General features: G+C 34.5%; 4 protein-coding genes across 13 annotated transcripts; 3 read left to right on the top strand and 1 right to left on the bottom strand.

Moving 5' to 3' along the window:
• Positions 1–15,454: 15,454 nt before the first annotated feature.
• On the top strand, positions 15,455–29,774 carry LOC114317566 (protein SPA1-RELATED 2). Its single transcript, XM_082896168.1, has 8 exons — positions 15,455–15,639; positions 16,255–17,712; positions 18,788–18,945; positions 20,173–20,995; positions 26,358–26,504; positions 27,221–27,538; positions 27,673–27,732; positions 28,781–29,774. The coding sequence occupies exons 2-8, from the start codon at positions 16,321–16,323 to the stop codon at positions 28,970–28,972; spliced, it is 3,090 nt and encodes a 1,029-aa protein (XP_082752294.1). The 5' UTR covers positions 15,455–15,639; positions 16,255–16,320; the 3' UTR covers positions 28,973–29,774.
• A 2,009-nt stretch (positions 29,775–31,783) lies between these two features.
• LOC114317558 (uncharacterized) lies at positions 31,784–36,165 on the bottom strand. 2 transcript variants are annotated; one of them, XM_028264313.2, is made up of 3 exons: positions 35,625–36,107; positions 32,418–35,031; positions 31,784–32,331 (listed from the first exon to the last, which is right to left on the bottom strand). In XM_028264313.2, the coding sequence occupies exons 2-3, from the start codon at positions 34,984–34,986 to the stop codon at positions 32,054–32,056; spliced, it is 2,847 nt and encodes a 948-aa protein (XP_028120114.2). In that variant the 5' UTR covers positions 34,987–35,031; positions 35,625–36,107; the 3' UTR covers positions 31,784–32,053. The 2 variants fall into 2 exon arrangements, with proteins under 2 accessions (XP_028120114.2, XP_082752293.1); XM_082896167.1 differs by having other exon boundaries at positions 31,943–32,331; positions 32,418–36,165.
• A 2,723-nt stretch (positions 36,166–38,888) lies between these two features.
• Positions 38,889–44,839, top strand: LOC114317559 (CMP-sialic acid transporter 1). 3 transcript variants are annotated; one of them, XR_003648647.2, is made up of 9 exons: positions 39,071–39,277; positions 41,081–41,164; positions 41,319–41,533; positions 41,699–41,777; positions 42,703–42,872; positions 43,321–43,507; positions 43,832–43,938; positions 44,029–44,106; positions 44,286–44,839. XR_003648647.2 is itself a non-coding variant. In XM_028264315.2 (9 exons), the coding sequence occupies exons 4-9, from the start codon at positions 41,376–41,378 to the stop codon at positions 44,427–44,429; spliced, it is 816 nt and encodes a 271-aa protein (XP_028120116.1). In that variant the 5' UTR covers positions 39,115–39,277; positions 40,253–40,499; positions 41,081–41,164; positions 41,319–41,375; the 3' UTR covers positions 44,430–44,839. The 3 variants fall into 3 exon arrangements, 2 of the variants coding, with proteins under 2 accessions (XP_028120115.1, XP_028120116.1); XM_028264315.2 differs by lacking the exon at positions 43,832–43,938 and adding an exon at positions 40,253–40,499 and having other exon boundaries at positions 39,115–39,277; XM_028264314.2 differs by lacking the exon at positions 43,832–43,938 and having other exon boundaries at positions 38,889–39,277.
• Positions 44,840–61,914: 17,075 nt separating this feature from the next.
• Positions 61,915–68,412, top strand: LOC114311842 (uncharacterized). Of its 7 annotated transcripts, XM_082896165.1 has the most exons (8): positions 61,918–62,163; positions 63,056–63,182; positions 64,228–64,293; positions 64,507–65,727; positions 65,857–66,588; positions 66,864–67,015; positions 67,820–67,876; positions 68,148–68,412. In XM_082896165.1, exons 5-7 carry the CDS (start codon positions 66,196–66,198, stop codon positions 67,833–67,835), a joined length of 561 nt encoding a protein of 186 aa, XP_082752291.1. In that variant the 5' UTR covers positions 61,918–62,163; positions 63,056–63,182; positions 64,228–64,293; positions 64,507–65,727; positions 65,857–66,195; the 3' UTR covers positions 67,836–67,876; positions 68,148–68,412. The 7 variants fall into 7 exon arrangements, 3 of the variants coding, with proteins under 3 accessions (XP_082752290.1, XP_082752291.1, XP_082752292.1); XM_082896166.1 differs by having other exon boundaries at positions 63,056–65,727; positions 65,857–66,209; positions 66,293–66,588; XR_014344994.1 differs by lacking the exons at positions 64,228–64,293; positions 64,507–65,727 and having other exon boundaries at positions 61,915–62,163; positions 66,293–66,588; positions 67,820–67,889.
• The last annotated feature ends 3,528 nt before the right edge of the window (positions 68,413–71,940 follow it).

Here is a 71,940-nt window from a genome sequence, read left to right as displayed (position 1 = left end):
GAATGATGATGATGACGATGATGATGATGATGATGATGTCATGACTCCAATTAGTAAACTTAAAACAAAGGCAACTCAAGAGTTGATTACAGATGGGGGTGATGGTTCTGATAGTGCAGATAGTTTTTCTGACATTGAAAGTACGATTAAAAAGCTCTGAAGTAGGAATGATGATAATAAAACATGGTTATTTGAAATTGACATGATTTCGGTATTTTAGAACGATCCCAAACTATGCATGAATGCTGTTTGTGCTCTTTATAGGCAGCAATTGCGTAAGGGGCAATCCATTAATGGCTCCTCTTTGACCAAGAATCAAGGATTTACTGCGTTTGATTTAATGAGGTATGACTAAAAAGAGGCAAGCGGTTTGTTGATTCCGTTCACTGATTACCTTCGGTAATAATTGCGATAAATAGTTCACCTAGCTACTAAAATTAATACATTGCATCACAACACATAGTGCACCACTTTGCTTATGAAGGATAGCTGCAACTGATATACTACTAGGTCAGGCCTCCATTCTTACGTTTATAAGATAAATATATATATTCTGTTATGTTACATTTTAGAAATTACAGTTTGCAGTATGTTATATCTTTTTTCTTTTCCATTTTCGCTTTTTCGTTCAACTTATATCTTATGGTGATTTCTTGTTAAATTTGCACAATATGGTAATTTTTTATGATTACTATTTGCATTGGAAAAGATTTTGAGAATTTGCCTATGTTGGAAGGTTATTTATGTTTATAACCAACACATGGAAAATATAGAAACATAAAATGGAAAAAATAATTGAAAAGAGAAGAAGAATAGCAAGACGAGGTGATTTTGGTTTCATATGTACTCACAGAAATATGGTTTGGTTTGGTTATGTACTCACAGAAGTGTATATATATTTTTTTCCTTGAACAAGTGGATGCAACATATTATCTTGTGTGATTTATCGTTTCTTTGATATGATTCTTGGAATCCTGATTCCATGTACACACTTTATAATCAATTGCTTTCTCTCTCTGAAGACACAGTTATGGAAAGATGATTAGAGGCATTGAACAGGTAGATACTCAACTATCAATTTCTAGAAAATATACGTGTATGTGGAAGAAAAAATATTAAATATTTTTTAATTTCAAAAGAAATCTACAAAATTGTTTTGGCAACACAGCCATGTTTCTGTAGTAATGAACTGTCAGGTTGTCCAGTGTCTTTTCTTAGAAAATTAATATGCAAGTGCGTCCATGTTTATGCCCGCATGCATTTTATGTATTTCTTGGAACGTCATGTATATGTCATGTGAACTTGCGGATCTAGGTTCACGAGTCACATACCTATTCTTCACTTAAAATTTTGTATTGTCCTATTGGTATTGAATAATTACTGGTCTGTTTATGAAGAGAAGTTACTATGTATTGAATAATTATTTGTGTTGTCCATATTTTTATTAACTTGTTATCTTCAATGATCAGTTTATGACTGGATGTTACTATGTTTTCTGTAGGCAAATAGAATAGGTTTCATGTCTACTAATAGATGTCACTCTGCCACAGCTGCAGTACAAGTAGGGAAGGTTAATGATATTGTTTCGGATATTCCTTGGTTTTGTCCCCTTAAAATAGTATCATTATGTCACGTTTTACTAGTAGGACCATGCATATACATTGCTGCTCTTTGTATTAATTTATGTGTACAAATTTTGTACAGGCCTTTTGCTACCATATAATTTGCGATCCTCTGGTTATCAGGCGCAAATAATTATTTCGGCTGTGATTGAGGCCTCGAAAATGAGGCTAGAAATTGCCTCGAATGCATTTTTTTTTTCTAGGCTAATACATTGCAGAAAAAAATAAATAAAAATAATAATAATAATAACAAGCAAATAATCAACCCAGCAAAAAAAAAAAAAAAAAAAAAAAAAAGAAAATTTGAGCCAAATTTGAGCCAAAAAATTTGAGGCCTCAATCATTAATCTAATTATTTTATTCCTTATTTTCTTCAATTTATTTTCCCCTTTACCCTTATATTTTCCCTAGCCCCTCTCAATGATCGTTCTCTTTCTCGCACTCGTTCTGGCTGTCTCTCTCTCAGTCTCACGCTGAATGAATCTCTCACTCTCTCTCTTCTTTCGATCTCACTCTCTTGATGTTCTTCTCAATCTTGTGCTCTCTGTTTCTTATATTCTAAAGACACAATAAGCTTTTCCCTGATTCTTTTGAACTCGATCATTGAAGGTACGCGCTCTCTCTCTCTCTAGTTTCTTTCTTCGTTTGTTCTTGTTTTCGGATACCTAGCGTTTCGATCGAGTTCAAGGTGCTCTCTTTCGGAAGTTCTTTTCTTTGTTTCTATTTTCCTTCGTTTCTTCTCATTTTGCGATTTGAAAATGCTCCTAGGGTTTGGATCGACGGATGACCCTTGCAATATTCAAATTTGATGATTTCTATTATTCGATGAATGCAATTCAATTCAATTTTATTTTTACATTTCAATTGTTTTTTTGTTGCTTCTTAAGCTTGAAAATTCAGCATGTTTTTATTTTGTCTGATCATATTTCTTCATTTTGCCTCTATTTATCCGCTTAGAAATTGTCAGAAACTAAAATTGAAGAAATTGAGTTTTATTCTTTAGCTCTGTTTTTAGTCTCTTAGAATGAAAATAAAGATGAGAGTTTTATGCTGTACATTTTTCTGATAATATTTATAGTTTTTGCCTCTGTTTTGTTGCTGAGAAAATGCCCGGAAAAAAAAATATATATATATGCAGCAAAGTTGTTGACAAATTCTGATGAGATACAAAAGTTTTTGAATTTGCAGGACCTTATATAGTGATCATTGGTTTAGATAAGATATATGATAGGTTTCCTAGATAGCATTATGAGCTGCTGGATAGATATACTGTGGATAGTTTTGGAAAATAAATGAGCATTAGTTAGATATGTTGATGTAATTAAAGATATATATGTATATCTGAGCTGTAACTATTGTTTAAGCAGAGGAGAAACATGTGAATTTCTAATGGTAATAAGTTTACATAAAAAAAATCAATACTACCTTATGTTTTGGCATTAGTTATAAATGAATCTATTAGGAACATTCAAGACCATGAAGTTGGACATGGGACAACTTCTGTGGTTATTATATCAGTCAAGTGATCCAGCAGATAATGATGCATGGAAAGATAAAGGCACTGGTCAGCTTTCTATCAAATGTAAAGAAGGTGTTAACAAGGGCACAAGAGAATTCGAGCCAACAATTCTTGTTCGAATGATGTATGTTTCTTCTAACTGTTTTTGCTCCTCAAAGTTGAGTTCAACTTGAAATCTTAAGTTTGTAATGCATCGCTGACATTCTTTAGTTCTTTTTAGTGCAGTACCTTACCTTTCTATGTATAAATCTATGAAGGTGCCATCAACTCCTAACTTTTGTTTAATTGGTTGTTGATTTTTTGAATATTGATTAAATTTATCAAGGGGATACAGATAGTTGTTAATGGATCTATAGAACATGAGTTTCACATGATATTGATATGCTTTTATTACAGAAAAGATTCCAATATTTACCATGAAACAACTAAACATGATACTGGTTCCTTTAGTTAAACAAAATTTCTTTGTTTGATTTTTTGTATCATCTTCTGGCTACATTAAACAATTAAATAGTTATCATGAAGAATTCAAAATTGTAAAAGGAACTGCCTGCCTTTTTACTTTTTATCTTAAAAGAAATTTTGTTATTCATGTAAGAGTATGGTTTTTTTTTTTCCTTATGTTTTATCTATGCTGCTCATGTTTTGTATTCAAATTATTCTGTTCAAGTAACCATTGTGGTCTCTCACCACATACAAAATGTAGACTTACATGAAGGTGAATGGGGTGATCATGGATCTGTCAAGGCCTGGACTTGTGTTGTTGGTAAGGCATGATATATTAATTACATTATTTCCTACTGATTTCAAATAATACTGCGATTATGTTTTTTACATTTTAGATGTACGTTTTAATATATATATATATATATATACATGCGTGTGTGATTTCGATTTAATCATACTACTCAAATAAAGTTTGGATTCACCTTCTCTCTAGTTGGAGATAGACTTGACTAGTCTAATCTAGTTGATTCCAACTGGACTCACCAGTGTCTATTTCAGTGATTTAATTCTTTTAATTATTAGGTTTGTATATGATAATGGAAGGCTCATTTTGTAAGTTCTGTTTGCCATCAAATTTATATATATATATATATATATATGTAGGTGGGGGTGGGGAGAGAGATAAAGACAAATTTCACTTTATCCTTTGTGGTTTACTCTCTTATTATTTGAAAATAATTGCATAACTCTTTTACGATTTGTGGATTAAAATGCACTCTTAGACATTCCGTCTAAGTTAATAGTAAATATGTAAAACACGCTCCAAAACATAAGGGGTTACATCAGGTGGATAAATTGAATATGAATTAGGAATGCTCTGTTTGTAGAAAGGACAAACATGGCTTAGGAATGCTCTGTTTGCATTGTTTTCACCTTAGAGCACAAAAACATTTTTCTGCAAAAAAATAGGGACGGCCGGATTTGTTTGGGCCCGACCGAGTCTCATTGCGGGCCCGCAGGGCTCCAATGTATGGTAAACAAAGCACTTTTGGTTGGAACAGAGAGCAGCGGCTGAGGGTGAAACAGAACAGTTTCCCAAGAAGCGGGCAAAGCAATTTCTGAGTATTGTCTTTGTCGGCGCGCATGGGATCTTTGTTCATTCTTTACATATTATTGTTGTAATAAATTAGGTAATTATTCATTCGGATTTGTAATTAATTAGAACCTTCGGACCATCCTGCGCGAGGGCAAATATGTAATAATTTGTGCATGTCTTCTAACCTCAATTTCTTTCTCCTTTTTATTTATCCGCTTACCATGGTTGTATAGCATCATGTTTTAATTAGCATTTTTCATGACTTGCATCAATTCATCTTGCATGCATAAAGGGTTCGACTCATCATACTAATCAATGTCAATTTCAAATTCCTTATTCGAATACATGCTCTGTCGCATGCCTTGAATTGACTCGCATGCCATGTTAGTAGCCTAGTAGTTGCATTTTGTATGTGTTGCATTAGTCACTTGCATATTAGACCATGCATTTTTTCTAATTGTTTTATTTCTTTTGGCTTGCCTTGAAGTACTAATTGAGCATTTTCCGCTTTAGCATATTGCATGTATGTTCGTGTTGCCATATCAAGTATGTTTACCATGAGGCTAAGTGCTTAGTTGATGTACCCATTTTAATGGTAGTGGATGGAGGCTTTTTCGCTTAAGTTGGAATGATTTGATTAATGCATATAGGAGATCACTTTTTCAAGTGGTACATATTTAAACACTTTAACATGAAATCAAAATATTTCAAATTGGGCGAGATAGTCTATACTTGTGTGCATCACATAGTAAAGATAGCATAATAATCGGAACAAGAGCATATACTATACATATAAATCACATCATGATTAGTAGAGGCCAATCTTTGATCGGGTGAATGAGATGCTCAATTCATGACCTTCCCCTCTCATACTTAAGTTCCTAAGCTGAGTGACTTTGGTGATGACGGACTAATGACCTTTGGCACGAGTCACGGGTTTCCTAAATTTTTCAAAAATATTTAGGTAGCGACTCTGAAATCTGGAAATGCAGCCCATTTTTTGCATTTTTGATTCAAAATCGATTTTCTAAAAGATTTGCCGAATTTGGACTCATTTGTGTTTATCTATTTCACATTGCACTTGTGAATTCAGATTCAAAACTATGGGAGTCCGAACTGTAGGACTAATCGTATCCGAGAAAAGCACAAAAAGCAAGCTACACCTAGGCATAATTCCATTGACAACACAAAAAAATAAACATGCTTAAAATCCTAGTCAACCCAACTCTATTGGGCAAAATTTTGTCTTTAAACCTTAGAAATATCAAGTTTAAATGGATGACTCAAGTTATTTTTAAATTTAAAAGGTGCAAATAAACCCGACTTAAAAGTTTGAAAAAAAATTATAAAATTATAAATTTCAAACTTAAGGTCACATTTATTAGTAAAGAATGGTTAGTGAAAAGATCGTTAATATGGGGATTGTTAGTGAGGGATTAAATAAAAGTATATTTGTTATGATTATAGTGTGGGAGATGATTAGTGATGGGATTGTTAAATTATTTTTATATAAAATAAATAAATAAATTATTTTTATATTAAAAAAAAAAACTAAACAAATCTTAAAACAAACAGGTGCACTTGGTTAATTTTTTTTTTTTATATATATATATAAAATAGACTTAATTCCCTCTATATTTTTCTAATCCCATCCAAAATCCAGTCAAGCTAATCCCCTTGTCGAGGGGATTATTAAGCCCCTTGGATTATTACTCTTTCTTCTCAAATCATCACTAAACACGTTATGGGTGAGACCCACAGCCATATAGCACTCTAATCCCCCCTTCCCACACTGATAAACAAACATAGCCTAAGTTATTTTGTTACATATCAAATGGTCAGATTAAATTAAATCCTTAAAATAAATTTTGAACTTTAAAGTTTTTTTTCTACATATTTGCTGTTAAATTGTATTCAATGCTTAAATTTAAGTACTTAATATTCAATTTTTTGTATTTAAATTTAAATTAATCAATAAACATGATTAATAAAGATAATTTTATTAACAATGAACCAAAATAATTAAATTTTTAATACATCATATATATAAGTAGTGTTTTTCTTTTTTGTGACACATTCCAAAGTCTTATTTTTTTTAAAAAAAAAAAGCCATATCATTATGCATTTTCAATTTACATATAGAATTCTACACAAACCCAAACCCAATTTAAATCATTCTAATTTATCTATTTTATATGAACTCTATTTGAGAAATACTTATTTTATATATGGATTCTATTTGAAAAATATTTCTTTTCCATATATTTTTCATCATAAATTCAAATAATCCACAAATCCAATACCAATTTTATATGGACTTTCACAAACTCAATTTGAGTTTTACATAATCTAACTACAAATTCTATATGGATTGTACTTTGATTGTACAAAAAATGATAAATAGTGTAGAGTATTATTAGAAAATAATGATTTATCGAAAATGATTGTGTATATTTAAGGCACTTATTGATGTGTCGTAAATAATTTTTAAATAATTTTTTTTAATTTATAGTATTATTAATAATGCACCTTCATGAGCTTTGCCAGAAAATATATGCAAAAATAATTTGGTTGCAATAAAAATTTTGTAATTATTATAATGTGTCACATAATTAATTAGAACTCATTTAAGAACTAAAATTATTAAGGTAATAGAGATTTTGTGCCTGATTCCCTTTGAGGACACTGTTTGTGACTTAAATTTATACTTTTTTATGCATCAATGTGAATAACTTTTACGTTTTTACTGATATAAGCATAAATCCTACATTTGAGTTAACCAACCTTAAGCGTTTTTTCGTATAATAAAATATTTAAATATTGTGACATAAAAATATTATAATAGATCATAATCAAACATCACTTGAAATATAATTAAAGACCTGATGCACCATTTTAGACATAACAAAAAAACATAAAAAATTAACAAAGACCTTTCTAATTAATAATCAAAAGAATACATCATAAGTTATAATCAAGTCATAAATTGTATATATATTATAGAATTTTCCGTTGTGTTTATTTTTTTTAGAAAAAAATATATATTTTGATACAAGTGGAATTCATGATTTTTGGTAAATTTGATTAACACAAATGAATATTTGATTTCATGTTAAGAATACATATATATTTTTTTTAATTTGAAAAAAATTATTTTTACGAGTCTATTTTACTTAGGTTTATACATAGTGATAACAATTTTCATTAGTCATTAGTAAATCTATTTGTATTTGACTTTTACTTGTTAAAATTTTCTACACATAATGTATTAAGACTCAAAATTAATTTTTTATTTTAAAAATAAATTTATGTGCATTGCACGGACCACCTACTAATTTTAAATATCAAAATCAAATCAACTAGATTCAAAATTGAATATGGAGTGTAAAAAGAGCTGCATAAGGGTGGAGAAAGGTGGTGTGAGGAATAGGGAAAGGAGTTAGGGCCTAGTGGGGCACCAGCGGCAATTAATGATAGTGAGGTTGAAACGGTGTGGGTCCCTAATCGTAATTTCTTTGAGGGATATAATTGTAATTAAAAAAATTTAAAGAATAATGTGTAGTGAGATAATATATAATGTGCAAATAGAATCATCCAACTTTTTAAAGGTGTTTAACATTTTTCACACTATTTGTTATTGTTTCATATCATTGGGACACATTAAAAAAAAAAAATTATTACCATTATTTTCTTTGTAATTATTTTTAAATAATGAATCAATCATAAGAATTCATATAAATCATGATATAAAATGATTGACCAACAAAAAACAAAAAAAAATAGTAATATATTATTTTTTTGGCTTTTGGCTGAGCTCAAGAGTGGTTCACTCATACATATTGTATATAGGTAAATAAATAAGCCAATTTTTCATACTAACAAGTGTTGATCAATGATAAATATAAATTAATTATGTAAAGTAATTTGCAAAAGATTAATCATTCGTCCACTAAATTTGTTTAGCTTAAATTCGCTCAAATGAGTCTTTTCTCGAAAAGAGACTCCTGTGTGCGATGAATGTAAAAATTGAAAACAAATTAGTAGAAAGGGATTGAATGGTGCTCAGTGAAAGGAGAAGTCGTTTATAGAATGGGGCTCGTGGAGATACATCTTCCATGTTATAGCGATCCCGGTTTTACCCCGACTTTTGTTGTGTTCCGGACTCGGATTCCATGATTGTATGTTGTTGTTTATGTCCGGTTTCCTTCATTTAGTTCTTTGAAATTGAGTTTTGGGACTTGTTGGGTAAGTTTGGAACAGGTTGGGTAAGTTTGGAACAGGTTGGTTGTTAGTTGGTCTAGAATGTTGTTGCCCAGATTTTGGATTCTTCACTCGAGCGAGGCTTCTCGCGCTCGAGCGAGGCTTCTCGCGCTCGAGCGAGCCTTGTGTAATCTGCTTCTTCGCTCGAGCGAGGAATCTTGCGCTCGAGTGAGAATTGAGAGTTCTCAAGTTTCCTTCCAGACGCAGCTTTTCTGGAAATGAGAGAGTTCTTCGCTCGAGCGAGACTTCTTGCGCTTGAGCGAGCTTGTGTTAGTTGTTCCTACGCTAGAGCGAGGCTTCTTGCGCTCGAGCGTACGTTTGCGTTTGTGGCAGACCTAAAGCTTTGCATTCTACGCTCGAGCGACTCTTCTTGCGCTTGAGCGAGGTCACTGTTGTGTTTGGTCGCTCGAGCGACGACTCCTTCGCTCTAGCGAGGACCGCGTATATCAGTTCGCAGCAGCAATATTTTATATCATTTTTTGGTCTCTTTTTCACTCAAAACCCTAGCACAGCTCCATCTCTCTCTAAGATACTTTCTCTTTCTACAAATAACCCTAGATCTAAGCATCTCTCAACCCTAGTCCCTTTGTTAAAGTGTTGGAGCATCTCAAGGGCTTTTCTTTGATCCGAGCAAAACCGAATTTGGGGCATTTTTTAAGCTCTTCATTATCTCCTTTGAGCTTCTACTCTTGAGGTAGGGATATTCTACACCTTGTCATGATGATTAACCTAGGTATTTGTCATTTTGAATGTATGAAGGGATTTAGGTGTGATTTAGGTGAAGTTTGGGTTGTGTTCCAAATTAAAAGAAGGGACTTCATGTTAGCCTATAAAATAACTTTGAGGCTTTGTATATGAGGTTTCGTAATGTTGAAATTGTGAAATTTAGATATATGGGTTGATATTTTGGAATATAGGAAAATTTGACCTAGATTGGATTCAATAAATTATTTCATGTAAATAATGAAATTGTTATGGAAATCATGAAATTTGGAGGTTATGTGATTGAATGGTGTAGTTAGATTTGATAAATTACTCACCTATGAGAATTTGATAAATTATCTGTTGATAGATTTTATTTATCTGTTTGGAATATCTGTTTTGGCTATTGGTAGAGGATAACTATGATTGTTGTAGAATCTGCATGAGGATTAAGAATACTGAAACTAATCAATTGAATTGTGTCATTGAATATGACGGTTTGACTAGACCATTGAATACGTGATTTGATTAGTCATTGTATATGACAACGTGTTTAAATAAATTGTATATGTATCATTGTTTGAGAGGAGATAGGGGATGGACTCCATTGAGAATTAAGTTGGCCGGAGTGTCCAGGGTGAAAGTCCCAAAATCTTATATATATATGGGTGTCGGTTCTCTCGGATGTGATTCCGTAAAATGGCAATAAATAAAAGTGTTGGATAAATGAATGTATTGAAATGTGAATCAGTGAGTTGTAGTCTCATTTTGGTTGATTTGATGATGATGAAGTTGATTAATAGATTTACCCAAAATGGATAAATGAAAAAGAATTGAGGTATTGGTTATCTATGTTGAATGGTCTTGGAAAGAATATGTATTGATTAAGAATAATGCATGTTCATCTAATGCTTATATTTTAGTTAAATCTCATATATTGTTTTAGCATATCTCTACTGGACTTTGGCTCATCCTACTTGGAAAACCATTTTCAGGTACAGGTGACATGCCGCCTCAAAGGTCTTAGATTAGGAGGACGGGGCTGAAGGCTTCATTTTTGTTGTCTATATGTTTACATGTTTTCTTCTTAACCCGAGGGCTTTAATTGTAAAGAGCTTATGACTCTTACTTTTGTTGTAACCAAGTTATCTCTTGGAAAGATGTAAGTCCGTAAGACATTTATCTTGTTGTTATTACTTAGAGTTACATACTATAGTTTTGTAATAACCCTCACCCCTGTTTACCGATAAACTACTGATTACTGCTAAACCGAGACTGATTACGATAAGTAATTGAATCAACTGAAATACTGAACAGACAGACTGAAATCTGAAACTGATTGATTGACTGTATCTGTTTAAATGCATTATGTATCTGTTGCCTGTTTGATTATCTGTTCACATTCTATGTTTTAAACTGCTAATTGAAGGCCTTATCGGCGGCAGAATCTGAAATTGATTAGTGTCTTAAGATCAGTAGAATTAATGTGATTTTATGGTATATTTATCTGAAATTGATTTAGTATAATTAAAATAGATTAAAATAAGCTAATTACATAATTTGACTTAATTACCTTAGTGCCATCTAGTGGGCCACTTATTTGACACTTTAAAGGCTCATTCTTAGGCATTACAAAACATTTGTTCAGCCCTTTTGATGTTCATAACCGATCAAGAGAGGAGAGTAAGAGGTTTGGAGTGAATTCAACTTGACTTTGTGCATTGGCTTGAAGAATTAGAATATAGGTTGCAAATTAAGCTTCCTCACCTTGTATTTGAGGACCTAGGTAGGGAATTTACCCTCTTAATTGTGTCTTTAAATTGATTCTTGCATGGTTCTTGCCAAATTGAAGAACTAAGTCATGAATTAGTTCTAGCATGTTGAGTTGTAGCTCTAATCTTGAATGCATGTTTGTATTGTTGAGTTTTAAATTGTTTTCATGGAAAAATGTTACATGCATGCTCATAATAATGTTTAAGTCCATGATTTTATTTTGTTTTGAAAAGAATCGGCTCATTAGAGCATGTATTGAAGTTTTGAATTGATTTAAACTCATGTATGTTTGCATGTTCATTATGTTCATGAAAATTGGTTTGAAATTGAGTGTTTGAAACACCTTTGGGCTTTGATTTTACAATTGAGCTTTGGAATCATGTTAAATTATGAGTTTTGGAATGTTTTCTGGAAAATTGGCCCAAGAGGATCGGAATTTGTGCATTTGAACTTGGTTTTGAGCTTGGAAGTTCAAATATGGAAATTCCAGATTTTGAACTCCCGCTCGAGCGAGGAAAGTGGCGCTCGAGCGGGAAATTCGTGCTCCTAGTACTTTGCACTGTTTTGACGTCCGCTTGAGTGGAACAATTGACGCTCGAGCGGGACCTTATGTATTCCGCTCGAGCGGCTATCAAGTGCCCATCAAGCGTGATTTTCACCTATCCAGTACTTTTGCCTTGTTTTGCAGAACGCTCGAGCGGGAAAGTATACGCTCGAGCAGATACCTTTGTCTGTATGTACGCTCGACCGGGGAAACCTACGCTCGAGCGGGACCTCTGTTTTCTGAAAAATGTTTTAAAGTGCATCTTTGCATCCTTATTTCATCCTAGGCATTCTTAGGCCTAGTTTAAGGCATCTTAATGAGGATATAGATGTAGAGCACACCGAGGAAAATTAGGGATTAAGTTATTATCTTTCCCAACTGTGTAGCTTAGTGTGTATTCGTCTTGTAAATTGTGTAGGGTTGGCGACTGGAGACGCGCTCTAGCTTAACTGTAGCCCAGAACTCTGTGAGTAACAACTGTGTAAAGATATGCTCAAAGACGAATATTTTATGACTGTTAACTGAACTGCTTTCTGAATTGTTACTGTTAACTGAACGAATGTATGTTCTCTATTCTGAACTGTATTGTGGCATCCATAGCAACTACTGTTTACTGTTACTGCTATTGTTACAGAGATCTCTGTCAGTTCCTATCTTAGAACTTCTGTTTACTGTTATGATGGCCATCATTGACTGCTCGGTCTCTTAAGACCTACTGTTTACTGTACTGCTACGCTAATGGATATACCACATATGACTGTAATGACTGAATAACTGATATACTGATTGAAATGATTGTTTTCAATACTGTAAGGATATTCATTCTTAACCTCTTTATGCATTATGTTATTCGCTGGGCCTTAGCTCACTGTTTATATATATATATATATATATGTAGGTGTGCAGGCACCAGACCGGAGCTAGAAGCGTGGGTTAGACTCCCTTTTTGTCAAGCCAACCACTGTGCCTCACTGCGAGGTTCCGAGCCTGCCAAGCTATGGCTTAGGGGTGTTTTAATTTCCCCCGTCTATCTCTGTATCTGTTTTGTAATGTTGTATAGACTAATAGCACTGTACTGTACTGTTTAACAGGGATTAGGTCCCTGTTCTGATCGACTGTAAATGTTGTACATACTGTTCTGTATTGTTCATGTATATACGCATGAAAAATCTTTTTGCATACAGACTGTCACAACTCATTAGACACTGCTTATTTACTATTTTGGCTTTCGCCATGCCCCTGTACTCTGTATTATTGTCTGACTGTTAAGCAGACCTTTGGTAATCTCGGATTACTAGCCAGTTACGGTGCTAAACCCATAGGGGCGGGTTTGGGCCGTGACTAGTTTCAAGATGAATATTTATGAAAGTGTAATGCATGTAATATCTTTTGTGATACAAACTCGGATGAATGAAATATAATGTTTCTATTATGTTTTTAGATCTTATAAATGGTTAGTTTGTATATTATTTTGAGGTCATTACACATTACCCTATAAAACACCAACTGGTGTCTCATCTCATCACAGCATTCAACACATCCCTCTTCACAAACCGTGCATTCAAGGCAATTCAAAGTTAGGGATTAGGCAACTAGGTTCATTATTAGCAATCTAGCGGAGATGTTTCAAATTTTGAATCTAGTGAATAAGAGAAAATTGTACGAGCACGAAATAACCTTCTCATATAATCCTGTTGATCAAGTTTGCATTCCTTCAAATGTCATTGCTTTACTACCTGAAAACACAAATGTGAGCTAGCTGACGGGTGTGTGCCAGAGACCTCTCCGATGCTTAACTCAGCCAATAGACAATAGATACAAAAGCTTTGTGTATTTGAGAGTAAGAATTATGATACCTATTCATAGGTCCTGTTATGAGCTTTTATAAATTTCGCCTAGCACAATCTTAGCAGGACTCCAACTCCCTTTAGCAGAGCCCTCATAGGAATCACACTCCCAAGGATAATATCTATCATGGTAACAACCTAAATATTGCAAGCTAAGTGAACTAGCTCAGATCTTTTACCTCGATTGGTACTACAATCAACCGAGCTTTCGTGGTTCTGAGTTACTTTGGGTAGAGTCACGGTAGCCATCACTACAAGAGGGCCCAATACCGAACTACGCACAGCTCGGCCTTCTTCTTTGCCAACACCTCGGTCTACCCCAGGACTTGGCTCTAGTCGGTGCGGTCAAGACCCTGGAAGCACTTTTAACTAGCTTAATGCCTGGATGGCCCAGGATCGGGCTATCGTATTTCTAACCTCGGCCCATAGCTCGGTCCAAGTATCTAAAACATAGGGGACTTAGCTCGGCCCAATTTATCCACATAAATTTCCTCTCAAAAATAATATTAATTGTACTCTACATAATTAATTTATATGTACTATTGATCAGCACTTGTTAGTATGAAAAATTGACACATTTATTTACTTATATGTAAAAATTGAAAAAAGTGAAAATCGACTATTTTGATTGTTCAATGGTAGCAAAAATTTGTTCAACCAACAAGCATAATAAAATAAAATAAAAAACAAAATACAATTAATTTTTGAAAAAACTTCAAAAAAAAAAAATCATATCAAAATATAATGTGAATGTTCAAAATTTAAAATTAACATACAACTAACCTTAAAAAAACTAAACTCATACCAATGTAAACATTCACACTGTAACATAAAACAAAATTGAAAAAAAAAGAAGACTATTTCAATCGTTTAATGGTAAGAAAAATAATAATTGTTCGAACAACAAGTATAATAGCAAATAACCAATGATATGTGAACAATCACATATTGCAAAATATATAATTATCATTATCATTATCATTATCACTATCATTAACGATCTATGCAATTTCACTATTCCGCCAATTCAAATCAAACCAAACTCACCTTTAAAAAATATGTTTGTAACAAAATTGATTGGATATAAACATAATTTCGATTTACAACAATGGAGAACATAAATTTTCGAATACATAACAACAATAGACAAACACATAGCTTCAAGCACAAAGTGACAATGGAGGAATCCAAAATTTCATCGCAATAATGGAGGAATATAATATTATTTCACTATCATGTGTAAACTAGAGTTTCTAAACTCTACTAAATAGAGAATTTGAAATTCTAGTACAATGAAACAATATCACAAATGTGAATGAAATTAATAAAAAAGAAAAACATGAATAATGGTAACTACCAAAATGAATGTAGCAACAAAAAAAAAAATGTGTATATTCTTTTTCTATGTAATACCTACCAATAATAGACATAAATGTATAATAAATTAGCAAATAATATAAATAAATAAAAATTCCATAAAATAAAAATATAAACACATCAAACCAATTAGGTTACAACTTTTCTACGTGGATTTATTAGATTAGAAGAGGATTCTTTACGTAACATTTTTTTCTTCAATAATTACCTTTTTAAATGTGGAAGTAAAAGAGTAGTAGACAGTACAACTACTTATTGCCATTTAAGGTAAGTACGATATATGTATCTCTCTCTTATACTTGCCTTCTTTGGATTGGTGAGGCCTAGGGTTTCTTTTCATGGTTCACAAATTTTCATTCTCATTTTTTCTTCTCTCTGTCCTCTTCTTCATTTCAGGTTTCTGAAATTAATACCACGTTATCGATTTCCTCGATTTCAGAGCACAAAATCAGGTATGTTGATTGAAATTCAATGATTAAAAAGTATTCAATTTTTGATTTGATGGTTTTGAGTTAAAGCTCTCGATTGTGTTGTGCTGAACCGTCTGATTTGCTAGTAAAATGGTCGGAAAGAAAGGAATTTGAGAACTTGTTGTTTGGTTACTGGGAAAATTGAAAGCTTTACTGACCTGAGTAATGCAATTGTTTCAAAACGAGATGTTGAGTGAAAAAGGTTTTCTCTTTTCTGCTTCTTGTTCTTTTTCTCAATTTTCTTGGTATCTAAAGAGTGGGCAAGGGTTAGATGTCACTGAAATGTGTTAGTTTAATAGATAATTTTACTGTGAGATTTTAGTATGGTAATTTTGATTTATGTGTTTAATTTTTGAATGCCCTCCCTCTGTCTATATGAATGTAAACACACCATATACGTGTTGACATTCTTTCTTGATTTCTTGTCATTACTGTGAATTGCTTTGTATGTTGGTGTTGTGTTTTTTAAAACTTTGAACTGGATTGGGTGCTCTGCCCTTAGAAAATTGTATAATTTGGCATGGCTGTATCTTCCTCTTGAACTGTATGATTTTTTAAAATTAACCATAATCCATTTTGATTACTCTTGCTCTGCAGTTTTTGGCTGGCAAATTATTTTTGCAGCAATCAAGAATATGATTGAATGAAGTTTGCTCAGACAGTATGGATGGAGTTGGTGATGAATTGGCTACAATTGATGCTGTGGATAACACACATCTTCAAAGCAAAGATGGTGAGTATTCACGGAAAGCAGACAATGCTGGTATGATGGAATCACATGAAATGATGATACCCAGTGAGCGTGAATGTCATGGGGGCTCCTCCCCTTCATTTACAACTATTTTAGAGGGCAAGAACCCAGACAGAGGTTGTGTGTCTGAACGTCCAAGTGCTAGTATTCATTGTGTGGATGATGCTGGGGTCATGGCTGAAGAGTTAACACTACAAAATTTTAAGAATGAAAGCATAGCTATAGTGAGTACCTCAAGCAATAGGGATGCTATAATATCGAATGCCTGGGAGGACGTTGGATACACAGTTTTTCCAGAATTATTGGGTCCAAAACCACCAGATGATGTTCACATTGATAACGTGGAACATGTACTGAATAATGAAAGCAAAGCTGTTGCAAGCAATCCATTAGCACCTCCTGGAGGTATCAGGACAAAAATTCTTTCTAAATCTGGGTTTTCTGAGTATTTTGTTAAGAATACCCTGAAAAGTAAGGGGGTTATATTTAAAGGTCCAGCTCGTGAAGGATTTGGTGCGGAGATTAGGGGCCAGACGGATTCCAAGGCTTCCAGTACTGCTATGGTAGCTTTTAACGCACCATTGAGTTCAAGTACTAAAACTGTTGTGCCTCCTTCTCATGATGTTGCCAGGCCTGGGCTGGGTCCCAGTCTCAATGCTTTTCATGATGGAGTCAGTCTGAGAGAATGGCTGAAAGCAGGGCAATATAAGGCAAATAAAGTCAATAGTTTTCATATATTTAGGCAGATTGTGGGTCTCGTGGATATCTCTCATGCTAAAGGAGTTGCCTTGCAAGACTTACGGCCGTCCTGCTTCAATTTGTTGCCATCAAATCAGGTTATATACCTTGGATCATATGTCCAGCATGAAACTGCAGAGAATTCTACAGATCAGGATAGTCTCCTCTCAGAAAATGATCGAAATGAGAAAAGGCCATTAGAACAGGCGATGCATCCTGCTGTTAGTGAGCGGATGAAGAAGCAAAAGTTTGGGGAGAACCTGAACTTTATCAGACAGTGGCATCAGTTACCATCAAGATCTAGCTTTAAAACTGCAACTGCTAATGATACTGACGTCAGTATTGCTGGGCCGAAGGATTCCTGGAATGAATTGAACAAAGAGCACAACCTGAGAAGAGAATACAAGAGTGAGAGCAACTACAGCAGGCTTACACCCCAACTGCGGTCTACTTATGCAAGTGACCCATTGGAAGAGAAGAAGTGGTATACCAGTCCTGAGGAGCTTAGCGGGAAGGGATGCACATTTTCATCAAATATCTACATTCTGGGGGTTTTACTCTTTGAGGTACAAGAAATGCTTTCTTATGCTGAAAAAATGTGAGGTATTCAAACATGGTAATCTCAGCATAGCTAGGAATATGAATACATTTCCATCGACACTATTCAGTATCCTGCTTTCCCCTATATCTAATTTTACCATAGCATCGTGAACTAGAAATGTGTAGCAATCCTAGTTATCAAGGTCTTGACAAAAATTCCATCTATTATCCTTTTATTTTTGTATCATTAGGAATTTGGATTTTGTATACTTGAACATTATTTACTCTTCCTTGAATGGTGGATTGTGGAGGTACTGTACTTTTAGAAAGTCATTTAAGGGATAACATTGGCATTGTTGCTTGGATTGTGATAATACAATGGTGTTGGGTTTTATATTCCAAGAAACATATGCAGATTCTCTATGCTTTGCTCAATTAGTTGAATTGTCATTATGTTTAGGGACTATGCTAGTTTTTGGAGGGCTTTAGATAAAAAATGGTTGAAATGATAGATATTGGCTTGACTAGTGGTGCAGTAAGAAGTTTTTAGAGCAACTTCTCAATGAACAAAAATCCTAAGTATCCCCCGTGTCATTCTCAATCATGGATCGTCCATATGAATAGCAACAGCTTAATGGTTCCTTAGAAGGTCTAGGCATTGATCCTGGTTCCTGGTTCATTTTGTTGAGATGGATCATAAACCATTGGATGATCTGTTTTTGGTAATGTTATTACTTCATGGCATTGAGTTGATGAGGGACATTAGCTGAAGATTTTCCACTTCCCTTATATTCTTTGTAGAGTTTTTGGTGGATTCATGTGTCCCTGTAGATAATAGAGTTTTCCTTTCCTATATGTACTGTGGATAAGGGAAGTTCCGCTTTTCTCTGGCTCTTTATACATTTTACTTATAAAAGAAATAGAAGAAGAAGAAAAGGAGGATGATATGGAAGATTCTTCTAATTTCGTATTTATATTCATTAAGAAAAAATAACTTTGTATTGTTTTGTGATAATTGTTGTTGTTCTCCCATTTTTGGTTCCTCTGAAGGGACTGAGTACACAAATTAATTTTTGGACTAATATGGGTTATCTCTTTCAGTTGCTTAGCCCTTTTCACTCTGAAAGGGAACTTGCTGCTGCCATGTCTGATCTGCATTATAGGATTCTTCCTCCAAACTTCCTGTCGAAGAATCCCAAGGAAGCTGGATTCTGTCTTTGGCTTCTTCATCCTGAACCTTCATTACGCCCGACAGCAAGGTAATACTGTCTTTAAACTTTTATTCTAGTCCAACTGTGAGATACGTTGTTCATTTTAGTTTTTCAGGGAAAGCTATCTCTAAATCAAAGTTAATACCTTTCACCTCTGAGAAGCCTTCTTTTGAGTTATGATGTCTGTGGATGTTAACGTTTCCCCTACAACTATGCAGTCAATAGGACTCCTGATTTTTTTTTTTTTTGGGAAGGTTAGCTTTGGCAGACTTAGAATGATGTGCCTGTGGGTTTTACCAGATAATTGAACAAGTAGTCTAAGAGGATAACCTTCCCAGATTGTAAATTTCTCTTCTCTTGTATAGCTCAATTGTTGATTTCCCCTCCTCCCCTCCAACCTCCACCCACCCAAAAGATGAAGCCTAAAATGAAATAATGAACCCCTGCTAATTGTAACTGGGAATATCTTTAAAATTTAAGCTAAAAGTGACCACCAAATCCTAACTCACTGGCTTCTTTTTACTTATTTAATAATTGTTGGAAGATATACATGGAAATAACTATAAAATTTGAAGCATAGGTTTGTTCTCAAAATTTGTATATCGAATGCTTGTCCATTCAAGAAAAATTCAGGTAGCAAGTTCAGGTGGTATTATTAATCAAACAATAAAACTTCAGGTGGTAACTTTGTCCTTGCCATGTTCATATTCAGTCTTAACCTGTAGGACATTAATGACCTCAAAATTGTGTTACTCTAGAATTCAACTAATTTTAATTCATATTTCATATTTTATTGGTGATCAAAAGGAAATACCAAACCTGTGTGGTCTACTCTTTGCCTTTTTTCTTTGGAACACCTCATAATCCCAAATTGAATCAAACAAAGTTGCAGGAGCAGTTACTTTCCCATTTTGATAAATAAAAATTAGCCAGATGATTCCCCCCGCCCATATAATACATTAATAAATAAAAATGTTTTCCATTTTGAAGAAACAAATCAAAATTAGCCAGATGATGCCCCCCGCCTATATAATATTGCCCAATGAGGGCACCTAATGCGCCCATCTCTCAAGATTGCTAGATATTCAAACATCACCATGTTATCAAGTCCGAATAGATATCTGCTTCATCTTTTATTTTTAAAGTTTGAATTTAACATTAGTCACCTAGCAAAAAACAAAAGGCATTTGACATTAGTCTCTTACATATTAATCCTTGAAATCAACTGACACTGTCATACAAAATCCTGGGTTTATAACTATTGGTCTATACCAGGGAAGTCCTGCAATCTGATGTTATAATTGGAGTTGAAGAATCATTTGGAGATAAGTTGTCATCATCAATAGACCAAGATGATGCTGAATCAGAGTTATTGTTACATTTCCTTTTTCCACTGGAAGAGCAAAAGCACAAGGACGCCTTGAAGCTAGTAGAAGAAATTAAGTACCTGGAAGCGGATATTGAAGAGGTACAAAGAAGGCAGACAAAAAAATCGTTAGTTCTTGCTTGCTCGTCAAAGGAGTCTCTTCATCCAAGGGCAAGCGGGTTCTGTCACAGAGAACATTCAAGTTTTGAGGTACATTACCCTGTAGCTAATAATGAATTGAAGTTGATGAAGAATATCAGTCAGCTGGAAAGTGTTTACTTCTCCACGAGATCCAATATTCAGATTTCTAATAATGATGTGACCACACGTGCAAATAAGGAATTATTGAAAGATAGAGCCAACGGGTATCGGCCACAGAAGGATGAAGAGAAAAACAAACCCATTGATTGCCTAGGGGCCTTCTTCAGTGGTTTTTGCAAGTATGCTCGTTATAATAAGTTTGAAGTGCGTGGGATATTAAGGAATGGAGATTTCCATAATTCTGCAAATGTAATCTGCTCTTTGAGTTTTGATCGAGATCAGGATTATTTTGCTACTGCTGGGGTATCAAAGAAAATAAAGATATATGAGTTTGATGCACTCTTTAATGATGCTGTTGATATTCATTATCCGGTAATTGAGATGTCGAACAAATCAAGGCTCAGCTGCATTTGCTGGAATAGCTATATCAAGAACTATCTGGCTTCAACTGACTATGATGGCATAGTCAAGGTATGTATCTTTTGGCATTATAGAATCTTTTTACTAAATACATCTTTTTTTTTTTGTCATAATTATCCGTGGACCAACCCCAAGCTGAACAGTTCAACCTTTGTACACAGAGATATTAGATGCAAAATTTGATTACTAAATCTAATGTTTCTCTTTAGTGGGAATATTCTTTGTCAACTATCACCTCTCCAATGCACCTATCTGCATTGGGTTCTAAATTAATAAGGATTGGTGGAGTGGGATTGGGCATGACATTATTGAATCTTCAATCTTGTGTCTCAAATGGTTTTAAATTGAGTTAGTCATGCATATCCCTTGTTCTTCTTGTGATATGCCATATCCATTGTTGTCCTTGTGATATGCAAATGTTTCAGTCAATTGAAAAAAAATAGGCTGCTGCATCTTATCGTGATTAGACTTTACTCTCCTTTTTTTTTTTTTTTTTTTTTTTTCCCTAGATTAAATTTAGGGCAAATTTCTCTTTTCCCCCTTGTGGTTTGGGCCATGTGCGGTTTACCCTATGTTACCTAGAATGTAGATCGTTCCGGTACATGGAACGGGAACGGGAACGGGAACGTGATACGCCATATGCTCTAAAATGTGGTATGATAGAAATAAACTTATATATATTACACTTAAGAATTTATGATACTTCAAGAGTAATTTTCTTTTAACTATTAGGTATTCAATTTTTTTTTTTTTTTTTTTTTTTTTTTTTTTTTTTTCACGTAGCAAATCATTTCTATGAAAATTATGACCATTTTTTTTTTTTTTTTTTGGTCCCTTGTCAAAACTTAAGTCACCTTAGATTTTAGTTCATATATTTGATTTTTTTTTCTCCTAACATGTAAAGAAATATATTGGAAAAAACTTTTGGAATCGCTTTGGATCACTAAATTTACCATTTTGGAACAAAAGTGTACCATGTTTTGAAACATGCGTACCAATACATAAATCGTTAGGGTATTACCATTTTCTGGTAACATAGGTTTACCCCCTTAATATTTTGAAATGACGACATAACCCCCATGTGGTTTGTGAACTGACGTGCACCATTAACCAATCTGTCCAACTTAATAGCTAGTGTGAAACATGTGGCAGACATAACGGGGTTTTATGCTCATTTTCAAATTTCAAGGGAGTAAATTGCATATGGAATAAAACACAGGGAGTTAAATCACACAGAGAATAAAACACAGGGGATTAAAGTGCACTTTGCCTTTCAAACAAATGACGAAAATACATGGGTATTTTAGTCTTTTTCATTAAATTATTAACGGACCTAACGGTGCATTTCAGTTCACAAACAACAAGGGGGTTATATGGCCATTTTCAAATGTTAGGGGGGTAAACCGACATGGCCCATACCACAAGAAGGTAATGTGAAGTTTACCCTTAAAGTTAATGTAGGGCAATTCTCAAAATTGAGAAAAACTGGGCTTTTCCAATCAATTAAGGATGGGATAAGGTTAAGGTCCATAAGGAAAAGAGTGTTTTGATCATGTGGGAATCTTTCGGTTTCAAGTTTTTATTTGGTGAAAACAAAAGGGGGAGTGGTGAAATGCACTCATGATGAGTAATATGGCTGAAGTTAGTGATAAAATGTGACCATAAGAAGGTGTTGGTTAAGGTGTGAGGAAAAGATGTGAAACCCATGTTTTGGTAGAACAGATGACAGTAGAAAGTGCAGAATGGCAGGTAGGCATTTGTGTAGGCTGCTGAACTGTTGGGCTGACAAGGAAAAAAAATGCTTTGCTAAAACAGATTGGAACTTCAGAGATCTTAAATTCATTGAAAGCCTTTGTGATCAGTCAGTTAATATGATGGACCACAAAGACAGATCTCAACTCTACTTGAAAATGCTTTGCTCTGTCTGTATGAGATACATGAATCCTCTTTGGTCATTTTGTGCTTTCTAGTTTTAAAATTGCAGTTTAGACACCTAAACAAAAAAGGGAGGTTTGCTTAAGTTCTTTGAACACATGCATGCCTGGGTTAAATGAGATGCAGAAGGTTTTTTTTAACTTCTTTAACCACAGCATATCTGGGTTATATTTAACTGCATTTACATACATAAACTGATATTATGATACATAACAAGTATTTTCATATTTTCAAACTCTAAACCCATTGTTAAAACCTATCACCTACTTCACCCACTTAAACCTACTCCACTAAACCTAACCCACTACACCACTACTACCTCACCTACTCCACTAAACCTAACCCACTACACCACTACCACCTCCACTTCACCTACTCCTTACCTACTACACACTCACCCTCTTCTATATATAGGAATCATGAATCATTGTAATATATATAACATATATCAATCAATAATACATCAATTTTTACATGGTATCAGAGCAATGTTAAGACCTTAGTATTTCCCGCTTCACCGGCGGGCGGCAACCTCGCCTTGGCTGCCCGCCGGACCTCAACCTAGTCCGCTAGAATTTTCTACACATACCTTCACTCCGCTGCCACAAATTCCATCCGCTGCCACAAATTCCAATATCTGATCAAGCTCCTCCACATCAAGACCCGTCGGTTTCTCCATCAGCAAATGCTTCCTCTTCTGAGCAGCCAAGACTGCCCACTGCACATGAAGGCTAGCTGGCAAAGGCAGGTACACAGCATCACTCTTTAGTTCAGAATCTCCTCATTCTTCATCATCACGCCCAAAGGAAGGAATGGCTGCTGCTTTTCAAGAAATTAATTCAGGGAAGCCAGTGACCACAGGTATGAGCATGCCTATTGCACATGTGGAAGAAAGTTGGCAAAGGGCTAAATTCTACAGCAACAAGATTCTTGTAGAGTACAAAAATAAAGACCCGAATCACGTGGAATGGGTAAAAGCTCTTAAGGAGCTCTACGTACCAGGTTTGAGGGATTATGTGAAGAGTCACTATCCTTTGGGCCCTGTTTGGAGTGCCACAGGAAAATCAACTGTTTCTGCTCCATCAAAAGCTCCTACATCAAGAGAATCACATGGCTTCTTCCACCTCCATCTCGTCGGCAGACCTATGCACATGGGCACACACTCAACACACTGCCCCATACACACACATGACATCCCTCTCTCTTCATCATGTACCCCACTCTCTCTCTCATCTTTTCACACTTTCAAACCCACTTTAATCATATCCCTCCTTTCTCTTAATTTATTCCACCCACGTTATTTCACCCTTTTCTTTTATTTTAATATATATATATATATATTTATTATAATATATTTCCCCAATCCCTACCATTGTTAGTGAGCATCACCCATTTTTCATTATCTTATTATTATTATTTTTTATATTCCACAAAAAAAAAATAAAAAATAAAAAAATAATAAAAAAACAATAAAAAATAAAAAAATCACACCGATGTTTTTCTTATCACCCATCCACAAATATTTTTATCTATTTTCTTTATCCATTGTTTTATTTTCTTTTATTTTTATTATTAAACAAAACAACAAAACAACATAACACCAACAACATTCCACAACCTTGCCATTTTATTCATATCAGGGGATCAACCCCGATCACAATTTTACACCAAAAAAAAAAAAAAAAAAAAAAACAACAACAACAACAAAACAACCACATCCACAGGCAGGATTTTTTCTTCTCTACTCTGCCACCGGTCTCTTCTTCTTGCCTCCGTCCTGGGCGGTCCTTGACGGTGTTGCCTCCGTGTTTCCCACTCCACTGGGCACGATCACTCCACCTTGCTCCTCCACTACAGCATATGGCGGACCTCCAAATCGGAACATAACGGTGGCCTTCCGCTTCAGCTCCTTATTTTCCGCCTTTAGCACACTTATCTCTGCTCGCGCATCCTTATACATGCGCTGGAGCAGAGCCAGTTGGGCGTTTAACTGCTGCACCTCATTTGTCCTACTCTGCAGCCGGTGCGACAGGTTTGTGACCGCCGTCATGGTCTCCACACATGACTTCAAAGTATACTGATTGGCCTCAATATCAGTTTGCACCGCCATTTTTTGCTCCACCGACCGCATCGGAAAGTTCAACGGAGCAAAACCAGAGGTGCTTGGTTGAGGTTCACCGGCCACCGCACCAGTTATCTCTCTTGTTGACTCGTTGAGGTCGGGAAAAAGAGTGAGCAGACCACGGGACGAAGAGGCCATATTCTGGGTAGCTGAACGGGAAGACGAGGCCATGTTATGGGTTGCTGAGTGTTTCAGAGAAAGGTTGGTTACAGAATGGCAACAGAGTGTTCCAGAATCTCTTTCTCAGAAACGGAAGAGTTTTTTCAAAGGATTTTCGGCGGTTTCAGACTGGTTTGCATAGCCTCCGCCTCAACCTTGGTTAAATAGCCGAGGCCGACACGCCACTCTGTCGCTCACGTGCCTCGCCGCGTCTCCGGCTCACCTTTTGATGGCTCGACGCTTTCTGTCAGGCACGCCTTTTGATGAAGTGGGCGCGCCTTTTGAGGGCGCGACTTTTGAGGGCTCACTATATATATCCATATATATATATATTTGGGCAGCCTATATACACCATCATACAGTGTATTTTTTAAGGGTCCGACAAGACTCTGTAAACTGTCCCGACATTGATTCCGGTTAGCTCCTTCAAGGGTCCGACAAGACTCTGTAAACTGTCCCAACATTGATTCCGATTAGCTCCTTCATGGGTCCGACAAGACTCTGTAAACTGTCCCGACATTAATTTCGGTTAGTTTCTACAAGGGTCCAGCAAGACTCCGTAAACTGTCACAACAACTATCACAACATTGTCTGCTACAACGGTCCGACATGACCCCATAAACTGTCTTCTACATCGGTCTGACACAACCATCCAGTGTCCTCTACAACGTTATGACACCACCATACAGTGTCTTCACCATCGGTCTGACACGACCATACAGTGTCTCCTATCCTCTTTTCTTTTATGTATTCGTCTATTTTCTTGTTTTGTTACTCTCTCCAAACTCAAGTTGGCTAGTTCCTATCCCCCTTGAGTTTGCGGGGGGCTGTTAAAACCTATCACCTACTTCACCCACTTAAACCTACTCCACTAAACCTAACCCACTACACCACTACCACCTCACCTACTCCACTAAACCTAACCCACTACACCACTACCACCTCCACTTCACCTACTCCTTACCTACTACACACTCACCCTCTTCTATATATAGGAATCATGAATCATTGTAATATATATAACATATATCAATCAATAATACATCAATTTTTACACCCATCCTCCTCAATGTGAAAAAGCAGATAGTTTTTATTTTATTTTTTCATTTGCCCAGTACTGTGAGTGTTGGTATTAGTTTCTACTAATTTTTTTTTTCCCTGCATCACTCATGATTTGATTTGCTTGGATGGCTCCAGCTATGGGATGCAGGAACTGGTCAAGGGTTTTCTCAATTCATCGAGCACAATAAAAGGGCTTGGTCTGTGGACTTTTCTCAAGTGGATCCCACAAAATTAGCTAGTGGAAGTGATGATTTTTCTGTGAAACTCTGGAACATTAATGAGGCATGCTCTCTCTATTCTGTCTTTTAATTTTGGTAGCTCAAGGAAGTTGATACTTTATGAAACCAGAGTTATGACTGAGAAATCCCTTACCCGCCCACCCCAAAACATGAATTCTCAGTTATGTATTTCTTGATCTTAAGCAAATTATAAGGGAGAAGGGAATGGGATTCAATTATTATTTTTTAATTGTAGGAAAAAATATTAAGATTTCTTCATTAAAAATGTCAACTTCATAATTGTTTAGAGTATTTTTACTCTAGTATAAGAAAATATGTAATTTATTTGTCTTAAAATAACTCCATTTAAAATAAGATTTTAAAATTCACACAGCTGTTTTTTAAAATAAGAAATGAATCTATTAGAAAAAAGTTAGAAGTGACACCAATTGATGATAAAATGAGGGAAACCTGTAGAACAAGTGAGTCGGAGACCAGTTAATGCTCATGTAAGGAGTGATTTTACTCATCTTAAAAAAGAAAAAGAGGACATGATTAAATTAAACTTAACCGAGGAAATGACAGCGAATATAATCGAGGAAATGCATTCGTGTAGTTGACCCTAAGTAGTTGGGAGAATGGTTTGTTGAGTCGTTTAATAGTAGGATAGCCACACAATTATGTATTGTGTGAGATCAAAGAATGTATGCTCCCATCCTTTCCCTTGTGTTGGTGCTCTTTCATTCTTTCTCTCAATATATATTTTTTCTGTTGGTGCAGAGGAACAGTTTATGCACTATCAGGAACATCGCAAATGTCTGTTGTGTTCAGTTCTCTGCTCATTCCACTCATTTACTAGCCTTTGGCTCTTCTGATTACAAAACCTACTGCTATGATCTTCGGAATGTTTCAAGGCCCTGGTGTATATTGACTGGCCATGACAAAGCTGTTAGCTTTGTGAAATTCTTGGACTCTGAAACTGTTGTTTCTGCATCCACTGACAACACACTAAAGCTTTGGGATCTGAAGAAAACCAGTTCCACAGGTTTATCGACCACTGCTTGTACTTTAACCCTTAAAGGGCATACAAATGAGAAGGTTGGTTTTTCTGTGCTAGAATTGGGTTATATTTTCTTCTCTATTTTGGAATCTGATTTTTTCTTCTATGGGATCCTTAATAGCCTGGCAACTTATTGTTTTGAACTTTGTGCTTTTTCTACTTGCTTCCTCAGAACTTTGTGGGTTTATCTGTTGCTGATGGATACATAGCTTGTGGTTCAGAGACAAATGAGGTAGGCATTTGTTTAATATTGCATGAAGTTTCTTCCAATGGATGCGGTATCCAAATTACTAAAATACCAATGCCACTACCGTGCCCTTCTTTTCTTAGTTTAGAAGGATAAAACAATATATTTTGGGATGTCAAACTATGTGAAGTGCCAAAGTTATCCAACACACTCAGTATTCTTCAATAGGGTGAAGTAGATTTAATGAAAATGTTTAACTGATTGCATTGAGTTTGTCCAGTGGTTTTGATGGGTGTGGTCGAGGAAGCAAATCTAAGATTAGTTGATGTAGTAATTTATCAAAAAAAAGAAGAAAAGATTAGTTGATGTAGTAGTCAATTAAACATAAGGTCAGTGCAAAACATAAACTACAGAAAGCATGATGTAAGGATGTCTACTAGTGACATCATTCAGGATAGTGATTAAGATATAATATTAATGATCCGTGTTTTTGTCTTTCCTTTTTTTTTCTTTTTTTTTTTCCCCTTCTTTATGGAATTTTCATCTCTTTTTGAAAGACAATCTGTGTTCCTCATAGAAGTAATACGAAGAAGAAAATGAGAATCCATAGAAAGAAATGGTCCTATATTTAGGAGGAAGGAGGGCCCTCATCGGATTGTTGATGTAAATGGAGTAAGGTAAAACTCAGCAACCTTACTTCGACGCAGGAAAAAATGTGAAAAAAAGAAGATATTGGTTAATTAAACTTTCAATTGGGTCTCCTACATGAATTCTCTCTCTCCAGTTGGCTCTGTTAAAAGCCATATTCTTGGTTAAGACAGCCCAGAACTTTTTTTTGAACAAAGGAGTTGATTGAGGTTGAAAATTGTTAACGTTTTTCATGGGGGTTTTAATGAGATTTGAGAAAAACAGAAACACACAAAAGAAAAAAAGAAAGAAGACAGGCAATTCGATTGCATAATTTTGATATTCTTGTTATTACCCTAGAGTAAATCTGAATTTCTAGGAGTCATATTTTGGGAGTTATAATTCATTGTCTATATTGTTGCGGATTACCAATCTGTCTTCTTGTGCTGGTCTTGTTTGACTGCAGGTATATGCTTATTGTAGATCTCTTCCTATGCCGATCACTGCTCACAAGTTTGGCTCCATTGATCCCATTTCTGGTAAAGAGACTGATGATGACAACGGACAGTTCGTTTCAAGTGTGTGCTGGAGGCAGAAATCAGACATGCTTGTTGCTGCCAATTCCAGTGGATGTATAAAAGTGCTGCAGATGGTTTAAAGTAAAAATAGTTTCTAGACCGACTGAAGAAATGCAGTCCTTGTTGATGGCTTTGCAGCTTGAGAGCCCTAATAGTTTCATCTGAAGGCCTTTCTTCAGCAGTGGACGAGTCTGCATCAAGAATGGACTCCGAAAGTTAAAATGATCTCACGTATTATAACTATGCGTGATGTGGGAGGATTCGAGTCTCCTAGATGCTGAGTAGTGCATCTCTTTGGCCATGTAAAGGGAAGTTAGCAGTGCTGTGAAACAGATTCTACATCTAGATCAAAAGAAGGCCCACAGTTGCAGTGAAAAAAGACTCCAAATTTAAGGAGTTACTATTTTACGACACCCCCATAAGATGTTGCTTGAAAACTAGAAGAGGATTGTGCTGCAATTGCTAGAACATACGGGAATAACTGCTTTGAAGTGATGCCATTATGGCAATATTAATATCCAGAGGCATTGCAGAGCAATTAGCTGGCTTGAACTCAAGATTTTACTATAGCCGTATCAATGCTTGGATCTAGTTCAGACTTCTGTCACAGCTCCTCACAAGTATTTTGGGTGAGGTATTTCGTCCTTTTAAATTTTGAATGATGGACCTGTGTTTGTAACCAAGCTGTTTGTTCATAAGCATTTTTTTTGGCATCCGAGCTTTTTGTCTTGAAGTGATAACTCTCCACAAGTTTCTAAAAAGCATTTGTTCAGTTGTATCTAAACAAATAATGAAGTATAAAAGTGTATAGTTTACTGTAAAGTGCAGATATTGTATTTTCTTTCCCCTATAATATACATGATGATTTTACTTTGGAAGAAATTTCAGCATATTCATTATTGATATTGTGAAATTGCTAGATATTATGCAACCCATAACCTCGGCAACTTACACTTTGGAAGAAATAACTGTATGTTCTATATTGAATGTTGACACTCTTCTTGAAAAATATTATGCAGCCATTGATCTTTGGCAAACTAAACCTCCTAAACCAATTCACTCTATGCTGGTTGGAATTAAAAACTATTGGGTAAATATGATTTAACATCAATACTCTCGGCCTGGGGTGTTCTAGCTGAAACCTTCTTGGTGATGATTTGGTCATCAAGAATGTGTGAGTAGGTGACAAGTATATCGGTCAGTTCATGAATGGCTAGGGCTTTCTATTTCATTACCTAAATCTCAGCTAGGGCTTTCTATTTCATTACCTAAATCTTCTGATACGGGTTATTTCAATACTCTCTAGCTGGGTTATTCCAATACTCTCAACTGGGAGTGTTCTAGCTGAAACTTTCTCGGAGATGATTTGACATCGGCGGTGCGCTAGTATCAGACAAGTATATCAATACGTTCATCACTTGCTAGCGTGGTTATCAAATTGGGATTTGAATTGTGAATCGAAATGGCTGGCTTCGTTCCAAATTGCGAATCGAATCAAATTGTGAATTGTACAGATTTGATTATTTTTTCTAAATTACTTAAAAAAATACATCTGCACACTTGGCTATTAAATATATTTTATGAATATGAAATATTTAGACTTAGATCAATAAAATGTTGTTTTGAATGATGATCATGTAGTTAATAGGTAAGAAGTTAACAAAAGTTCTTATGTAAGATCACCGTCTTACTTTTTTTTCTTTTTTAGTTATTTTTTATCAACCATTTTTAATAAAGACAGTAAACAAAGATAAACTTTCAATTTCTAAAATAATAATAATTTAACAACAATATTGATATTTAGACAATAAGTATACATACTTTTCCAAGTAACAATGACTAAATAATAAGAAAAAATTATTTATGATCTTTTATTTTAAAGCCTAAAACATTTTAAATGGTATAACCAACCTCACCCATATTTAATTTAATGAAATAGGAATAAATAATTCATGGTGTAAGTTACTTTAATCTTAAGGGTTGGTTTGGGATGTTCTAAAAAAGTGCACCTTTTGACTTATTGACTTATATGGGTTGGGTTTGATGTGATGTGTTAGAGAGGTGATGTGATTTAAATAAGATGATGTGACTTAAATAGGATAGTGACTTTTTGACTTTTTGTATTATTTAGTTTAAATTTCTTTAGAAGATATATTATGATTTTTTAAAGGAAAAAAAATGAGAAAAAAATTTAAAAATATGTTGGGTTTAACTGAATCTGATTAGATTATATTAAAAACTATATGATCACTAAATAACAACAAATCATGCATATGTAATGGTTATTTTGGAACTAAACGTTATTAGAAGTTGTATTAGATAAAAAGATGGAGAAAAAAAGAGTTGAAAATATGCCGGATAGTTTTTCAAGAATTGCATGAATCGTAAATTGAATTGTGAATTGATTGTGAATCATACGATTCATTAGAGATTCACTTCCAAAATGGATTCACCCATAAATTTATGTCAATTTTACAAAATTGTGAATCAAATCATGAATCAAATCACCAATCATAAGATTCTGATAACAGAGCTTGCTAGGGCTCTCCATGTCATCAAGTCCTTAATGTCTGTTACAAGTTATTTTGAGTTCAAAAATAAATTCTGCAGACCTGGAAAGGATCTATCACCTCTGCTAAAATGATTAGATTCGCCTGTTTTCCGATTGTGCTTATTGCCAAGTGCTTAAGCAAATAGGGGTATTCAGAGTGTTCTTTGTGTTTGCGGGGATTGCCTCCAGTAGGAGTCTGGGCTGTGTCTCTTGGACCCAGCTATTGATCATCGATTAATAAGAATAGGGGAGGATAATTTTGTCCCTGGAATTGGAATGGAACCTTTGGAGTCTAGAATAGGAACTTCATGGAATCATTGGAACCTTTGCAGCCTGGGAAAAAACTGTGTATTATATGCTTTTGAAGAATGATAAACATAATTAACATCCCTGTACTCTATGGTTAAAATGCCCCTGGAGAAAATTTTGTGTGATCCTAACAAAATAAGATTCTTCAATAGAGTTTCAGACAAGCATGCAGTTTCAACTACCCCTAAAGTAAAACAAATCCAAATTGTTGCATTCATTTTTGTTGAACCGACAGCTTGTATAGAGGTTGTGTAGAGTCCCATGGCTGTCTGGTTAATGCCAAGATAGAAGATGAACTATGCTATTCCGTGTTAGAGACTTGACTTCTTTGCTGTCTACATGGGCTCATACCCAGTTGGACTTGGCTCTCTCGATTCATCTTTGAACAGTGATGTCTACATAGGCTCATACCGGGTTGTACCTGGCTCTCTTGGTTCATCCTTGAACAGCAAACAGACGATGGATTCAGTGCTGATGATTTTGTTAAACATTTTGGTGTCCTCATTGGTGATGATCTTAGGGAATGTCCTTTTGTTGTCCTCATTGGTGATGATCTTGGAGAGACTGTTTTTTGCACCCCTGTATAATGAAATTAACATTCTTAAATTAGTGATATTACTTAGTTTAGCAATTACTTCAAATGAGTGTAGAGGCAATTGACTGACCTGGACTTTGGTTGGTTTTTGCAACTGCTACTTTCTTCTTTGCCAAAACTTTTCTTTCTGGAACCTCAGAGCGAGGCCTTTGGTTACTTGATTTTTTTGATAATATTTTATTCTTTGGACTCTCTGAACAAATTGATGAGTAGTCTGATTCCGATGCTATTGGTGGCAAAGCTTTCCTTTTTGGAATCTTATAACAACCCAAGTCGCTTACTGTTCTTGACAAAGTTTTCTTCTCTGGAATCACAGAATAAGTTTTGTCACTTGCTGCTTTTGGCATGGTTCTGCTATGTATCATCTTGGAATACTGATTTGCTGTTATTGTCGATGAAATAATTTTCCTCTCTAGAGTTCCATAAGCGACAGATTTTTTATCGGTGGTTGTTGCTGACGGAATTTTTCTCTCAGCAGCCTCCAAATGGCCCGAGATCTGATCAGGTGTTGACGATGTCAATTTTCTCTGTGAAGCCTCAGAACACTCTGACCGTTGATCATCTGCTAAATTTTTTATCCACTCTGGACTGTCAGAATCTATTGAATGTTGATCATCTGCTGCTGTTGACAAAAACTTTCTATCAGGAGTCAAAGAACCAGCTGACATTTGATCAATTTTCCTCAAATGAAAGTTAGAGCGAAGTGACCTTTGATCAGCTGCTGTTTTCGATGAAATTCTCCTCCTGGGCGTCTCAGAACAAACTGACCTTTGATCAGCTCCAATTCTTGCTAAACTTTTCCTCTCTTGAACCTCGGAATAAACTGACCTTTGATCCATCGGTACCAAGAAGGGATCTTCAGTTACAAGTCCATTCTCATCCCCCCAATCCCAAATCCGATCTTTGAAGCTGCTAAAAGTCTTCTCTTTCTCAACAAGTCTGTATGAGAACATTTGAAAAGGAATTTGAGAGACCGGTGTCAAATCTATATTCTCATCTCTAGGGAACAATCGCGAATACTCGGCTTCTATTTCGCAGTAATCGACAAGTGGGGGAGGGGATTCTGGATTACCGTGATCTGGGTTTATCACAAGGCACTTCTTGATGTACCGCAAAATCCGACATATTGCTGAGAAACTTAGGCGCTGGATTGGGTTGGCCTGCCAGCATTTTCGGGTCAAACTCACAAGGTACTTGGGTGAAGTGTAAGGGAAGAGAGGCCTCTCACCGGCTCTTATGTTCCGACCCATCTTGTCTTCTTGAAGATGGCCTTCTTCGAATGGGATTTTACCAGTCAGAATCTCAAAACAAAGCATCCCAAAGCTATAGACATCGGCTTTCTCTGTGTATTTTGAACTACATTTACCACTTTGCTGTTCTTGCTCGGCTAGAACTTCTGGGGCATACCATATCACAGGGTCTTCTCCACTTTGGTTTGAGTGACTTCGTGAAGTTCTCTTAATGGAGGTTAAGCCAAAACCCCTAATTTTGGTGTAAAAATAACCTTCTTGAGAGGAATTCCTCACCTTGAGGAGGATATTAGACGGGTTCAAGTCTCCGTGCCAGATCTTCTGAGAGTGTAGATACTCCATCCCTCTCGCGATCTGCAGCATGATATCGACTGCAACTGGGAGAGAGAATGGAAGCCGCTTTTTCTGGCCGCAATTCTCTTTGATGTAAGTGCCAAGACACTTGTTCATCAGCTCCATAACAAGAAACCCCTCTTTCCTCTCCTCATCATAAAACCCACAAAGGTATTGCATAATGTTGGGGTGCGAGAGAGATTGGACAAAAGACATCTCATTTTGAAGCTGTTCAGTGACATCCCCAAAGAAATTTCTCAAAGCAAAACTCTCCCCCAACCATTGAATCTCCTTGTAATGGCTTCCTCCCAATCCTAATCGCCGCCTCACATGGTAATCCCTTGCTCCAAGCAAGATCCAAGCTGGCAAAAACTTACCCTTTAGTAGGTCCAACCCATTGATTTTCTTGATCAGTAGGTCTGCTAGCCTCTGCTCATGCTTCAACATTGTTGCAGGCGTCCAGCTTCTCTTCTCCCTCATTTTTTCAACAAGCAGCCATCGGTCTTCCCTCCAAGCGCTCCCCAACCGATTGCATACCTCTCGAGGAACCAAGTATTGCTTCCCATATTGCCATTGGAAGATTTTAGGATCGTTCCACTCGTTATCGTACTTTCTCATGAGCATTTGTCGCCTTTTCTGCATATCGTCCTGGTCAGGACCCGAGACTTCACCAGCAGTTTCGATGGCCTCAATGACAACAGTGAAACAACAGAGAAGGTTGTGGATGTGAAACTCGATGCAATCCTTGTTCTGATGGAGGCTGATCGCTTTGCCCCACCAGTCTTTGATGTCCAAACAATATCGGATGTAAAGTTCGCCTTCTTTGAAGATCATTTGAAGCTCTCTTAGAGGGTGTTCAAGAGCTTTCCACTTTTTTGTGTTCTTCTCTTCTAGTTTGAGGTTTTGTTTGATCTCCTCTGAAATTGTTTCGAATGCCAATTCGAAGATTTGGAGCAGCAAACAACATTGTCTCTGATTGATTGAAATATCATTTTTCAATACCATAAGTGCTTTGATTCCTCCCAAAACCTCTCCCACTTGGCGGAATTGATCCATTCAAGTTTTGAAAACTGCGTCACGATGTGGGTATGCTGCAGAAAACTGAAACCAAAGAAAACAGATTCACAATTTGAGACAAAGTGAAGAAACGAAGGCAACAAAGGGATGATTGAACAAATTCAAATGTTGGGTATGTGTAGCTAGGCAGTTATTTTGAAAAATGAAACAGAATTGAAAGGAACAAGGGACACAGATTCAGTTTTGCATCAAATACATTTAACAGGGCAATTTATTACAGAAACTAAATGAGAATAATACATTATGAACGTATGCCCTGTTTGGATAGGTTTTTTTTTTTTTTTTTTTTTTTCAAAACTAATTTTTCATTTGGCTTTTGTTTTTATTTTTTAACCAAATTTTAGTTATAGATTTTCATTATAAAAAAAAAAAAAAAAAACCCAATAGCTCAAAAAAGTTTCCAAAATGAAGTTAATTGAAAAGAAATCTAACAACTGATAACCAAAAAAACAAAAAAACAATGAAAAAACAGGGCAATTGTCTTTTTGAATATGAGATTTGACTATTCAAGTGATCACCAAAAAAAATTTAAAAATTATGAATAAACAGATTCATTGTAACATCAAACATGTATAGAAAATCAAAATTCAAGAGAGAGAGAGATGAACAATCCATACCTGATATGAAAATCCTTGGAGACAGGAGGGATTTAAATTGGACAAACGCTGATTTCTATTGGATTCTTAGAAATCCAATAGAATTTCAGCAATGTCCATTATAATCCAAGCAGAAAAAGAATAAAGAGAGCTAAATTTCCACGAACCTCTTAATAATTATACATATAGAAGAGAGAAACCATCGTAAAAAAATATATATAAATAAAAAAAACCAAGAAAAACAGAGATGATTCAATCTCAAAACTGCCGAAACGGATCAAAAAGGAAAACTGAAATTCCGACGGAAAACTGTCAAAAACAAAACATTTTTTTGAGGTTTTTTTTTTTTGGGACAAAAAACAAAAAAGTGTTTTGAGTGGCTTCCCTTTGGGAATTTTGGGGATGGTATGTTTGTTGTTGACCACCACCCTGAACTTTGTTGTGGGCTTGTTTTTGGAAGTCAAAGGGCAGGGGGAAGGGAGGCTTTCACCGTTGGAATAACTCCGTCTTCTTTGGAGGGTCTCACTATTTGAACATGTTCCCGCTAATTTCGTCTCTCTTTTATTTTTAGTAATCCCACTCACATTTTTGGTGTTTTTATACTATGGTGGATCATGGGTAAGTTTGCTTCAGGTTGCAAAAGTACAACTGAATCAAATTGACTTTTTGAAAAGTAAGTTAAAAGTTGTTTTTTTAATTTTTTTAAGAAAACGTGTAAAAAAATAGAGAGTTGATATGATCTAAAAAAATTAAAAAATTTACTTTTAACTGTATTGTCAAAATAAGTTGAAATCGTAATTTTATTATAAGTGAGTCGGGGTGGGTTTGGGGTTTGTTTTTTCTAGCATTTTTTTTGGTTTTTTTTAGTAGCTAAAAAGCTAGTGTTTTTGAAAAGTTGATAAAATTTGTGAGTGAAAAAATTGATATAGTATTTAAGGGAAAGTGTTGTGAAGAAAAAATAATTACAAAAATACGAAATACATTATAAATATTAATAATTAAGATTATAAACTTTATTATTAATTTGTAATTAATTTTCACTGGCACAGTGTTAGTATATTTGTCCCATATAAATATACTTAAAAATATAATATTTGTAAATTTTTTTTAAAAAAAAATAAAGAAATACCAAAAATATAAAAATATAGTATATTTTCATATTCTTGTGTATTTATTATTTTTTTACAAGTATTTTATTTTTTAGATATATTTAGATTAAGTGCATTTAAAAATGAAAAAATTTACTTTAAGTATTAAAAAAATTCATTAAAAATAAATTTTAAATTTTCAGAAAAAGTAATCAAAACTAAAAAAGGTGTAAAAATTATTTAATTTGTAAATTCATTTTCAAGGGAATGGTAAATAAAGTAGTGGTCCACCACAAAATATAACGTGCCACGTGGCGGTTGAATGAGGTTGTTTGGGTGAGTCGCACCACGTTAGACTTTAGACCGCTTCACCCGGAGGCGTCACGGCGAGTGACGACCACGATGGTGACTTTGTTTTTTTTTTTTTAAATAAAAATAAAATTAGAGATTTCAAAAATATTATTAAATATTTTATATAAATGTGATATTTACATGAGCCTTGCGTGATGTTGTGAATCATTTGATAAAATTTTTAATAAAATTTTTAGAATATCAAAAGATTTTTGTATTCAAAATGATAGAATACGGAGTCGTAGTAGACACCATCACTTACGGCCAATACAAATGTGCCATCTGGTAAAGATCTTCTTTACTTATTTTATTTATAAAATAAAGTCAATGTATCATTAAAAAAGTAAGGAAAAATTAGCTATAAGTGGCACAAATTAAAAAAATAAATAAATGTATTAGAGCTCTAATTATAGAGTTTTAATCACAGTTCTAATGAGCTGATAGTAGGTCTCACCCACTAGTGATGTGATGTATATATTCTTTAATTTTTTTATTGCTTTCTGCCACGACAGCGAAGCTCTCATTAAAACTCCACCATTAGAGTTCTCAATCATGATTGTTAAAAAAAATTACATTAGATATGAAATTTTTTTGAGTGTAAGTTTAAGAGAAAAAATTTGTATCTGATATTAAAAAAAGAATTGACACTAGAACTGACCTGCATTCTATAAAAATGATTTTTTTTATTTTTATTTTTTTACTGTCTAATTGATTTATGATTTTTTTTTAAATAGGTAAATTATACTACTCTCTCTTAAAAATTAGAGTAAATATAACAAGTTCGATATAATTATATTATTTTTTTTCAAATTTTAATTTACATAATACTTAATCATCTTTTTATCAGTGATATATTAGTCATATATGAATAGAAAAAAATAATATTATTATCTATTTTATACTAAAATATATATTTTACTCTTTTTGTTTTTTGGGTCTTTGTTTTATCTATCTTTCGGTTTCTTTAACTTTACTAAAAAATAATTAATATAATTTTGTCAAAATTGTGCAACTTGTTGCATTTTTTTCCTCTAAATCTTATAAGAGTTCAGTGTAATTTATAAAACAAAAAAAAAAATGAAAAGAAAAAGGAAGAAGATATAGGATGATTCGTTGGACATGTGTTATTTTGGTTGAATTACTTAATAAAGACAAAATATATCAATTTAGTTAATAAAATAAAATGTCACATTCAAATTATAATTATTTTTATTTTTTGTCTCACAATCATCAAATCAACTACAAAAAAAGTCAAAATTTATCTTAAACTCAACTTTTTTAGCTAGACTGTAAAATAGCCAAAAATGGTTGTTTGCGATGATCTAAATAGATATACTTTTTAACTTTTTACGAAAAAATGCATAAAAAAATAGAGAATTGGTGTGACCTAAATAAATATACTCATCTAAATAAGTGTACTTATTTAGGGGTTGTTTGGGATGACCTAAATAAGTGTATTTTTTGTCTTTTTACAAAAAGATGTGCAGAAAAATAAAGAGGTGATGTGATGAAAAAAAGATAAAAAGATGGATTATTTTAGTGTTGCCAAACTTGGCCTTAGTAGCTGTTTACGATGTGCTATATAAATGCGTTTTTTGATTTTTTGGCTAAAAAAGTAGAGAAAAAAAGATGTATATTTGGGATAAATTTTTAACTTTTTACAAAAAGATGTGTAATAAGATATTGTAGTAAAATCAAAATGACAATTTTACCCTTTTAACTTTTTGACTTTTTGGATAGTTGAATTGAAAGGAAAAAATAATAATTTTATCTTAGTGGGCTTTCCCATAAGCTATTCTTGAATAGTATAGACTTTTTAACTTTTTTAATGACTTTTTTACTTTTTAACTTTTTTTAATTTATTCCAAACAAGACCTAATTTATGCCAAATAGTGCCTTAAATTAACCCATCACAAACGAGGGCAGATACAAAGTGGGCCGATTGGTATGGGCTGAAGGAGTCTAATTTTTGAGTTCGTCAGGTCCATGGGTCTTTAAATCCTGTAACTTTCAGCCCATTTCTTAATTGTGATCTATCGTCTATACCAAAGCCAAGCTTCGATATTCTCATCGTTTTCCTCTGAACGTTACGCAGAAAAGCGTTAGAACACTGACGATCTGTGATGGCATTTTGGCAAATCGGTGCTCCATAAGAAGAAGAAGAAGAAGAAGAAGAAGAGAGGAATGGAGTGGTACTTCGTCGCAGCCCTTCTCACCATACTTACTAGTTCTCAGGTTGTATATACATATCTGTATAAACTTTGACCTAAAAGTTCTTCATTCTCTTATGTTTCTGTGCATATATATACATGTATATGCTTATATAAATGCTTTAGGACTTAGAATTGAGGATTTGGAGATCTCAGAAGCTTTGTAATGTTTGTTTGATTAGGTTCTGTTTGAATCGAATTAATGTTGTTCACAACTTTCAGTAGATTTTCTCCTTTTGTAAGGAATTTATGTTACTTTTAGATTTGAAGTTCATTAAATGCTTTAGAACTTTGAATTTAGGCTTTCGAGATCGCGGAAGCTTTGTAACGTTTGCTTGATTAGGTTCTGTTTGAAACGAATTAATGTTGTTCGCAACTTTCAGTATAATTTCTCCTTTCGTAAGGAAATTATATTGCTTGCTGATTCGAAGTTCAATAAATGCTTTAGAACTTTGAATTTAGGCTTTCGAGATCACAGAAGCTTTGTAATGTTTGCTTGATTAGGTTCTGTTTGAAACGAATTAATGTTGTTTGCAACTTTCAGTATAATTTCTCCTTTTGTAAGGAAATTATGTTGCTTGCTGATTCGAAGTTCGTTAAATGCTTTAGAACTTTGAATTTAGGCTTTCGAGATCTCAGAAGCTTTGTAATGTTTGCTTGATTAGGTTCTGTTTGAAATGAATTAATGGTGTTTGCAACTTTCAGTATATTTTCTCCTTTTGTGAGGAAATTATGTTACTTGCAGATTTGAAGTTCATTAAATGCTTTAAAACTTCGAATTTAGGCTTTCAAGGTCGCAGAAGCTTTGTAATGTTTGCTTGATTAGGTTCTATTTGAAACTAATTAATGTTCTTCACAGCTTTCAATATAGTTAATTTATGCTACTTACAGACTCCATGTGTGATGGAAAGTCATAGGAAGAGATTGTTAAACTTTGATTGGATGAGAAATGTACCAACCTTTTGTAAGAATTAATTGCCCAATGTACAAACCTTTGCAGAAATTGGGAGGATTTCTATAGCAGAGGCGGGAGATGTACTGCTTTTAGCTGTGAACTTGTGTTGTAAGATTGGGACACTACCTGCTTCTTATCTTGGTAGTTTAGAACTTATCTATCAGAGACAAATGTTTGAGATTTAGTAGTCCAAGGCCTGAAAGGTGGTTTGCCTGCGTGGAAGACTTCTTCATGAAGAGGCTCTTATCAGTCATGGGGTTGTAGAAATGCATGAGGGACTGGGAGGAATTTGGTAAGAATAAAAGTTTATCAATGGCGTATGGTAGGAGGTTAGATTAGGAAATGACATTGCATGCGGGGAGGTTAGATTACGAAAGTATACCACGTTGTAGAAATTCATCTTTTTTGAAGTTGTTTTCATCTTTTATTTTTAGCTCTTGTATATGCCACTTCTTCAACAGTTTTTTTACCCCCTAGATCATGATTTATCATGCTATTCTATAGCAAACTCCCATAGACTTCAAATATTTTCTTTTACAATTTTTTCTCTCTTTAGTTAATTGTTCAATATATGCTTAGAAGTAAGAAGTCACAATTTACGACAATGATACCAAATCTTGCATGCACCACATCTATAGGGAATATCTTTTGAAGAAAAATTTGTAGTCAAGCTTTAAACACAAAAATGGGTTAATTTTCTTACAGATGACATTTTCTACGGTGAAGTTAAAGTTTTTCAATTGATTACTTCTGAATTCTATTTCACTATTTAGTTGCTGTGCTATTTGAGAGTGTGAGTTCTTTTTTAATTGTTTTATTTTATAAAGCAAGCTATAATTGATATGTTGACCTGTCTTTTACATTATTTGGCAGGGAATTTTGACAACTCTCTCCCAAAGCAATGGAGGCTACAAATATGATTATGCAACCGTACCATTTCTTGCTGAAGCTTTCAAGGTACAAGAATCTTATTTGAAATCTTGAGCAGATAAACTTCATTTGTTTGGAAAATTGTTCTAATTTTGCTCTTATTTGAACCCTCGCTGAGAGTTGGTTTTCCCTTTCCTTAAGCCAGTAAGCCACTGATATCACTTATGTTTGTAAACTACAGCTTGCAGTTTCTGGTTTGCTTCTTTGGAGAGAGTGCCAAAATTCATCTCCTAGAAGGATGACTACAGAATGGAAGAGCGTGCGTTTATACCCCATTCCTTCAATCATATATCTAATTCATAACAATGTTCAGTTTGCTACCTTGACTTATGTGGATACATCCACATATCAGATAATGGGTAATCTGAAGATTGTCACCACTGGCATATTGTTCAGGTGCTTCCTTGCTATTTGCCTGATGGCCTGGATTATGAACTATCATGTTTTATATTTTTATTTCCTTGCTGTGTTTTATTTATTTATTTATTTATTAATTAATGAATTCTTAGTCTACTTTCTCATTGGGATTTCTTAAATTATTTTGTTGACCCCATATTGCAGGCTATTCCTCCAGAGGAAACTGTCTTATCTGCAGTGGATGGCAATAGTTTTATTGGCTATTGGAACAACCACAAGCCAGGTACTAACGGAAAACTTTTATGATATTCCAGTTAATCTTCTCATTTATCTTAGAGGGGTATTTGGAGGCACCCCCATCTCCTGGGTTATCAGGGATAAAACAGGAAGATGATTGGTTTTTTTTGCTTGATTGTTCTAATATGGCCAGTCTTTTAAATGAAGTTTTTCTGATCTGATCCTTGGGTTATACTCCTCAAAATAGGGCTCTGTTTTTGCCAGACAATGAGATCATAGATTCAGATAATGAAACCAATGTACTTTTTTTTTTGCTATTTGACAATTTCTCTTTATGTAAAAAAAACCTTTTGCAAGGACTAGTTCCAGTGCATGTTGCAGAAGTCAGAAGCATATGTCTTTTGGTTGCTGCATTTCTTAAGATTTGATTTTGTTTGAATGATGAAAGATATGGTAGTTAATGTAAAATGTACAATTATTGTTGCTGTTGTTCTTATTGTTGTTGTTGTTTTGTTCTTGTTTATAAACATTTTAATTTACTTATAAATTTCTTCTATAGTTTATCTGGTAGAATTGTGAAATGGGGAAAGAACAGGCACTAAGAAAACCATCAGGAGAATTTTGTTGATATGTGCAGTCTTGTGCCATTTTGGATGTCACTATTAAAGCCTTCTCTTAAGCCTGTGTTTGGTTGGGAGATTTGGGAAGGGATTTGAAAAGGGGAAAGGGAAAAGGGGTGTGAAACTAGGTGAAATGTAAGTATATTTTATTCACATTTCACCTACATTTTCCATTTCCCTTCCCAAATCCCCCAACCAAATAGAGTGTAAGGATATTTTGACTAACAATGTCATGTTATAAATGACAGTATTGACCATAAAGCTTGTTTTAACAGCTGATCTAGATTATATTCTGAATTGTTACTTGAGTACTTGAAGTTGAATGATCAATTCTCTCTTTTATTATCACAGGTAAAAGGATGTGGGGAGTCTTCATGTGAGTCTCTTTTTTCAGCACCTATCCAGGGGTATATGTTGGGAATCCTATCTGCTTGTTTATCAGCATCGGCGGGTGTTTATACAGAGTTCCTGATGAAGAAGAACAATGATAGCTTGTACTGGCAGAATGTACAATTGTATACGTAGGTATCATTTTATTTGTTCTACTGATGATCACTGCAATTGTTTCTGCAAGTGACATGGATGCTCTACTATCATACATTACCAACTTCCAAGTCGACAGTCACAATCACAAAGTTCATGCAGATATCTTGTATTACTGAAATTTCAAAAGATGTTGGACCTAATAACTGTATGAGTGTAACAATATCACTGTCTTCACCAGACGTGGAAATTCGTGATGTTAAGGTTCATTTGTTTGCTTGATTACCAGAAAAAACTGATGACATTTTCACAAAGCTCTTCTAAGGTGAATGCAGGGAGATGAGTTTTTTATTTTTTAATTTTTTCCTTGAAAGAATGTAATAGAGACAATGGACTTGTTTAACGTGACTAGCATGTGTCATTTATCAGTAACGTAATTTTCCCCCCCACATATGATGATTTTTGTATAATCACATTCTTTCTCAGGTTTGGTGTGATTTTCAACATGGCACGGCTTATCCTGGATGATTTCACAGGTGGTTTTGAGAACGGACCATGGTGGCAACGCCTCTTAAATGGTTACAGTATTACAACATGGCTGGTGGTGTTAAATCTGGGATCAACTGGGTTGTTGGTTTCATGGTTAATGAAATATGCTGACAATATTGTGAAGGTAATTCCTCCATTTATATACTTTTTAAAACTTGTTACATGCACATTTGCAACTAGATAGTGTTGATTTTAAGTTTGTAACTAATTGATATTGGAGGATGCAAATTTAAGAGAGAGTTTGTTGGGATACTCTTGGTTGTGTTTTTCTCCTATTAGCATGTAGTTCTGTTTTATTTGTTGCATTTTGTGGAGATATTTAATTGTTTGGGAATCCAGCAGAAACCATACAAAAGATGGACTGCAAATTAAATTGAATAACTCTTATCTGACAATGCATTATGCTAATTATTTGGAATCAGAATCCCATTTTCGTCTTGTCTTACAGAATATTTTAAATAATGCTAATGGAGGTTCCAATTTTGGATAATGCTATGCTTGGTGTGGAATACGGCCACCCTTTCGGGGGCTTTGGACCATTTATGTAAAACCAATGTAATCAATATGTTTCTCCTCAAAGAACTTGGATATTCTACCTCCTGCTCTATTTCTAGCACCAACTATTTATTTTTTTATTTTTTTCAGGTTTATTCCACATCAATGGCAATGCTGCTGACAATGGTTTTGTCTATTTACCTCTTCAATTTCAAGCCAACATTGCAGGTAAATTTCCATTAAATTTTTTTGTTTTATGTTCTCTCTCCACTGTTGGATGTTTCGACTCGTATGGATCTGTGAGAGAGAGAGTGAGAGTTCCTTTGCACAATCTTGTACTCTTTCTATAGACTATATCTATATTATTGATGAGAAAATTTTTTTTCTTTCTTTTTTGTCTGCCGCAGCTTTTCTTGGGGATAATAATCTGTATGATGTCACTGCACATGTACTTTGCTCCTCCGAGCATGCTTGTAGATTTACCTTCCACGGAGAAATCAGCGTCTGAGAATCTAAATGAAGTTTATGTTGAACGAAGAACAGATTCCTGATGTATGACTTCTGACAGGAGAAAAGAAATGCCCCTTGGTTGATTTCCCCACTCTTATGGTATAAATGTGGAAATTACAATATTACCAACCTAGGTATCGCGGAGAAACATTCATACTGGAATCAGCATCACATTTTGGATGTCACGATTGTGCTGTTGACCCAATTGTCAATATCAATGGAAGCAATTTGCCTATGTGAGAGCATAAAGTTACTAGATCATTCTTAAGAGTAATCCAACGGCAGAAATTATTAGACACTACTAAAAAGGGATAATTATACTACCAGATGATTTTAGAGACGAATAGAGATCATAAAATTTTAAGATGCTTGTGTGTACGGGTCCTATTTTTAAATTAATTTGTGTTACGTTTTTACCGTTGTTTAAAGAAGTCGAGGTTTGTCAATGCCATTTCCACCTCTCCTTTTTTGTTACCTTCAAATTTTAAAATGTCATTACTTTTATTTTACACATTCATTTTTCTCATCTGAATTGCTTGTGCATGGTGTGATTTTATCGCAAGGGGTTGTCACCGTATGTGGCATAGAAAAAACCACATGAATTTGTGGACATGTCGGCTAAATGAAACTATGAATGTTGAATATTTGATTCATGCATGGCTTGTTCTTTGGATAATGTTAGGACAATAATAAGCCTGAATAATTTTTGTTTTTTCAGCTCCTAAATCAAATCAAATCAAACCAAGTCTTAAGTCTTATTATGAATCTTTCTTCTACACTCGACTTTATCAAAGACCATTTTCAGCTCTTAATTTTTAGAAAAATGGTGGGGTCAAACCCAGAAAACAACTGGTCAGGGCATGTATTGAATGTTTGGATAGGATATAGATTGACAATTATAAGGCCAGTGGTGGTGGTACACATTTTCAATCTAATGAAAGTGATGAACTAGTTGTGCATGTTCTGGATGAGGATCAAATACAAATTGCTTGAATGGTTTCTCTCAGAGTCATGTTCACTAGGACACAACTGCAGGGCACTATTAGGAGAGTTTGCATAGTACTATTTATTTTCTTGTTGCATGTATATTATTTTTGGATATTAGATTTATCAAGGGAGAGAAAAAAGATTAGCAAAATATACTTCAATTTTTTTTCCCTTCTCTTTTGCTTCCATAAATTTATAATCCAAACATAATAATAAAAAAAGAGGATGGTTTGGCATGTATGAAAAATGATTTGCAAACTATATTGATTATGTAGCACTGGTATTTTTTGAAATAACAAGTTATATTAATGAGTATTTTGGTTTAAAACGAATGTTACAAATTTGTAGCATTATTTTGTATATATATATATATTGTATATGATTATTATATTAGTATATACATGATGGCGGATGCTTTGCAAGGTTATGAGGCTGAGCAAGGATCCTCTAGAGTGATTTTTCCCTAAAATTTTCTAGAGTGCTACACTGTGTGGTTGAGATTTACTGGCAAGTCACATCAGAAAAAATTGATGTGACTTGCCAGTAAATCTCAACCACACAATGTAACACTCTAGGAAACTTTAGAAAAATTTCACTCTAGGGGATCCTTGGTGTATGAGGCTAGTTACAGTTTTTTTTTTTTTAATTTGGAAAAGTTATTTATGATGCACAAATAGTTTAAATAAGTTTTAAAAAAAAAAAAAAAAAACCTGATTATTAAGATGTAGTGGAAGGGGTGTTTTTTACTTTCCTTTTTTGATTATTAATTTTTAACTTGTAAGAACTTGCACTAAATAGAGAGTTTGAAATGTTCTCTCTCTATATATATACCAGGAGTTGACCCGTGCAATACATGAGTTAATTTTTTTTCTTTTAAATAATATTTTATAAAATAAAATAAAATTATTTATATATGTTTATATATAAATTATTTTTAAAAATATGTTGCTATGTATGCATTACAAAAGAATAATATATCTATGTATACATATATATAATTATTAAAAAAATATATTACGAAATATGCAGTGTAATTTTCGTTCTGTTAAACTATAAAAGTGTAATTTAAATATATATATATATATATATATATATCTAATACTTTTGTACTTAATTTCAATATAATAAAATAAATATTCATTTTAATATTAAAAATAATGATTAAATTGGAGAAAAAAAGTCATTTAAAATTAAAGAATAATTCTAATTATTTATTTTGATAATCTTAACCTTATCATTCTATAAAAATGTTATTTAAACAAATATATATAATAATTTTATTTCAATTATTTATGTGTATTTTAATAATCTTAGCCTATAGTGCTATAAAAGTGTAAAAAAAATAAATATATAATGATTTTATATGATATTAAATTATAACATAGTAAATAAATACTCAATTTGACATTAATAATAATAGTTAAATTGAAGGGGGATTTGGTGATAGCCCCCTCACTATCTAATTTGTCTTTCAAAAGGACAAGAATTATATAAGTACTTTCAAAACCCCCTGATATTTTTAAACTTGTTTCTTTTACTATATTACCCTCATATCTATCAGCTCTCCTATTAAGCCATATTCACTATGTATTTCAAAGTAAAATTTTACTCTGTATAAGAGTAAAATGTTACACTCTGAAACTAAAGTAAAATTTTACTCTGTATAAAAGTAAAATTTTACTCTGAATAAGAGTAAAATTTTACACTCTGAAACTAAAAGTAAAATTTTACTTTGTATAAAAGTAAAATTTTACTCTAAAAAACAAGTAAACTATGAGACTCTGAAGCTAAAAGTAAAAATTTACTCTGTATAAAAGTAAAATTTTACTCTGGTTCTGTCAAATGAAAAAAACAGAGCAATAGAACCAGAGTAAAATTTACTCTGGTTCTATCAAATGAAATTAGATCATTCACAACCACTGTTCTTCTGTTTCTTCACAGTTACTTGCTCGTATCACCTCTTTGTCTTCTCTGTTATCTATTACATATACACAATCCATATCGCTCACTCACGACACAAAAATTTGTCAAAATCAAAAACAATTTTAGAACAAAAAGTTGAGAGAACATAGTAACAACTCATTAATAGATCAATTTAAGAACTTAACAACACTATCCAAATGAAAAATCTCTCCCTCACACACACACACACACACACACACACACACACACACACAAACACACACACATATATATATGAAAAATCTGAAGAACTGTGTTCAAATATGAAAATTTTGAACAGTTGCGCGATTCGTCTCTATACTCTTTCATAATTCGAATTTTTGATCGACGAGGATATCATCAACGGCAAGAACATGAACTTCATGAGAATTGGAAGGCGATACGTTGACGTCGTCGAAGCTTTCTCCGATCATCTCCGACGATCTCTTCCACTGTGAAACCTATACGTCATTCAAAGAAAATTCTCTGCAACTGAGAGTGATTTAGGTATGTTCACAGTTTTGGTTGAAATCATGAGAGCTTCGAACGAATCCAATCCAAACCCTAGGAATGGAAGAGAGAAGGAAAAGAGAGAATTTGTTTGTGCGTTTGCTTGGTTGAGGCTTCGATCATGTTCCACCGCCTTGAGGAAGACACCGGCGGCGGCGTATGAACCGCCGGAGAGTGATCGGAAAACTGAATCGGCGTAGGAGGAGATCGAATAATGTTAAGAATCATAACAGAGAGCTCGTAAAAGAGCAGAGAAGGTGAGGAGAGAGTGGGTGGAGAAGGTGAGGAAATTTAGTTGAGGGTATTATATTCTAATAAAATATTTAAATAATAAATTTTGTCCTTTATGCAAAATTTTATAATTATGAGGGGGTTTAGAAGATATAATTTTTTTCTTAGTCCTTTTAACAATGAAAGGAAGGTAAAGGGAATTTATAGCTAAATTTCTCTAAATTGAAAAGGAAAAAAGTAACATACAATTAAAAGTGATTTCTATTATTTATTTATTTTTATTTAGTTGGAAATATAAAAAAAATAGGAATGAAAGTTATAATAAAATTTATTTTAAAAATTAAATATAAGTATGTTTCTGTCAGATTAAGAAAAAATAGATAGATTAATCATGTTGAGTATTTATTTTTCTTTAATATCTATTTTAAATTTTTTTATACATATTATATATAATTGTATATATGTATATAAAGTTTAAATTAAATATAAATTTTTCCTAATAAACAACTTCATATTAAATAGGAAACTCAATATATATTAATAATAAAATATAAATAAGATAGATAAAAAATAAGAAATATATTTAATTTTAATATAAAAATTGAATACTTGAATAAAAGTGAAAAACATAAGAAATTTAATTCGTGAAGTATTTTTTAGTACATATAAATCTATTCTAAATTTTATTTATGGGTAGTTTAGAAGTCTTTTAAATATTAGATTTTAGAAATAATTAAGTATGACGGTATATTTCGTGGCACTTTAAAAATAAATAAAGAAAAGAACAGAAGATAGATATAGAAAAATTTTGAGTGTAAACACTACTTTTATATATATATATATATATATAATTAAATATAAATTAATATTAAAACATCAACAAGATAGATAAAAAAAATAAAAAATATAAAAGAAAATTTATTTGATTTGCATAATTAAGCACATTTTGTCGTATTTATTTATTTATTTGTATATGGAGATGATTTTTTTTCAAATATCATGATAACTAAATATAATTATATATATGAAAATAAATATTTCTCAAATACAGTCCATATAAAATTGATTATTATAATTGAAATTGAATTTGTATACAACTCTATACATGTAAATAGAAAATGTATGCTGATATGGATATTTTAAGAAAAAAAGTAAAGCTTTAAAATATACCACTTAAGTAAGAGAAAAATACTACTTTTAATAATATATATGATATGTATAAATCTTATTTTTTATTAGCAAAATAAAAGAGAACTTGAACACGTATTTTCAAGAGAAATTCAAAGACATCAATCACAGCATTCCAAACCTAGAAGACTTGAATTTAGGATGGCTAATTTTATTTTATTTTATATTTATTTATTTATTTGATAAGGAGGGTATCTCGGGTTTCTCTCGACTAGTCTGGATAATTTTTGAACACGCGTTATTATGAATTTAAATTCATGATTTACACTTCTTAAGGTAGTTTAGACCAAAAATATTACAAAACTTTACATTGCATTTGGACACTATTTCACAAGTTGGATAGAAGACGTAAGGAACAAACTAGATATCGACCAAGTACTTGTCAACAAAGTAATTGATAAAAAAAAAAAAAATTGATTTGATAATTGGTCACCATTCAATCAATTGAATTGGCATTTATTTCATGATTTTTGAATTGTAACTCTCACTTCTCAACTCTCATCTTTGTGTACCATGAAACTGGTTTTAAGCCATACTTTCTTCTTCCTATGTCCCTTTCATCAAATTTAATTTCCCCTCTACTTTTGTTTTTTTTGTAGTACATGCTCTAATATTCTCCTCATTATTATTATAATTATTATTATAGTCATTTTTTGGGTTAATGCACTAGGTTCTTGTACCAATTAAAAGGACCCAAAACTCTTAGGTGTGTTTGTTTGGACGGATTGGATAAGGGGGGATTGTAATTCATCGGACTGTTAGTCCGGGATACATTGTCCCCAAACTATTTGGTTGGACTGGATTTGTATCCTTTGTTTGTTTAGTCATGGGATTAGATGTCTGGATTGGACTATTTTTAATGAATCCAATGTTTGATTAGACGGACTGGGTAATGATAAATGTTCAAAAGACTATTTTATCCTTGTAATTTATAGTTTTTATTTAATATATAATTTTAAATTTGTAATCTATAATTTATAATTTAACAACACTAAAAAAATTTAATTTATAAGGCCATAATTTTTAATTTATTATTTTCAATTAAATTTAATTTATAATTTATATTTTTTATTTAATATATAATTTTAATAAAAAAATAATTTTATTTAATATATAAATTAAATTTTCAACAACACTAAAAAAATTTAATTTATAAGGCCATAATTTATAATTTATTATTTTTAAATAAATTTAATTTATAATTTATAATTTTTATTTAATATATAATTTTAAATTAACAACACTAAAAAACTAATTTTAGAGAAATATGTAAATTTAATTTTTTAACAACACTAAAAAAAATTAATTTATAAGGCCATAATTTTTAATTAAATTAAATTTATAATTTATAATTTATTTTTTTTATTTAATATATAATTTTAAATTAATAACACTAAAAAAATAATTTATAAATGTTCAAAAGACTATTTTACCCTTTCTAATTGTTTACTAAGTAATAGTATGGAGGGTAAAATGGACATTTCACCAAATAATCCCATGGGATACCAATCCCATGGTTTCTATCCCACACCCTCCCATAGGATAGAATAGTCTCATATTTATGAGACTAATAGTCCGGAGCAAAATTTTACAAACAAACAATAGACTATTAGTCTGGTGGGACTAATAATCCAATTCCACACCATTATCCCTCAAAACAAACATGCTTAATGTTAAGCTGCTCTAAAATATTGTAACACACAAGGATGGAACCAAGGGGCGGTTGACGGTGGCTGCCTCCAAGTTTCAAAAAACCCTTTATTATAGTTGTATTAATTAATAATTCTTTTCAGTTATATAGATATTTTTTGCTTTTTTTTTTTTAATATTTTAATGGCTGCCCCTTTTTCTCTGAAAAATAATAGTGATAACATGTCTTAATATATAATTTCAAGCGCAACCATTAAGCAAATAAAGCATTCACTTTAGGCTTGTATAGAAGTTCTTCCATATTAAGTACTCCGTCTATAGCCAACATGTTGTTAGGTGTCTTGTATTCACTTTAACCCTAAAATTTATTTATTTATTTTTTCACTTGGCCCCTTTACGTTTCAATTTTTTTCTAGTTTACTTTTATAGTTAATTTCTGTTCAAAATTAAACAAAAAATACTGTAATAACTGTACAAAACATAAAAAATATATTACTATATTAGAGTTTAAATTTATATTAGAGATGTTAGTTATATATAATAAAAGTATTTTTGTACCACGTGACTGTTAATGTATCATTTTTTGTTTAATTTTTAATAGAAATTAGTCTTAAGAGTAAATTGAAAAAAACTTGAAACATGAAGGATCAAAGTGAGAAAAAATAAACTTTAAGGGCCCAAGTAGAAAAGTGAACAAATATAAAGGGGCAAAGTGTAATTTATCTTACAATTTTTTTTTTTCAAATTAAATTATGATACCAATTTTTACAAAGCTCCAATTTTTTACTCACTTTGAACTTCGATGACCATAAAAAAAATTCCACCTGAAAGTTTCATCAAAATAATAAACCTATTTTAGCCTAGGACTCAAAAAACTAAAATAAAAAATTCAAAAATCGTCTTTTTCCTCGGATACAAGAAATATAATTATCGGCTGTTTGGCAAATGGGTTTTGGGTTATATTTTAGTTAAAATTCACAAAAAAGGACAAAATATGTTAAAATAACTAATAAAATAAAAGGTCACATCAAATCTATAATCATTTTATTTTTTCTCTTGCAAATATTATATCCAACTACAAAAAAAAAAAAATATCCAATAAACTTTTCAAATATAAAAATTTTAACTTACTAAAATAACTAAAAACTAACCCAAGGGGTTGTGGCATTGTAGTAAGGCCTCGGGGTTTAAGCCCCAAGGTCACAAGTTCAATTCCTCCCTTAGGCCAATCTCTTGGGCGAAGCACTGTTGGTTAGGAGGTTGGACCTCAAGGATGCCTAATCAGTTACTTAGTGTGGGTTTAATGCTCCCCCACTGTGCAAGTCCTGACTTAATCAAAGCTTGCCTTGGGAGGTCGGGACTAATCAGTTACTTAGTGTGGGTTTAATGCTCCCCCACTGTGCAAGTCCTGACTTAATCAAAGCTTGCCTTGGGAGGTCGGGACAAGCTTCCAGGTTATAGTCTGGTGATCTCCTCATGGGGCGGCCTTGGACCTGCGGGAGGGTAGGAGGATTTCCCTGTAACAAAAAAAAAAAAAACTAAAATAACTTACTAAAATAACAATTTTCTAGATACCCACTAAATACCAAGTGACACTTTTTATTGAATTAAATTCAATATATTTTTCACTGTAATCAAAATATTTTTAATTTTGTCACTAACTCCCAAAATATTTTTCACCTCAATAGTGATGAGAAAGTATTAAATAATTATAATGTTACAAGGACATTCGTTTACATTTAATTTAACCAACACTTTTTTTTAGTGGGGTGTGTATTCTTCCTTGAAGTTAGTATAAAACCGTCCTTGCACTGAATTAACACCACTTTAACAAAAGCCACAGATGATGTATGTAAGAAAATTTGATTCATGCTATTGCTTTCCTAGCATTCCAATTTAATAGAAAATCTAACTAAAATTCAAAAATCTAAAATAAATTTAAGTCTTACAAATATAACACAATTATATCATGCTATTGCTTTCCTAGCATTCCAATTTACTAAAAAATCTAACTAAAATTCAAAAATCTAAAATAGATTTAAGTTTTACAAATATAATATAATTATATTAAGTTTCTTAAAATTTTAATTTTCATAATACTTAATTCTCTTCTCATTAATAATTTCTTAGTCCAAGAAGTAATATTATCATTTTTTTAATACTAAAATGTATATTTTATTTTATTCATTATGACGTTTACATACTATTTGTATTAGTTTCTAACATAGGCGGGCCCATAGGAACTTTTGGTCCACCACTTAAAGCCCAATGCATGATTCAAACACTAAAGCCCAACATCATTGTAATCCAACATTGCACCAAGAACCAATGACATCTAAACACTTGTCAAGAAAAGAACCAGCAACATAAGCAGACAAAAATCTTGCAGAGTAATTACACCACACATAAGCCATTAATGAGGTTCCTTGCAGTATTTAATGCGATAACCCCTTCACGTTGGAACAGAATAGTCTCACCATGAACAAGGCAAGCTAGAACATAAACTTTCGGCCAATATAACAGGTCGGAGTGGACAAGGAAATGATAAATAAAGGATATAAGCAGGTTTTTAAGACAAAAAGAAGGTTAAGTTCCCTATCATCATCCGATCTCTATATTCCATTAATCTCTCTTTTTTAACTGGCTCGTCGGAGTGTTCGCTAGGGGACTCCTGTTTCTCGTTAGACTCTTGTGCAGGTTTCTCTGTGGATCCAGCGATCGAACAACGGTGTGGGAGACGTAGATCAGCCCGACCTGTTCCTCAGGGACAAGTAATATCATTACTTGGGGTCGTCTGTGGGAATCAAACCCACGGCCACGGCCATACCTCAGGTGTCTTAGTCTTGCTCAAGCGACCTATGTGATGAGGGAAGTCCATGAGGGCGTATGTGGTAATCATTCGGGTGCCAGGTTACTGGCCCATAAAATCCTTTGCATCGACTACTTCTGGCCTACTCTCAACCAAAATGCCACTGAATTTGTGCTTAAGTGTGATAAATGTCAGCGCTTTGCTAACATCCCCCGCGCTCCATTTACAAAATTGATTACACTCTGCAGCCCCTACCCATTCGCCAAATGGGGCATCGACATAGTTGGTCCATTGCCCACTGGTAGGGGCCAAACCAAGTTCGCTATAGTTGTCATTGATTACTTCACCAAATGGATGGAAGCGGAACCCTCGCCACAATCACTTAACGGAACACAACCAGATTCATCTAGCAGTCGATTGCATGCCGATTTGGAATCCTTCAAGCCATCGTCTCAGACAACGGCAAACAATTCGACAATGCCAAGTTCAGGAAATTTTGTGTCGAGCTCCACATTAAGTCATGTTTCTCTTCCCCAGGTCATCCCCAAGCTAATGAGCAAGTCGAAGTCACCAATCGCTCTCTCTTGAAGATCATTAAAACTAAGTTGGAAGCCGCTAAGAGACTCTGGGCTGAGGAACTACCAAATGTACTCTGGGCTTATCGAACTACCGCCCGAACCCCTACTGGGGAGACCGCCTTTTGCTTAACATACGGCGCTGAAGCGGTCATCCCAGTGGAAATTGGCCTCCCGACACCGAGGGTTTTGTACCCGGATCCAGAACTAACCGAAGAATTGCGTTGAGCTGACTTGGACCTGATTGAAGAGCTCCGAGAGACCATCGTTGTCAGACGGGCCTCATATCAGCAGAAAATGAGAATACACTATAACCGCAAAGTCTGACCAAGAGAGTTCGTAGTGGGCGACCTAGTCTTGCGCGAAGCAACTCTTGCCACCAAAAATCCCGCCAAGGGAAAGCTAACAGCTAAAGGGGAAGGACCTTACGTTGTTAAGGCCAGACCTCACCCAGGGACTTACCGACTCCAAGACATGGAAGGTAGAGACCTTCCCCATCCATGGCACGCCGAGCACTTGAAGCGTTATTTCTAGTAAAATGACATCTCATGTTTTCGTATTGATCGATTGTTGTATGTTTTTTTTGACGATCTGCACGCTTGTTTGTTTTGCCCTTTCCATACATGGTGTAAACTTGTGATCAATAGGCTGTGCCTTAAATGACAATGACTTTATATCTCCATTATCTGCATTGTGTTTCAATAACGACTTGTTAACTAAAAGCCTCAACTAGATTAAGTTAACAAAAGTTTCAGCCAGACTGAGCACGAAGAGCTCAGCCAAACTGAGTTAACAAAAGCCTCAGCTAGACTGAGCACGAAGAGCTCAGCCAAACTGAGTTAACAAAAGCCTCAGCTAGACTGAGCATGAAGAGCTCAGCCAGACTGAGTTAACTTAAGCCTCAGCTAGACTGAGTTAACAAAAGCCTCAGCCAGACTGAGCACGAAGAGCTCAGCCAGACTGAGTTAATTAAAGCCTCAGCCCGACAGAGCCCTCAAAGTCTTAGTCAGAACTAGCATGAAGAATTCAGCTGGTCTGAACCAAAGCTAGTCCCAGCTGTTGCCATACTTAGTTAAAATCCAAATCCATGCCCATTCATTTTCACTAATCATACAAGTTAGCCTATTTGTCCATTTTTAACATTTTTACATCATGGTTGAGCATACAAGTCAGCCTGATTACCCATTTTTACCATTTTTACATCATAATTTACTTACAAGTTTCACAATTCAAGCACAAGTTTCATTTTTACACCCACTCTTTATTGAATTCTGCTCAGCCATTTTCATTATTCCAAATTTACCAATCAGAAGCATAATGACAACAACAACACATAACAAAACTCGTTCTTTTATTAATAAACTTGCATTTTTACACAAATTCATTACAGAAACTACCTCTATTACAAAAAAAAAAACAACAATATACACACAAAAACAAATAATTTTATACAGTTAATCTCCCTCATTCGACGCGAAATCTTCTTCTTCAACCCCTTCATCTAGAGGGGTCTGGGCGACATCATCTTCTTCTACCATCATGAGGCAGAAGTCCACGTCCGGGAACAGCTCTTGCGCCTTATATTTGAAAGTCATCTAGCCGCTGTCCCAGAACTGGCTTATCTCGTGCTTGTAGAAGTCAGACTGCTAGAAGCTTTGGATCACTTCCTTTTCACTCCTACCTCCAGCGGCCGCTCCCGACGGCCCCCGCATCTTCCTCATTTGCCAAGTCACTAGCGACAGTGGTGTCAATGGCCATCTGGAAGTCGGCGGACCCCTTGAATTACTCTACGGTCGCCATATATAAGTCAGGTTACACCGTCTTCTCAGACGCCAATTTGGCCCTCTCCTCTGCCAGGGCCTTCTCCAACTCCGCGATTCGACCATCTGCCTCTTCTTTGTATTTGATCGCCTGGTCCCGCAGTTTTTTGTTGTTGGTCAGGGCCTCCTCCCACCTTTCATTGGCGGTGGTACAGGCTTGTTGGACCTGCTCTAGCTTCCTCTTCTCGCCTACCAACTCGAACTCTAGCGATACCGCCTTGTGGCGCTCCGCTTCCGGCTCTGATTTGGTCGCGAGGAGCTCGGCACCAGCCCGCTCCGTTGAGTAGCTCTGCACCAACACCAGTACTTTCATTTTCTTCGTCCTTTGCGCATACTCCAGCCCCTTAGCGCATGCACTCCGAGCGGCCTTCTTCCAACCAGCTGTCTCAACCCTTAGGTTCTGTAGCAGCGTCTTCGCCCTTTCCAGCTAGGCCCTTAACGGCTCTACCTCTATCTTCGTGCGCTCTGCTTTATTCATCAGGGTAGTCGCCAGGGTCGCTGCCTCCATTTGGGCCGAGCAAAACCCTCTTAAGAGATCAGCCTCCGTCAACCGCGCCATCGACTGCACGGCCGCATCCTCTACCACCCCAACAAGACGGTCGGCTGTGACCCTGGCTTTCCCCCACTTCTTCTGCCGAGCGGCTTGCCAGAGTGCGCACATAGTACATGGCGGTTTTCAACGTGACGCTTGCCTCCGATCTGCTAACCTCAGATTTCCCTTCACCAGGACTGGGCGACACTTCTACCACATGCCCCACTGTTGCCACCGTTTAGGTGCTTGCGCCTATGTCTTCTTTCAGCATTTGGACACTCGCGCCCATGTTTTCTTTCGCTACTTGGGTAGCCTCCCTTTCTGGAGCCTCCTCTGCTCTCCCATCCTTCATCTTCTTCGCAACAAGGGCGTGCTTACTCCCCTCTGCCGCCACCCTCTTCTTCTTCATTTTCTTCAGCACTGCCTCCACCTCTTGTTTGCCCCTCTCTTTTAGCGGGTCCACTGGGGGCAGCAGTGGGGCAAAGTCTGTTAGGTCTTTGTCTCTCAACGGTTTGAGACACGGTCAGACCCGCTCTTTCATCACCAATTTAGGTGCAGGCCCCAACTATGTCTCCTTAGACTTCTCCGCCTTGGTGAACACCCTCCGCTCTTCCGCCTTCCTCCGCGCCTTCCTCCGCGCCTCCAGCTCCTCCCTCGCCGGATCCTCCTCCGTCGACTGCGGCCCTAGTCTCAAGGCAAACAGGGTTGAAAGTAGAATCAGGTCATCCCACTTAACCCCCTCATTCTCCCTCCATTCCTTCACCCTCTTCACCCTGTTCTCAACCTTCGCATCCAGCCTTGGCTCCACCGACTTTGTGGGGACTTTCCACGTTGTGCGAACTCCTCCCCAACCGTTCGCTGATACATAAAACCATCTCGGTCTCCACCCCTTTACCGAAGATGGCAAGCCTGCCACCAGACCCCGGCCCGCCAACGCCTGCAAAGTTACCTACGTTTCTTGTTTATCGGCGGCCTTGTAGCAGGAGAAGAATTCCTCCACCGTCATAGCTGCCCCCCCAGTCGCCCGTGGCCATGAAACCGCGCAAGCCATCAATATCTTCCATGCGTTGGGCATCAGCTGCCTGGCGCCACTTCCAACTTGTTAAGTATGTCCACCACTATTTGGGGGAGTGGTAACCTCAGCCCCCCCCCGGCAGTGCTTTCTTATACAATGTGAATTCTGTCGGCCGTGCGTCTGACGCCCTCTCCTTAGATGTAGGCAGCCTTAGCTCTACCTCCGTTGGAATTTGGTACTTCCTTCGTACCTTCTCCAACTCCTCCTCCGTAAACGTAAACTTGTCGGCTTTGGTTTGCCAATGGTCTGACTCCACTTGGCTAATTGGCCTAGCGGCTACGATTATCGTCGTCAGGTGAGCCCGCGCCGCTTGCCCAGCTCCCCTCTCCTCCCTTCGCTCTACTTAGTACTATTCTACCAACTCCACTGCGTCATCTTCTCCCAATGAGTCTAGCCTCACGGCTGGCGCTCCATCTCTATATTCCATTAATCTCTCTTTTCTAACTGGCTCATCGGAGGGTTCGCTAGGGAACTCCCGTTCCCTATTGGACTCTTGTGCAAGTTTCTCTGTGGATCTAGGGATCGAATAACGGTGTGGGAGACGTGGATCAGCCCGACCCGTTCCTCAGGGACAAATAGTATCATCAGTTTCAATTAGTTTGTTTAATTATATTAAACTTATATGGCTTCCTCTATATATATTTTAAATCTCAGTATTCATTAATTAATTAGAAAACTTCTTTGTTTTTAAGTTGTTTTGGTGTGAACCACAAGAAAGAAATTAATTCATATACAAAGTAACCAACTCTGGCGATGTTTGGCATAATTTTATTTTTATTTTTATTTTTGGGACTATTTTAGTTAAAAAAAAAAAAAAAAAACCTAAAATGTTAATAAAACAAAATGTCACATCTAAACTATAATAATTTTATTTTATTTTCTCACAAAAATAAAAAAAAGCTAAAAAGTCAATTCCAAATTAAATTTTTTAACCCCAAATTAAAATAGCTAAAAAACCATCTCTCTCTCTCTCATGGGTGTCTATAAAAAGGGTACCTTGGCATTGAGTTTTGACCAAGAAATAGCCAAATAAAAAAGAAAGAAGAAGAGAAAGAAAGATGAGTGGAACAGCTTGCTCAAACAGCATGATGAATGGGCTAAGGCCGAATGGTCATCGCAGCCACCACCAGCAGCAAGAGAAGCAGAGCTGTTCATTTCAGATGCCATTGCATTACCCTAGGTACAAGAAATCCGACTACGAGTCCATGCCCGAGTGGAAGCTCGACTGCCTCTTATCCCAGTACGGTCTCTCTGTCTCCGGCGACATCTCCCACAAGAGAAACTTTGCCATGGGTGCCTTCCTTTGGCCTTCCCAGAATTCCTGAACTACCAAAAATATTCGATACATATATATATCAATTAATATATTTATAAATATCGATATTAGCTAGCTCTATATATGTATGTGTTTAGTATTAGATTGTGTTGTGTAATTTGATGATGATCATCCATTGTATTTGTACGAGTTCGTAATTTTAATGAAGTCATATGTTTTATTTGTGTGGTACAGATGTGTATGTTTTATGTATAATTTTCATGAATGTAACCATAATACAATGCTATAAATTTATGAGATTAAATAATTTACGACTTAGCCATGAAATTTTGGATTTACATTAAGCCAATTCAATATCTGATATGTCAGCTATACCTGACCCCATATCACCCCTTTCTCTACTAATATTAGGAATATATATGAAATCACAACAGCAAGATTGAGAATAGGTAAACAAAAATATATGATGCTATAGCATATGTCAAGGAGATCCAAATTTATTGCAAAAATAATTATTTATGGGGCTTTTTGTAATTGATGATGCATGCAATGGTCCTAATCTTGTAGATTTAAGTATTTTCATCTTCTGTGAGATTTGATGAGAGTTCTAGGTCTGAACAAATCTTAACATAACTTGAGTTGAGCTTGAACATCTCCTCTACCAATGAGTCCACGTTGTTGCACCTCTAATCAAGATGGTAATAAATTACAAAAATTCTACTATCACATCATTATTAGATTTTTATTTTTATTTTTTAAAAAATAATAAGCTTGACGCTAAAATAATATGAATACGAGCAATGTTTTTATTTTTATTTTTTATGAGATAATTTTTAAATTTTTTTTTATAAACAATTTAGTGTTTTATGGCCAAGGCTAATGCTTTAAAAGAAAATTACTTTTTCCAAAGCAAATTATATGACTTTTTGAAATACAAAAATTGTTGCACATTACTTTCACCAAAGTCAAAACTACGTTTCACAATAACATCAACCTCCGTGAAACTTACTATTTTGTTTCTTGGGGTGTTTCAAAATGCTTATCATAGGGTTGTCATTTTTTTTTTTTAATTATTAAAATTTTGGACCCCTATCTTAAAAAAAATTGGACAAGGAAAACAAATTAAAATAGGGTTCTTTTAAAATGGTGCTTAAGCAATTTTTTTTTTTTGGGTTGCATTATTGGGAAGGAGAAATGTAATAAAGACAAAATGAGTATCATGCATGGTAAGTTTTTTGCTAGTATATATAGTTTGACTCCTATTAAATGTGACAAGTATTTTGTAACGTTTTAATGAGGGCATGAACAGTGCCAGATGGAAAACTGAAACAACACAATATTAGGAGACGTTTCAAACATTCTTTACATGTAAAATTGAGGAGAAAAACACAATATAATGGTAATATTACAGTATCATTAATGTATAATATTACTACTCAATAATAAAGCATTATATTCTTTTAAAATGGTGCTTAAGCATTTTTTTTTTGGTTGCATTATTAGGAAGGAGAAATGTAATAAAGACAAAATGAGTATCATGCATGGTAAGTTTGTTTGCTATATATATAGTTGGACTCCTATTACATGTGACAAGTATTTTGTAATGTTTTAATAAGGGAACGAACACTGCCAGATGAAAAATTGAAACAACACAATATTAGGAGACCTTTCAAACATTCTTTACATGTAAAATTGAGGAAAAAAACACAATATAACGGTGATATCACATTATTATTAACGCATAGCATTACTATTCAATAATAAAGCATTATACGAGAATAAAAAATCTCCTATCTCAAAATTTGGCTGTCTATCTCTATATTTCAATGCACTCTTTAATCATTAGATTATGTGAAAATCAGACAACTGGTAAAATTTGAAACACAATTTAATAGTTAAGAGTATATTAAAACATGAGTATATATAAAAGGATTTAAGAATTGGATCTTGGGCCTTATGTGGGTCAGTGAACCTCATTGTGTAGATAGTTATGGTTCTCCATATATAAGGATAGACCATTCTTGAAAAGCATAGTTGAGTTCGAATCTTAAATTTGAGTAGGAAATAGTCAAGAAAAAATAAAATAAAATAAAAAAAGGAGGAAAATTTAATGAAAATTTAGATTATATTTTGGTTATTTTTTCCTTCCTTTTTCTTTATTTTCACAAATTCTTAATCAAATCTAAGATGCAAACGCATTTGACAACAAAGAAAAAACTTTAGTTGCCCGTGGCCTTGTGGCCTTAGAAGCATGGAAGCAACTCTTAAGTGTATCCAAGGGAGAGATTGAGAATTCAACACCTCCCATGAGCTAATCTAATAACAATTGGTTTTTACCACACATCCAAAAAAAAAAAAAAAAAAAATCCAAGTTGGGATGTCTTGTAGAGATTGGAATGATATCATTCGGTTTGACATGGATGTGTAGTATTGGAAGTTGGGCTTCATTGATTATTAAACCAAGTGGTTGGAGAGAGAATGATGGGTCATTGTTTGTGTGGTTGAAATACATATACTCAGTTGCACAAGTTCATTCAGCAAGTGATGCATAACTACCATTGATGTCCTCTTTTTATCAGCAATTACTCAACATCTATCCGTGTATGGACTTGTCATGTTTTTTTATGTCAAACACTAACGCTGTCTTTAGTTTGAGGATTTGGAAAGGAAAAGGAAAAAGATATGTGAAATTAGGTAAAATTTAGGTATATTTTATTCACATTTTACCTACATTTTCCATTTCCTTTCCAAATCCCTCCTCAACTAAACACAACATAAGTGTTCAATTTCAAGTATAATTAATTTTTTTTGTTGACTATCAATACAAAATATATTAACTCAAAAAGAAAAGTTTAGTATGGAACACTACAAGAAAAATTCATTATGGCGGCGCTTAAAAAAAGACGTTTTTTGAAAACGTCTTTATTTCTCGTTTTCCAAGACGCCTGCCTCCGCTGCTTAACCTTACCAATTAATTAATGAGTTAAAAAAAAAAAAGAAAAGAAATAAACCTCTGCCACTCAAACCTAGAATATCACTTTTTTTTCCAAACATCACAGTCACAGATTCATTACCCTCACCCCTCTCTCTCTCCTTCTCCAACATTATTCTCTCTCTAAAATGGCACGAATGAAGCTCTCTTTGTAGATATTGACGAAGCAACTGATGATGAAGATTTCAAGTAAGTCTATTGTAGATCAAAACCTTAGATTTTTTTTCTCAATCGTTTTTCGTTGTTTTTTTTATTTTGAAATCTTGTTTTGTGCACTCAATTTGACTAATTTTTTTCGAGATTATTCGACCTCTCTTTGATATTGCTCGATCTCCCTTGATTTGACCAATTTTCTTCAAGATTGTTCGATCTCCCTTGATTTTTATTTATCTAGGGTTTCGTTCTACACGGCACTTAAAAAATGCAGTGGATTTTTTTGAAAGAGCTTTTCAATCTGTACTCGCTGTGTTCACTCGTGATTCAGAGATTTTTATGGCTGCACAGTAGCAATCTAGATCTGTTTTGATTTACATTCTATTAGCTTGATTTCATTCGATTGACTGAAACAGTTGCTTAGGATTTCGATTTCCATTGTTGATCTAGGTGCTCTTCTCTTTTATTGGTCTGACTCAAACTTGTTTTGGATGATTTTGATTTCGATCTATGTTTTTGTTTTTCTTAGGTATCGGATCTATAGCTCTTTTATTTGTTTTAGTTCTCTCAGGTTGTCAGCTTCAATGGTTTTGATCTGTAACTGTATTTTATTTAAATAGTTTTATTGTTTGTTTTACAAATAGGTAGCTAAGAAGATTTATGTATTTTCTTTCACTCTCTGTGTTTCCTCTTTAAATAGGTAGCTAAGAAGATTTATTTAAATAGTTTTATTGTTTGTTCTTCAGTGATGATCATTGTCATCTGTATATGATCCAGATTTTCTTGTAAAAAAATAAATTTAAGTAAGCAAGAATAGTAATATCAAGGTCATTAGATATTTGGGTTGCACTCTAACAGTGGATGAATTGAAGGAAATAACAGACAACTTTGGTACAAAATTTTTATCAGTTTCTTTATGACTTAACAGGTTTCAATGGTATCAAGACTGAAACATGAAAATGTTGTTGAGCTTCTTGGTTATTCTGGTGATTGCGGTATCCGAATCCTTGCATATGAGTATGCTTCGAATGGATCTCTTCATGATATTCTCCATGGTACGTAATGTCAATTTTTTCCTTTTCTAAGTGGACTCTTATTCCTGGACAACACCACTACCTCATGGAGAAGGGTTAAATTATTTTTCGAAGTGTCTACTCTTAAGTGACTGTTAAATTAATTTTTGGTCTTTTTAAGTATGAAGGTTTGTAACTTTGCCAATCAGTATATTTGATGCCTTTTTATGGTTAGTTCTTGCAAGCTTAAAGAATGGTTGACTGCAGCCTCTTGCTAGAAAATGAATTCGAGAAAGGATGTATTGCTCTGTTCTTACAAAGATACATGATGCTGTCATTTAGAACTGTTCAAGTATTGCCTCAGAGCAACTAAAATCTCCAGAGAGTAATACATAGAAGTCACTTCCCTTTCATGGATCTAGCCCCCTTAAGCCAATAGTGCCCATGTATTTAAGTGTATTTCTATTTTAACTTGATAATTTTTTTAATCCTCTAGTGGCAATAGAACATGACTTCAGAACTAAAAAATGTGTCCTATAGGTTCAACACCATCCAATAAGCTTTGTCACATAAAATACAAGCAGTGGAAGCTCACAAAAGTATAATTGAAAAGCATTCATGTGTCCGACCTCATTTTATTGGGACACAAGACATAGTTTGGTTTGTTTTGGCTTTGAAATGTTACTTGTTTACTGAATTGTCATAGTATCTGATAGGGAAGTATGTCATAGGCATCCTTTGATAGTTCAGACCCAGGAATCCCTCATTCAAAAATGTAGCAATCATTCAGTTATTGAACCTGGAGATGGGGCTGAAGGGTAAAAGAACCAAATAGTAGATGAATCCACTGATTGTCCCCTCCCTAAAACACCAATTACAGGTGTTTGACAATCTTTCTGGTCTGCCTTGTCTGTTAAGTTAATTTTTGTCAGTGTCAGTCTTGCATGTTTTGTCTTTCCATATGCCTCCTAAGAGACTTTTCTACTTCAGCAGTGCTTCAGGTAAGTTGTCCTTATATGCAGAATTCAATGTGTCATCTTTTCTACTTCAGGACTATGCAATTATTTACAATAGATTCTTATTTTAGGGAATTGACATTAAAGAAATGCTTGATGGTGCATCATTGATGGATGAGGCAAATAGGACCACCGTGGTAAAGATTTATTATTCATTCTCTTATTATTATTACTATTATTTTTAATTCATTGTTGTCTTCTGATAGTAGTTTTGTTACTTGAGTAGCCAAACTATTCTCGTCTTCTCAAGCAACTGAATAAATGGACTTTGTACAATTGTGAGAAATTCATTTTCATCTTCTTCACTTTCTTCATCTTCTCATTCTTCTCTTCCATGTTTCTTTTTCTAGCCTTGCAAAGGATGGTCCATCTCTTTCTAGCTATACAAAGGTATTATTATATGTTGAGGTGTGTGTCTCCCACAATAGTTGTGTACCTTTTGTGTGGTCTATTGAACTTAAATATTATATACAGAAAAACAGGCCAGGATTTGGTGTATTTGCAAAGGTTATTTTTCTTGCATAGTCAATGAAATGGGATTAGGTGGAGATGTTCATTGGTGTAAACTATTCATGAGGGGGAAATTAAAGTTAAAAATTGGTTGGTTCTATTTTAAAAAATGATTAATCAAATCAGTTTGGATTTACTTATTCATTATGAGAAAGCTGTTCGATTAGACCATTATCAAAATTGCACAACCCACACAAATCTTTCACTAAACTACGAGTTTTGTTTTTCTGTTTTATTAGTTTTCCTCCAGATGTCCTGAAATTCAATTGTTTCCAAGCAGTACATCTTGGCAAGGCTTTGTTTTGGTTTAGCTTTGTGCAATACATGTCATCAATTGGAATGTTGGTTATTTTGCTTTAATTTCTAAGGAGTATCTCCTCCTCCTTCTTGATGACTTATAAACCTGTAGCCACCAGCTATTATCTTGGTGTTATCTCCTGCCAATCCAGTGGGGAAGAAGTGGAAGGTTCAAATCCCAATTTTGGCTAAGGGGATACATTTTGAATTCATACTTCTCAAGTGGACACACACACACACGCAATACACTTGATGTGAAATTACATAATTGAATGTGAAAGGATTATTTATTTCACTGCTCAGTGACAACGGCTTGACGACGCAAGAATGGAAAACATGCAAGTGTCCCTAATTATTACTCTGTATCTGCTTCTCATTGCTTAAGGAACTTGAAATTCATAGACTCTTTGCTATAAATACTAAAAAGACAAACCATGCCAGTAATAAAATACTAAAGAGACAAACCATGCGGAGGAGAAACTATAACAAACTTGGGTCAGATTGGCCTGAAGAGACAAACCATGACTCACAATGGATTAAGATCTTTGAACAAGTTGGACATGCTACAAATGAAAAAGAACGCGAAAGCAATTGCCAAGCATGCCAGTAATAAAAATGGTCCCAAAACTGAGAATGATAGACCATCAAGCGCCATTATATATGGAAGTGGGATGAACATTGTTTTTGTGGGAGCTAAGGTGGGTCCATGGAGCAAAACTGGAGGGCTTGGTGATGTTCTTGGGGGACTGCCACCAGCCATGGCGGTAAGCATCTGTCTCCAGCTCTACTTTTTTTATTTACTATACTTGTTTATTTAATCGTTATATTTAATGGTGGATATAGTGGTAACAGGAATATTATAATAACAGATCATATATATCTCTTCTTTTCAGAAAGGTCAGGAAGAGAAAGGCTGCCACTAAGGCAGATAAGGGTGGCAAAAGTCAAGCCAAGAAGGGAAAGTTTGCTAAGAAAAACCCCAACAAGCCTAAGAGGCCTCCCAGTGCCTTCTTTGTATTTCTGTCAAAATGTGCCACTTGTTACAATTGTTTTCTTAGCTAGCATGTATGCTCTGGACATTTTAAAAAATATGTATGTCTATGTTTTGGACACTTGAAAATTGGCCATAGCTTTGTTGGAAAGCTGAAAATTGTTTGGTTTGTGTTTATGCAATTTGCAAAAACATCTTGTTCCTTGCATATTTTCTGTCAAGGGTTCTACGGAGTCTTTCAATGCTGCCATTATGGTATGTTCAGATTGCAATGTTGTGTTATACTGAGTGTTCTATAAAAAGAATACTTTTCATTAGTCAAAATTTTGGTATCCCAGGCAAGGCATGGAACTCGTGCTCCAACCAAGGAAAAGTTAAAAGAGTTAAACGATTTAGCCATGCATATGGAAGTTCTTCTACAAGATGCAAAAGAGCAGAAGTTGGCTTTGCAGAAAGTTCCTGTCTGGTTTCGGGGATGGAAATCTCCTTGGCAAAGGAAGCTCACAAGGGTGGTGAATTAATTAGCGAAGGAGAAGATGAACTGTATAATCTGGGGGCCAGAACCAGAGACAAGTTTCCACAACTGTTTAATGAGGATTACCACCCGGATGTGTATGCAATAAAGGCAACTCAGGTGGGCCGCATTCTACTTTACCTTCTATTCACTTTTGCAAATGGTTAGCTTTAGTGATGATAATTCATTGCGAGTTTCAGCCAATTGTTCTATCTATTGCCTCATTACCATAAATGCTGTTTGGATCAAGTTTCCCCTGAAATTGTTTCATTCCATCAAAAGGCCGATTGCATCACACTAACTGTGATATTACATTTTTATAAAAAAATTTCCGTTGCTTTTAGAATTCCTTATTCTTATACATCTCTTTTTCTTTGCCATGAATCATGAAATAGATTCCTCGGGCGTCAGCTAGTGCAGTAGTATTTGGCATGGGGCTGTTAAGTGGGAGGGGAAATCTTGGAACAGGGTGCAATCAAGCTTTTGCAGTAACCAGTGAAAGCCGTGCAAGTGATAGGTTATACCTAAAGAATTACCTAAAGAATAGGTAATTCTCAGCATAGGTACATCTCAGCATAGGTTATACCTAAAGAATTACACATAGTTTCACACATTGACATATTTTCTCTCACTCTCATGTAGTTGAGGTTTGCTTTTTTTAATTTTCAATTTGGATGCTTGAACTCTAGTAACTTATGACATCTATTGTATGCTCATGAAAACACGGAGGCAACTAGGTAAAGGGTTTCCTTGAAAAGAGTTCTTGGTTACTGTATGTGAGGTTATCATTTGACACTGACCTGAGTTGTCATACATATGGCTTGGTACTATCATTAAGTACGTAGCAGAGTACTACTCTCTTTTTAATGCTTTTCATTTGATTTTTGCATGTTGCTGATTCAAATCACATGATGATGTATACTTTAAATCCTTGTCGAAAACCATTGAATTACTTGATTTACTAATGGTCGTCGTAAAAAAATAGTGGCATTAAACTGCATGCTTAGATGTCGTGGATAAAAAATTATATGTCCCCGGGCTAGTGGCATAAACCCATGGGAATCAGCTTCATAAGTTGGAGCCTCGTACTCTGAATACAACCTTATTTTTCTATTAAGTTGCATTCTGACACCCAGATGTATTAGCTTATTAAGAAGTGGGTAATGCATCCGTGTTAACAAATTGGAATTGGTAAACTGTCAAAAACCACAACTATATGTTTTGGTCACTTAATTACCTTCAAATGTCTTTTCAAGCTTCTCTCATTATCATGGTTGGTTTACCTTTAATATATTGGTTTTAACATAATAATTTGGTGGGTACCTTACTTACCAAATTTTCAATTTGGCAGGAAGCATCCTCATTGAATATAACTGATCAAGTGTGTGCTCTGTTCACTCCATCTGAGGTATGTAGCTTTGGTACGTACATATCATGGGATCCATTGTGTTCCTATAGATGTTATCCACTAATAAGTGCAAATTATGTATGTTATCAGTTCATGCTTTGTTTCTTGCTCATTATTATTTTTTGCTTAAAATGCTTTGCAAGATAAACTCTTTGAGAGCAGAATTTTATTGTTGATTTACCATGATTGAACCTCCTAGTTTTACCATTAGTATAAGTTCATCCTCTCTCTCTCTCTCTCTCTCTCTCTCTCTCTCTCTCTCTGTGAGCAGGTTGGCTGTACAAAAGGTGACGATGCTGGTCTTTCAAATGAGCACATGATTATGGCAGAGATTCCAAATGCTTCAGAAGCCATGGTATAGGTGCATGACTTGGGGTGAAAAAATAAATTTCTAGCAGTATGGTGGTTCTTGCTTTATGCAGGAAGGGTAATATTTGATGTGTATTATTAATACTCTGTTCAACTCTGAAAATTTGGAGACATTGATTAGAAAATCTGGACATTAATGCTTGATGCTTTGTGTCTAACCCAATGAATATGAAGGCATAATTATTTCTTGGCTAAACACAACTTTTAGACCCAATGACAAATGTTATCTGTCCTAATTTATTGTATTGATTTGAGTAGTGGAAATCATTATAACTTCTTCCCAACCCTATTTGCCTTAGGCACTATTACTTTTTATTATTCAACTGTTAATTTCACTTTTATCTTTAAATTATTCTCATTTTATTTTTTGGGATTAAACTTATTGTATTTTTTTCTTGAAGGATGTTGTATGGGGTACTATTATAGATGTGAGGGAATATTAATCTCACATAAATATATGTCTATACAAAGTTTTATTCATTATTGCTATTTTACAGGTATATTTTTGAAGTTAATCTCACAAAATTAGTAGTTCAAAAAAAAAAAAAAAAAAAAAAAAATCTATTGCGGCGTTTTTCAAAGCGCCACTATAGTTATATTTTTAAAATAACAAAAAATCTATTACGACGTTTTTGAAGCGTCGTTAATGCTTATGTGACGTCATGTTACCGTTGACTGCCACATTTAGCGGCGTTTATAAAAACGCCGCCTATACTAATTTTACGACGCTTTTAAAGCGTCATAAACTTACAGCGACGGCCGCGTCCTCGACGTTTGGTAGTAAGCGTCACTAAAGGAATTAGCGGCGTTTTTCAGACATATAGCGACGTTTTTGAAATACCGCTAAAAGTCATTTTCCCAGCAGTGGAAGTTACAAAACAAGATAACGGAGGACCATACCTTGATACAAATAGTTTATATTGTTGAGTTGAAATGAAGAAATTATTTACTGTGCATCGTAATGTACATAATATCTTAGTTGTTAATTGGTGTGATCCCTAATGTGGAGTTCACACAAATCAACAATTGAGATGTCATGCCTGGCAACGAATAATCTAAATTTTGGAATGAGATGAGAGAGAATGCATTGTCAATCAATTTTTCTAATATTGTGTTTCTTTCTTAGATTTGTTAAGAAGAGAAAGTAAAAAAAAAAAATATTGAGGGAAAGAAAAAAAAACTTTATTCACCTTTTTTCCTCTATCAATTCTAAATTGATGTTTACACACTTCAATAGCAACTTTCACTCAATTATTGGAGCACTCTACTGGCTTTATAGCGTAATTGGCTATTGCTTTGAATAATACAAAGAATACTATAATCAATTATACAAATGGATTAGTCCTACATGAAAAAATATATATAATTTTATGATTGATTTTTATACAAATTGAAGAATTGTATCCTTAATTTTTTATGTTGTTTTTAGATTATAAATTTAAATAAAAATTTAAAAAATATATATAAATAAAATATAATTATTTTCACACATCTTTTATATATATATATATATATATACATATTTTTCCCTCTAAATTCTTACTTAAATAATAAACCTAACCACAACAAATTATTGTACTTTTGGTGACCAAATTTGGTGACTAAAATAAATTTAGTCGTCAAAAGTTGTGGAATTATTAACCAAAAATTATATTAGTCGGCAAAAGTATAATATTTACCTACTAATTTTTTTAGTCGGAGTATATTAATTATTGTCGACAAAAAAATATATAGTTGCTAAAAATGTCACAATTGGCGACTGAAAAAAATTTTAGTTGTTGTATTTGGCTACCAAAATTATTTAGTCGCCGAATGAAAAACAAAAATTTACTTTTTATCTTTGGCAACCAAAAATTTGGTCACCAAAAATTTATTTTCAACTTTTAGTCGCTGTATAGTTAGTTTTGGCTACTATTTAGTCGCGGAATGAAAAATAAAAATTTACTTTTTATCTTTAGCGACCAAAAGTCTTCTTGCCAAAAAATTTATTTTCAGCGATTAAAAAATATTTTGGTCGCCAAAGAACTAAAATATTTGGAATGAGATATTTAAAATTTTGGAGTGATTTATAAGATTAATTGGCGACCTTGCCACATTTCAATGTTTAGTGTTTTTTTTGCTTCCCCTCCCTCGTCTCTCTCACAGAAAGCCCAAAGCAAGCCTCTGGTTCTAGAGAGAGAAAGAGAGCTAGATGCAGGTGCTTGTAGAGAGAGAAACAAGCTGTTACAGATGCTTGTAGAGAGAGAAACAAACTGTTACATGTTCGAGAGAGAGAGAGAGAGAGGTTTTTTGGGTACAATCAGGTCTGGCTGGGAAGAAACTAGATGGGTCAGAGTTTTTGGAGGTAGTCTAAACCAAACAATTGGTGGCTCTTGTTGCGATAGGCATCTGTTATTTATGGAGACATATATTTTTAAGTAACATTTTTTTGGGGGGCAGATTCAAAGAAATCTACAGTTGAGAATAGAAGAGCAAGGGAGATATCTCCAGATGATGTTTGAAAAGCAATGCAAAGCAGGTGACATGTTGAAGGGCTCATCATCATCCGCCCCCACTCTGGAAAACCCCTCTTCTAAGACAACAACAGATGCAATCCAAAGTTCCATTGCCAAAGATGAATGAGAAGGTGAAAATGATAATACCATCATGGCATCATCAGTGCAAGTTTCCAGGAGTTGGGAGAGAAACAATAGGTGCCAGAAAGCAAGGCTTCTGAGGATCTTAAGGCAAATGATGTGGGGTCAAGTTCCAAATCCTGAGAGCAGATGAATAAGCCCATATCATGTGCCATAGTAAGATAGACTTTCAGTTGAATGATATAAAGAGATTTGGAACTCTGATGTTCATATTTGCTCTCTCTCTCTCTCTCTCTCTCTCTCTCTCTCTCTCTCTCTCTCTCTCTCTTTCAAATTTTCAGTACATGTTTCTAGAGTTTTTGCCTTCTTTTTTTTTTGTTTTATTTATTTATTTATTTTTTAAAGAAAGGATTAATTCTGCAAAATTTCAATTGGAGAATGAAACAATATTATTTTTGTCAATGGAGTATTTAACTCCGAGTTCTCAACTGTGAGCATTTTTGATAATTTTTCTTTCAATTACTGGTAAAATTTGGACAATAGTCATACTTAAGTGCATTAACCATATATATATTACACATTGTTTTCTAAGATAATAATGTCTCTGTTGTAGGTACATTTGGGCTGCAATTTTAATCTATTTCTGAAACAGAGTTAGTTTGGTTTTTTTGTTTGTTTGTTGGGATTGGGTAGTTTGCTAGTTTTTCAATTATATTGTTTTTCTTTACACTTCTTTCTCTAATTATTGGATTTGCTTATAGATTAGGCTTTGGTTGAAAGATGCTTTATGTCTGAGTGATTTTCTGATCACACTGCCCGTTTAGTAATCAGCTAGAGAGCACCGGCAGAATAGATGGTTTCAGCTAACTTGTAACAGAAAGAAAAGGCTCCGGCGGTGGCTCTTCCACCCGGGGGCACTCCGACGATCAAGTCAGTATATCTCTTAGAGATAATCAAGTGCTAAACTCACTACTCAAAGCATAAAATTGCGTACCTTAGACCCACGGGAGTGCCTTTCTTTTATAGTTCACTTAATCCTAGTCCCATTAGAAGTCTGACTTCTATGGAATCCAACTCAGTATTTACTTTGGACTCTACAAGAGATAAAGATAAACTCCC

Source organism: Camellia sinensis, chromosome 11, assembly GCF_055761805.1.
Source record: "Camellia sinensis isolate YWXY chromosome 11, ASM5576180v1, whole genome shotgun sequence".
Lineage (NCBI taxonomy): Eukaryota > Viridiplantae > Streptophyta > Magnoliopsida > Ericales > Theaceae > Camellia > Camellia sinensis.
The sequence above is the reverse complement of the archived record's forward strand: the minus strand, read 5'-3'. Positions and strand labels throughout refer to the sequence as shown.

Bases quoted from the DNA above. Each gene is read 5' to 3' on its own strand.
- LOC114317566 (XM_082896168.1), top strand. From the start codon at position 16,321: ATGGATGGAGTTGGTGATGAATTGGCTACAATTGATGCTGTGGATAAC. The intron at 18,946-20,172 runs GTAATACTGTCT...GGTCTATACCAG, and splicing joins TCATTACGCCCGACAGCAAG to GGAAGTCCTGCAATCTGATG. The intron at 20,996-26,357 runs GTATGTATCTTT...GGATGGCTCCAG, and splicing joins ACTATGATGGCATAGTCAAG to CTATGGGATGCAGGAACTGG.
- LOC114317558 (XM_082896167.1), bottom strand. From the start codon at position 34,986: ATGGATCAATTCCGCCAAGTGGGAGAGGTTTTGGGAGGAATCAAAGCA. The intron at 32,332-32,417 runs GTCAGTCAATTG...TTCATTATACAG, and splicing joins AAAAACCAACCAAAGTCCAG to GGGTGCAAAAAACAGTCTCT.
- LOC114317559 (XM_028264314.2), top strand. From the start codon at position 39,227: ATGGAGTGGTACTTCGTCGCAGCCCTTCTCACCATACTTACTAGTTCT. The intron at 39,278-41,080 runs GTTGTATATACA...ATTATTTGGCAG, and splicing joins CCATACTTACTAGTTCTCAG to GGAATTTTGACAACTCTCTC. The intron at 44,107-44,285 runs GTAAATTTCCAT...TGTCTGCCGCAG, and splicing joins ATTTCAAGCCAACATTGCAG to CTTTTCTTGGGGATAATAAT.
- LOC114311842 (XM_082896164.1), top strand. From the start codon at position 63,062: ATGGTATCAAGACTGAAACATGAAAATGTTGTTGAGCTTCTTGGTTAT. The intron at 63,183-66,292 runs GTACGTAATGTC...TTGGTATCCCAG, and splicing joins TCTTCATGATATTCTCCATG to GCAAGGCATGGAACTCGTGC. The intron at 66,589-66,863 runs GTGGGCCGCATT...ATCATGAAATAG, and splicing joins ATGCAATAAAGGCAACTCAG to ATTCCTCGGGCGTCAGCTAG.